The 70,923-nt window shown below is 43.5% G+C and overlaps 1 protein-coding gene across 1 annotated transcript; it reads right to left on the bottom strand.

The window, feature by feature from the left end:
- Nucleotides 1–33,250: 33,250 nt before the first annotated feature.
- On the bottom strand, nt 33,251–59,172 carry cnr2 (cannabinoid receptor 2). Its single transcript, XM_072246953.1, has 2 exons — nt 58,684–59,172; nt 33,251–36,541 (listed from the first exon to the last, which is right to left on the bottom strand). Exon 2 carries the CDS (start codon nt 36,391–36,393, stop codon nt 35,275–35,277), a length of 1,119 nt encoding a protein of 372 aa, XP_072103054.1. The 5' UTR covers nt 36,394–36,541; nt 58,684–59,172; the 3' UTR covers nt 33,251–35,274.
- Nucleotides 59,173–70,923: the final 11,751 nt, after the last annotated feature.

Genomic DNA, 70,923 nt, shown 5'->3' with positions numbered 1-70,923 from the left:
GATGGCATCCTCAACTCCTAGTCGGGGCTGGTAGGCGAACTGGAGGGGATCTAAGTGTGGCCTGACCATAGGCCGGAGCAGCTCCAGAACAAGTCTCTCCAGGGTTTTCATGATGTGGGAGGTCAATGCCACCGGTCTGTATTCATTGAGGCTGCTGGGGCTCGGCGTCTTTGGCACAGGGACAAGGCAGGATGTCTTCCACAGTACAGGAACCCTCCGGAGCCTCAGGCTCAGGTTGAATACATGGCGAAGTACTCCACATAGCTGAGGGGCACAGGCTTTGATCACCCTGGTACTGACAGCATCCGGTCCTGCAGCCTTGCTTGGGTTGAGACGTTTCAGCTGTCTTCTCACCTGTTCAGCTGTGAAGCTCACAATGGTGGTTTCGCGTGGGGAAGGGGTATAGTCATGAGAGCAGGGTGGGGGACTGTGAGGAGTGGAATATGTGTTGGTTGGGGGCCGACAACAGATGGCTTATGTGGGGGATGGGCAGGGGCCACAATATCAAATCTGTTAAAGAACAGGTTAAGTTCATCAGTATATCTAGTAATTAATGCTCAGCTCTTAACTGTCCTTGAGAAAGTGGTGATGATCTGTCTTCTCGAACTGTTGCAACCATTGTTGTGGATAGAAAGGAATAGCTTCCAAGACGTGTCAGAGTCAACTAACTACATTGTTACAGGCCTGGAAACATATACAGACAATAGTAGCTGCAGAATTCCATCCCTTAGACACATTAGTGAAAAGGATTTTTTTTAATGAATATCAGCAGTTACTGATGCTTTTTATAGTAAATTTAATTTAATTCACTTAATCTCCTTTTGTCATGTTGGATTCAAACTCATGCTTTTGAATGATTCATCCAGTCCCATCAATTACCAATAAAGTAATCACTGTGCTACCAAAAGTTTTGTTAATGGTGGTGTTAAGGAGCAACTTAAAAGGAGAAAAATGGTGTAGAGAGTTATATATAGTATTCCGAGCTCCAGGGCTTCAAACACAGAAGACAACAACAGCTTTCATTGGGAAGTTGTGGAGTGATGACAGAAATACTTTATAAACATGCACCTCATCTCCAAGTTGTCAAATAGTCAGTGAAGTAATGGAATGGAAATATTGCTGAAGTAAATTAACTTGAAGTAGAAGCTTGACTTTCTATAATCAAATGGCTGCTGGTGTCATGGTCATCAGTTCAGACTGCACTGAAGGCCATTGGTTGGTTAAGGTTAAAGAAAATAGTTATTTTCAGAGGTTGCATCAAAGTAGGATATTTAATATATCTTGCTATTTGAAAAGGTATACTTACAAAGGTATTACAATATGCTAAATGCTCTTCCCAACTCCTGGGAAATACTGTTCTTGTGTGATTCATCACTGGAGGAACTTCTACCAGTCTTATCCCTGATATGGCAGAAGGGTATTGGGGATTAATGAGAGCTAGCAGTTTAGAGTTTGTTGTCTCCCATTTTTACCATTTGTCCAATGGTGAGACATGTTTGGGATTTTCTTCCATACTATAAAGCACAAAGTATGGTTCAAAATTATTTGTGCCTGTGCACAGGCAACTAAGTTGAAGACATTTCAATCATTTGAACTATCAAATGATGAATCAAAAAATATCAAATAACAGCATCAACAATAAATACATTTGCATACTCTATCAGAAAAACATGACTAAAATGTATTCACACTCCAAAATAAAACAATGCTGCGCATTTGAAAATTGCTTTAACCCAGAGAAGATCAATTTTCTAAAAGCTTCTTTTGTGACGATAGTCCTTGGCAAGGATGGTTTGGACCCATATGCTGGGGTATCTGAATCAAGGTTCGAAACACAGTATCAAACTGGATCTCAGCACAAAACAAAAATGCTAGGCAATATCACTAGAAGGCTTACAATTGAGTACCAAACCACAGTTCAAGCGTTCCTTAAATACTTGATTCTTGGCACCAAGAAAATGATTACCAACTAGCAGGTCTGTCCCGAACTCTTAAAGGGGCCGTGGCAGCTATCCATACACCAGAGGGTTAGAGCAGCCAAATCCCAGAAGCTGGTGCAATTGGGAGCATCTTGTAACAGGACCCCCTTCCCTATGGCTAATTCCTGATGGCCCTGGCTGCTCAGAGGGGTGGTGATGGCAATTGAAGATGAGAGCTGGATCCAAGGTGTCCCTTTCAGGCACCCAGCACCTGTCCTCTGATCCGAAGCCCTCTCAGTCCACAAGGTATTGCCAAACACCAAATAGTACACAAGTCCAAAAGTCTTCTCACCATGAAGACCTGCATCCCATCAATAAAGTTGGGTGGTAGCAGGGCTGATGATGGTGGGTCTAAGGGGCTGGAGCCTACCAGTTTTAGAGATGTGGAAGATGGGATTGATCTTTAGGGTCTTGGGGAGATGGAAGATACAAGCCACCAGGTTTACTTTCCTCAGGATTTTGAACTTGGGCGTGAACTTTCTAGATTCCACTTGGAGAGGAAAATCATGAGTGGCCAACCAGATCTGTTGTCTTCTCTTTTAGTTCGCCGTGGTCCCCACTTTCTGGGTAGAGTCCAGCAAGATCTCTCTTGCCCTAATCCCTCTTTGCATGCACCACTGGATGAGATCTTTGGCCTCTTGTTCCAGATAGGATAACCAAACTGGCACTTGAACAGTGACATACTGTGTACTGAATGCTGTAAGGTGTTGTGGGTGACCTCTGCCCATATCAAATGGACACCAGATCTTTCCAAGGCCAGGCATCTGAGGGTACATTCTAAATCTTGGTTGGTTTGCTCCACCTGGCCGTTGGAATGCAGGTGAAATCCAGAAGAAAGGCTTGCTGTTGCCGCTGAAGAGTCTTGCCCAAAACGTCAACTGTTTACTCTTTTCCATAGATGCTGCCTGGCCTGCTGAGTTCCTCCAGCATTTTGTGCATGTCGCTGTTACTCCTATTAGTTTACAGAATGCCCTCCAGAAGTGTGATGTGAATTGTGGACCACAATTTCCACTGAGAATCACTGGATCCTGAAAACCTGGTCCAGGACAATTTTGGCCATCTCCATCATGGATGGTAACTTCTCCAAAGCAATGAACTACCATGATGACCGTCTTCCCCTTAGATGGCAGGAGATCCATGACGAAGTCCATGGAGATGTGTGCTCAAGGTCTTTCTAGAACAGGTGGGGGGTGGAGGAGCCCTTGAGCTCTGGTACAGGGCTCCTAGTTCCAGGCGCACACTTTGCATGCCTGCACATACTGTTGAACCATTCTGGGCCACTAATATCTTCTCTTGATAAACTCATGGGTCCTGGCAATCCCCAAGTGAGCAGTTATTCTCGACAATGGTCCCCATTGGAGTACCTGGGACCAGACAGAACTTGGCACGAACAGCTGACCTGGAGGACATTACTTAGGAATCTTCCCTTGTGCTCAAGCCTTGTGAACGAGAGCCTCGATTTCCCCAATGCATTGGCACTGCTACCCTAGCTTGGGGCAAAATGGCCGTAGACTGCTCCTCTCATTCCAGTTCGTCAAACCGTCAGTACAGGGCGTCTGGCTTCGGTCCTTCGACCCCGGTCGATAGGTCAGGTCCATCTTGAGATTGCCATTGGAGATGAAACCCAAAACAGAAACAGTCATCACGTGAAACTCTGACTTCACCAACTTGACAAAAAGTCCATGGTCTAGAAGCCCCTTTAAAATGTCCTTGACATGAGCAATGTACTCCTCCATAGACTTTGAGAAGATGAGGATATCATCCAAGCAGACAAAGGCATACTTATGGAGAGTATCCTGGAGCACATTTTTTTTTAATATAAAGGCTTGGAAAATGGCTGGAGCATTCGCAAGGCCAAAGGGCATAACAAGGTACTTGTAGTGCCCTGCCAGTGTATTGAATGCAGTCTTCCACTCATTGCCTTCTACAATACAGACCAGATTGTATGCACTCCATAGGTCTAGTTTTGTGAATATGCTCGCCCCTTGGAACATCACATATGCTGTATTCATGAGTGGAAGGGGTAGCGAGTCTTGGTGGTTAAACCCCCTACTATCAATGCATGGCCATAGGCTTCCATCTTTCTTTTGTACAAAGAAGAAGCCTGTACCAGCAGATGAGGTGGAGGGCCACAAATGAAGCTCGCAACAACAGCTTCCTTTATATACTCTTCCGTTGCGCTTCTCTCTGGGCCTGAGAGTGCGTACAATCGACCCTGCAGGGGACAAGTACTGGGCAGCAGGTCTATAACAGTCATAAGGTCAGTGCGGTGGAACAGTCAAGGCCTTTTCATAGAACATAGAACAGTACAGCACAGTACAGGCCCTTCGGCCCACAATGTTGTGCCGACCCTCAAACCCTGCCTCCCATATAAGCCCCCACCTTAACTTCCTCCATATACCTGTCTAGTAGTCTCTTAAACTTCACTAGTGTATCTGCCTCCACCACTGACTCAGGCAGTGTATTCCACGCACCAACCACTCTCTGAGTAAAAAACCTTCCTCTAATATCCCCCTTGAACTTCCCACCCCTTACCTTAAAGCCATGTCCTCTTGTATTGAGCAGTGGTGCCCTGGGGAAGAGGCGCTGGCTATCCACTATCTATTCCTCTTATTATCTTGTACGCCTCTATCATGTCTCCTCTCATCCTCCTTCTCTCCAAAGAGTAAAGCCCTAGTTCCCTTAATCTCTGATCATAATCCATACTCTCTAAACCAGGCAGCATCCTGGTAAATCTCCTCTGTACCCTTTCCAATGCTTCCACATCCTTCCTATAGTAAGGCGACCAGAACTGTACACAGTACTCCAAGTGTGGCCTCACCAGAGCTTTATAGAGCTGCATCATTACATCGCGACTCTTAAACTCTATCCCTCGACTTATGAAAGCTAACACCCCATAAGCTTTCTTAACTATCCTATCCACCTGTGAGGCAACTTTCAGGGATCTGTAGACATGTACCCCCAGATCCCTCTGCTCCTCCACACTACCAAGTATCCTGCCATTTACTTTGTACTCTGCCTTGGAGTTTGTCCTTCCAAAGCGTACCACCTCACACTTCTCCGGGTTGAACTCCATCTGCCACTTCTCAGCCCACTTCTGCATCCTATCAATGTCTCTCTGCAATCTTTGACAATCCTCTACACTATCTACAGCACCACCAACCTTTGTGCGGTCTGCAAACTTGCCAACCCACCCTTCTACCTCCACATCCAGGTCGTTAATAAAAATCACGAAAAGTAGAGGTCCTAGAACAGATCCTTGTGGGACACCACTAGTCACAATCCTCCAATCTGAATGTACTCCCTCCACCATCACCCTCTGCCTTCTGCAGGCAAGCCAATTCTGAATCCAGCTGGCCAAACTTCCCTGGATCCCATGCCTTCTGACCTTCTGAATAAGCCTACCACGTGGAACCTTGTCAAATGCCTTACTAAAATCCATATAGATCACATCCACTGCACTACCCTCATCTATATGCCTGGTCACCTCCTCAAAGAACTCTATCAGGCTTGTTAGACATGATCTGCCCTTCACAAAGCCATGCTGACTGTCCCTGATCAGACCATGATTCTCTAAATGCCCAGAGATCCTATCTCTCAGAATCTTTTCCAACAGTTGTCCCACCACAGACGTAAAGCTCACTGGTCTATAATGGCCCAGACTATCCCTACTACCTTTTTTGAACAAGGGGACAACATTCACCTCCCTCCAATCCTCCGGTACCATTCCCGTGAACAACGAGGACATAAAGATCCTAGCCAGAGGCTCAGCAATCTCTTTCCTCGCCTCGTGGAGCAGCCTGGGGAATATTCCGTCAGGCCCTGGGGACTTATCCGTCCTAATGTATTTTAACAACTTCCTCTTCCTTAATATCAACATTTGCCAGAACATCAACCTCACTCATATTGTCCTCACCATTATCAAGTTCCCTCTCATTGGTGAATACCGAAGAGAAGTATTCATTGAGGACCTCACACACTTCCACAGCCTCCAGGCACATCTTCCCACCTTTATATCTAATCAGTCCTACCTTCACTCCTGTCATCCTTTTTTTCTTCACATAATTGAAGAATGCCTTGGGGTTTTCCTTTACCCTACTCACCAAGGCCTTCTCATGCCCCCTTCTTGCTCTTCTCAGCCCCTTCTTGAGCTCCTTTCTTGCTTCCCTATATTCCTCAATAGACCCATCTGATCCTTGCTTCCTAAACCTCATGTATGCTGCCTTCTTCCACCTGACTAGATCTTCCACCTCACTTGTCACCCATGGTTCCTTCTCCCTACCATTCTTTACCTTCCTCACCGGGACAAATTTATCCCTAACATCCTGCAAGAGATCTCTAAACATCGACCACATGTCCATAGTACATTTCCCTGCAAAAACATCATCCCAATTCACACCCGCAAGTTCTAGCCTTATAGCCTCATAATTTGCCCTTCCCCAATTAAAAATTTTCCTGTCCTCCCTGATTCTATCCTTTTCCTTGATAATGCTAAAGGTCAGGGAGCGGTGGTCACTGTCCCCCAGATGCTCACCCACTGAGAGATCTTTGACCTGACCCAGTTCATTACCCAGTACTAGATCTAGTATGGCATTCCCCCTAGTCGGCCTGTCTACATACTGTGACAGGAATCCGTCCTGGATGCACTTAACAAGCTCTGCCTTTTATAAACCCTTGGAACTAATCAGGTGCCAATCAATATTAGGGAAGTTAAAGTCACCCATGATAACAACCTTGTTATTTTTGCACCTTTCCAAAATCTGCCTCCCAATCTGCTCCTCTGTATCTCTACTGCCTATAGAATACCCCCAACAGAGAAACTGCTCCCTTCCTGTTCCTGACTTCCACCCATACTGACTCAAGAGGATCCTGCTACATTACCCACCCTTTCTGTAGCTGTAATGGTATCCTGGACCAGTAACGCCTCCCCTCCTCCCCTTTTTCTGCCCTCTCTATCCCTTTTAAAGCACTGAAATCCAGGAATATTGAGAATCCATCCCCGCCCTGGTGCCAACCAAGTCTCTGTAATGGCCACTACATCATAATTCCATGTATGTATCCAAGCTCTCAGTTCATCACCTTTGTTCCTGATGCTTCTTGCATTGAGGTACACACATTTCAGCCCTTCTACCTTACTGTCTTTACACCGTTTATTCTGCTTCTTTCCTCAAAGCCACTCTGTATGTTAGATCTGGCTTTACTCCATGCACTTCTTTCACTGCTCTATCGCTCTGGGTCCCATCCCCCTCACAAATTAGTTTAAACCCTCCTGAACCATGCTAGCAAACCTACCTGTAAGGATATTGCTCCCTCTCAAGTTCAGGTGCAACCCATCCAATCTGTACAGGTCCCACTTTCCCCAGAAGAGATCCCAATGATCCAAAAATCTAAAACCCTGCTCCCTGAGAACACCACCCTTGAGGTCCTGTTCTTCAGCCTTCTGCCTAGTTCCCAAAACTCACACTTCAGGACCTCATCCCTCTTCCTGCCTATATCGTTGTTCCCTACATGTATCATGACTTCTGGTTGTTTTTCCTCTCATACCAGGATGTCGTGCACCCGGTCAGAGACATCCCGGACCCTGACACCCGGGAGGCAACAAACCATGCGGGTGTCCTTCTCACGTCCACAAAATCTCCTGTCTGCTCCCCTGACTATAGAGTCTCCAATGACGACAGCTCTCCTCTTCTCCGTCCCACCCTTCTGCACCACCAGGTCAGACTCAGTGCCGGAGGCCCTGCCACCGTGGCTCACACCTGGTCGGTCGTCCCCGCCAACGGTATCCAGGATGGTAAACTTATTATTCAGGGGAATGGCTACAGGCGTGCACTGCACTACCTGTCTGCTCACCTTTGCTTTCCCCCCTCTGACTGTCACCCAACGACCTGCTTCCAACAGCCTAGGTGTGACTACCTCCCTGTAGCTCTCATCTATGACTGCCTCATTCTCCCTTATGAGTCGAAGGTCATCCAGCTGCTGCTCCAGATTCCTTACACGGTCTTCCAGATCGCCCAGCCATATGCACTTCTGGCAGATGTGACTCTGCGGGAGAGGGGCGTTCCCCCAAGACTGCCACATCTCACATGAGAGGCACATCACCGTCTCAGGAGACATTGTAAAGACTAACTGCAAGCAAGCTTGTCCTCCGCCTCTTCTCATCGAAGCCTCAAAGCTCCACTCCTTCACTGGCCCACTCACTCACTGGCCACTTTCCACAGGCTGCTTTGCATGAGCTATCCCTCTATTTATCTGCTTGAGCTTTTCAAAATGCTTGGTCACCTGACCTCGATTGCCCAATCAGCTGCTTTCTGCTGAGTCTGAGCTATTCAAATCTTGATTGTCTAATCAACGGCTTTCTGCTGATCTATTCAAATCTTGATTGACTTGATTGCACAGACCAACTGCCAAAACTGCCAGAATCTCTCGAGTCAAAGCCTCAAAGCTCCACTCCTTCACTGGCCGCTTCGCTTGAGCTATCCCTCTATCCTTGAAGACCTTTTCCAAGTCCTTGTAGACTGAAGGAATTTTGACCAGTTCGGGTGTTGTCTATCTCCTCCAGTCCTTCCTTTGATGCCCTGAAGCTTCTTAGGTGTCAGGGGTGATTCAACAGACTGTGGAGTCCTCTCCCCACACTTACAAAGTTCATTCATAGAAATAGTGGCCAAATCAGAGTCCAAATCTCCATCTGTATCCTCAGGCAACAGCAGCCAGGTGTTAGAGGGTTCTTGCCGCCCCCCCCCCCCCCCACCACGCCCCAATAGGCTTCAAGGAGTCTTTGCCTTCCTTGAGACCCGGCGGATGGGTTCCTTAAGCTTAGCAGCAAGTTTTTCCAGACAGGTTGGGCATCTCCTCAAGCCTCTCTTGAATTAGTGATTCCCTCTCTAGTTCCTGAGGGACAAGACAGTGTCGGGACTCGCACAGTCCCGTTGGCGGAACCGGCTTTTCTGCTCTTGAAGGCAGGACTAGGTCTCCAGAAGGTCTCATGTCTCTCACACTGAAGGCTGGCCCCCACTGGTTGTTGATCACGGGAGAGTCCAGGTGTCAGAACACCATACTACAAATAAACCCTTTTACAATGAATGCACCAAGCAATGATTCTGTCATGGTCCAGTCTGTGAAGTCCGCATTCCGGTTCACGGTCTGGTCCGTGGACTCAGGACTCCGTGTCCTCCAGCTGTCCCTTGTTTGAGTTAATCGTAGGCACCTGATTCCCATCTTGGGGCTTGGAATATAAGTAGCCTTGGGGTTGAGTGTGGGCTGCTGGTTTGTTTTGTCAAGATTCCCTGGGAGCAACCTGCTGGTGGAAGGCTAGAGCAGCCAGTTGCCATCTTTAGGCCGCATTGGGGAACCATCCCCTTATGAAGCCTTGTTGTCAGTAGTCGGAGCTGTCTTTGCGGTATAGATTTGGCTGTTTCCCGGGCCAGCTGAGTGGCTGCCAGCTACTCTGAGCTAGGTAGGGATCCGGCTGTCTCCGTAGCCAGCTGAGGTTGCTAGCCGAACTGAAACTCGGAGCTACCCCGGAGCAGAAATGGAACTGTCTGTTGTTCTTTGGTGTTGTCTCTTCTTGTCCTCGCCTCTGTGGAGTAAGCCAGGCCATTTTGCCGTTGCCCTGTGGGGGGATCTGTCTTGTCTTGTCCTTGCCTCCGTGGGGTAAGTCAGGCCATTTGCCATTGCCCTGTGGGGGGATCTGTCTCGTCTTGTCTTTGCCTCTGGTGGGTAAGTCCGGCCGTTCTGCCGTTACCCAACGGATGGTCCTGTCCCACCTTGGTGTGGAGAAGTTGAGTCCTGGCTCGTCTAAGTATGAGTCCCGGCTCTATGTCTATGTACTGTTCTGTCTCATGTTGGTGTCGTGTTAAAGATGAGTCCCGGCTTTTTGAAGGATAAGTCTCGGCTCTATGTTAATGTACAGTTCCCAGTCTGTCTCCGAGTTCCAACCTCCGCAAGCCCAGGATCCCAGACCCCAGCCGGCAGCCAGGCCCAGGACCCCAGGCCCCAGCCGGCAGCCAGGCCCAGGACCCCAGGCCCCAGCCGGCAGCCAGGCCCAGGACCCCAGGCCCCAGCCGGCAGCCAGGCCCAGGACCCCAGGCCCCAGCCGGCAGCCAGGCCCAGGACCCCAGGCCCCAGCCGGCAGCCAGGCCCAGGACCCCAGGCCCCAGCCGGCAGCCAGGCCCAGGACCCCAGGCCCCAGCCGGCAGCCAGGCCCAGGACCCCAGACCCCAGCCGGTAGCCAAGCTCCAAGAACCCAAGCCTGCAGGCCCCAGCCTGCAGCCAAGCTCACGACTCAAGGCCCCAGCCTCAAGCCTCAAGAGCAAAGACCCGAGCCCGTCTCCAAGCTCAGGCCTCTAGACCCCAGCCACGTCCTGTCCCGAAGCCATGTCATGTCCTTGCCTGGTTCTGGGGTCCGAGCCCGAGGCAAGACCCAGTTTCTGGGTCCTTTTCCAGTCTCAGGCTCAGAGTCGAAGCCTTGTCTCCTAGTCCACGGTTTCTATTCCTGGTCCCGCTTTCCCTAGCCCAAGTCTACGTTCTTGTCCCTGCTCCAGGCCTGTATCCTATCACGTCCCTACTTTAGTCAGGTCCTGTTCCTTGTACTTCAGTGTCTGTATCTCGCATTTGGGTCCGTTCCCAGCACCCCATTTTGACAGATTCTCCCTTCGCTTCAGTCCATCGATGCATTATGCTGGGAGGATGAGTGGAGTCAATCAATGTAGAAGCTAACATCTTCAGCAGGATCCTCCATCCTTATCTGCAATTCCAGTCTATTGCCGGATCTGCCCGGAACCAAGCGGGCAGCCGTCCAAGGCATTGTGGGCATGGACTAGCTCAACTCTCTCAGCGGAATGTCAAACTGATGAGTATTTCCTAAATGCAGAAATTAGTTGCTGCTCCAGAGTCTACAAAAGCCTTCATCTGCCTCGAGCTCTTACCCCAGGTGAACTCCACCTTCAGCACAAAAACCGGAATCTGTGGGATTGGGTGTGATGGCTGCTACCATCACAGTCCTCCCGACACTGGACGGTGTTAGCAGTCCTCCCAGTTGCTGCAGCTTCCCCGTAGTAAAAGTAGCAACCTTGACTCCAACGCCGGGAACCTCTCATCAGCGGAGCGTCCAGAGCCACCGACCTGAATGGGTTCAAATGGATTCTGAGTGGGCGATGGGTTGGTCATGGTTCAAGGTTGGGGGGTGGGTGGAACTGCAATACGCAAGGGCTGGGCTCAGACCGGCTCTCTTCGACCTCCTGACGTGGTCCCACTTTCACTCTGCCAGACTGCCAGACGATTATTGAGTCGGATGGACTGGTCTTTCAGAACCCGAGTTCCCTGCTGGCTCTCCCGTCCCAGAGCGAGGGCATCCTTCAGTCCATGGTGGTATAGCGTGGCCAAGGCCTCCCCATTCCAACCACTCTCCTGGACCAAGGTCCGAAATTTATTCGGGTAGTTAGCCGCTGGCCATCCCCTGTCACATCTTCATCAGGCAGTTTGAGGCTCGGCTGGCTCCAGCAGGGCAATGAAACACCTTCCTCATCGTGGTCATGAATTCCTGCAAATCCGAGCAAATCCGGGCCAGGGCTCTTCCAGCCAGACAGAGAGAGATCATGAAGGCCACCCTTCCGCGCTCCGAAGGGCACCGGGATGGCTGGATTTCAATGGTAATGAGCACCGGACGAGGAAGCCACGGCGGGAATGCGGGTCTCTCCGAGGTTGGAAGACGGACTGGCTCCGCAGAGCGATCGACAGCCTCACCCGAGCCACTTTGGCATCCTCCATGCAATAGTTAGCACACGGAGACCCGGCTCTGTCTTTAAATTTTCTCGCAGTGGCTGGCCACAAATGACACTGATACGCCGCTGGTTCCATGTTGACTCAATCGTACTGTGGTGAGGACGGTTTGGACCTAGATGCCGGGATGTCCGAATCAAGGTTCGAGACACGAAATTAGACTGGATCTCAGCACAAAACAAACGCTAGATGATACCACTAGTAGGGTTACAGCTCAGATGTTCCTTAAGTACTCGATTCTTGGTGCCCAAAACATTATTACCAATTAGCGGGACCATCCTGAACCTTTGTTTCCGTACACCGGAGAGTTCAAGCGTCGAAATCCTGGAAGCTAGCGCGGTTTGGAGCGTCTCATAACAATCTTACCACCCACCAGCAAATTCAAGGTCAGATCTTTCCACATGATTCATTTTGCCCCAGAAGCTTTTTCCTGTGTACAACTCCTCCGAATGATTTCAACAGTGGTGCAATGTGTAAACTTGTCACTGTAAAGCCTGATTTATACTTCTGCATTAACTGAACGCCGTAACCTACGCAAGTGGCCTACGTGCGTTGTGAGTATTTATACTCGTGCGTTGGTGTGTCTGCGTCGCTCTGCAATCCGCGCTCGTCATGCATGCGCGCTCACCTGCCCGCGCAAGGCTTCATGGTCATAGTAGTCTTTCTCGGGGTAAACCAGAAGCGAGCGTCTTTTTTCGTAAAAACGAAATGTGTCCTCCATAATTTCGGAGGTCTGTAAAGCTTTATGGAAAGCATTGCAACCAGAGTTCCTTTCCTGCCCTTCAGTCACCCAATGGGAAGCTATTGCAGCGTAGGAGGAAATGCGATGCTACCAAGCAGACCAATCACAGTTGTAGAAACACACATAAAAGTTGCTGGTGAACGCAGCAGGTCAGGCAGCATCTCTAGGAAGAGGTGCAGTCGACGTTTCAGGCCGAGACCCTTCGTCAGGGTCTTCGAAGGGTCTCAGCCTGAAACGTCGACTGCACCTCTTCCTAGAGATGCTGCCTGGCCTGCTGTGTTCACCAGCAACTTTTATGTGTGTTGCTTGAATTTCCAGCATCTGCAGAATTCCTGTTGTTTGCAACCACAGTTGTTGCGGTCTGCATTGCCGCGACACGCGGTTAAATTTTGGGAGAGGTGCGCGTCGCAGCGTAGGGATCCGGCGACGCAGTACTGTACTTACAGCAATGTGTTGACGCAGAAGTATAAATCAGGCTTTAGGGATCATTCTGGGGCTATGAAATTATGGATAGCATAATTGATGACCTAATATGAGAACGAGTCTTCAGGAAATACAATCCGTACACAATTTAACTTCCATCCCATATGTTGTGGTGTATCATTGAGTGTGGAACATTCTGATGCTGTCCCATTGAAATTACACTAGGGAAGACAATTGATGAACGTTCTTGCCATTTGCACATTGTTAAAGATGTATCCCTGTCACTTAACGCACAGTTCACGACAGATTTGTTTTGTCATTTAACCTTCTGGTTAGTTGTATATTCACAAAGCCATCCTCCAATACTGTAACAAAATGAGTGTATTTTGAGGGTCTGGTTCTTCTTGGAACAGACACCACTATCCAATATTTCAAAGAGGTCTAGAACATGGGACGTAGAATAGCACAGCCTGGGAACAGACCCTTTGGCCTACAATGTTGTGCTGAATCAGCTAAAAAGTAAATCAAACCGCTCCCCAAAAAAACTAATCCCTCCTACCAACACAATGTCCATATTCCTCCATCTTCCTCATATTCATGGGCTTACCTAAACGTCTCTTAAAAGCCACTAACCTATTTGCCTCTACCACCAGACCAGGCAGTGCATTCCAGGCTTCCACTGCTCTGAGTAAAACAACTTACCCCTCACATCCCCTTTGAACCTGCCCCCTCTCACCTCCAATGTATGCGCTCTGGTATTAGACATTTCAACCCTGGGAAAAAGATACTCCCTGTCTACTCTTTTTTTATGCCTCTCATAATCTTATAAAGCTCTGAGAGTTCTCCCCCCAGCCTCTACCACTCCAAAGAAAACAACCCAGGTTTGTCCAGCCTCTCATATAGCACATGCCCATTGAACCAAGCAGCATCCTGGTAAACCTCTTCCGCACACTCTCCAAAGCCTCAATATTCTTCCTACAGAGGAGCAACTAGAACGGTGTGCAATACTCCAGATGTGGCCTAAGCAGAGCTTTATAATGTTACAACCTAACCTCTTGACTTTTGAACTCAGTCCCTCGATGAGTAAAAGCAAGCATATCTACAATTGGTCTATATCGTGCTGTATTCTTTGCCAGTCTTCTGCCCTGTCCACAACTCCACCGATCTTGGTATCATCCGCAAATTCACTAACCTACCCATTTACATTTTCATCCAGCTCATTTACTGTATGTATATCACATACAGCAGAGGTCCCAGCACAGATCCCTACAGAGCACCACTAATTACAGACCTCCAGCTGGAATAAGTTCCTTCAACCACTACCCTCTGTCTTCTTTGTGCAAGCCAGTTCTGAATCCAACAGCCAATTTGCCACAGACCTCATGCAACTTAATCTTCCGAATTAGCCTCCCAAGAGGGAACTTGTCAACCACCATTCTAAAATCCATGTAGGCAACATGCACTGCCCTATCTTCATCAGTCTCTCTCATCACCTTGACAAAAAACTCAATCAAATTGTTAAGATACAACCTGCCTCTCCCTTATTAGGCCATGGGTCTCTAATTACTCATACAGTGCCTATAAGAAGTATTCACCACTCCCCCCCAGAAGTTTTCATGTTTTATTGTTTCACAACATCAAATCACAGTAGATTTAATTTAGCTTTTTTGTGACACTGATCAACAGAAAAAGACTCTTTCCTGTCAAAGTAAAAACAGATCTCTACAAAGTGGTGTAAATTAATTACAAATATAAAACACAAAATAATTTATTGCCTAAGTATTCACCCCCTTTAATATGACACACCAAATCATCACTGGTGCAGCCAAATGGTTTTAGAAAACACATAATTAGTTAAATGGAGATCACTAGTGTCCGGTCAAGACGTTTCAATTGATTGTAGTAAAAATACACTTGTATGGAAGGCCTAACTGATGATGAGTCAGTATCCTGGTAAAAAAACTACACCATGAAGACAAAAGAACACTCCAAGCAACTCCGTGAAAAGGTTATCGAAAAGCACAAGTCAGGAGATGGATACAAGAGAATTTCCAAGTCACTTAATATCCATTGGAGTACAGTTAAGTCAATCATCAAGAAATGGAAAGTATATGGCACAGCTGTAAATCTGCCAAGAGCAGGCTGTCCTCAAAAACTGAGTGACTGTGCAAGAAGGGACTAGTGAGGGAGGCCACCGAGAGGCCTATAACAACTCTAGAGGAGTTACAAGCTTCATTGTCTGAGGTGGGAGAGACTGAACATACAACAACTGTTGCCCAGGTGCTTCACCAGTCGCAGCTTTATGGGAGAGTGGCAAAGAGAAAACCACTATTGAAAAAAAACTCACATGAAATCTCAGCTAGATTTTGCCAGAAGGCATGTGGGGGGCTCTGAAGTCAGCTGGAAGAAGGTTCTACCATCTGATGAAACCAAAATTGAGCATCAGACTAAATGTTATGTTTGTGAACACCAAACACCACGCATCATCAAAAACATGCCGTCCCTACCTTGAAGCATGGTGGTAGCTGCATAATGCTGTGGGAATGCTTCACTGCAGCAGACCCTGGAAAGCTTGTGAAGGTAGATGGTAAAATGATTGCAGCAAAATACAGGGAGATCCTGGAAGAAAACCTGATGCAATTTGCAAGAGAGCAGCAACTTGGGAGAAGATTTGTTTCCCAGCAAGACAATGACCTCAAGCGTAAAGCCAAAGCTACACAGGGATGGCTTAAAAACAATAAAATTAATGTCCTGGAGTGGCCAAGACAGAGTCCAGATCTCAATCCAATTGAGAATTTGTGGCTGGACTTGAAAAGTGCCGTACACTCACCATGCAATCTGACAGAGCTTGAGCAGTTCTGTAAAGAAGAATGGGGAAAAATTGCAGTGTCTAGATGTGCAAAGCTGATAAAGACCCATCCACACAGACTCAAGGCTGTAATTGCTGCCAAAGTTGCATCTGCTAAATACTGACTTGAAGGGGTGAATACTTATGCAATAATTTAGCGTTTTATATTTGTAACTAATTTAGGTCACTTTGTAGAGATCTGTTTTCACTTTGACACAAAAGAGTCTTTTTCTGTTGATCACTCTCAAATAAAGCCAAATTAAATCCACTGTAAAACAATAAAAACTGAAAATTTCCCGGGGGTGGAGGGGGAGTGATACTTTTCATAAGCACTGTATAGCCTATCCCTAAGAATTTTCTTCAGCAATTTCTCTACACCTGGCATGAGACTCACCAGTCTATAGTTACCAGGATTTTCCCTTGTTCTCTTCTTAAATAGAGGTACAACATTAGCTTCTCGCCAGTCCTCACTCATGCCTAGAGAGGACACAAAGGTACTGGTCAAAGCCCCAGCAATCTTGTCTCTTACCTCCTTCAATAAACTGGGGTAAACCCCATCGGGCCCTGGGGACTTATCCACCCTAACAGTCATTAGGAGGCCCAACACTTCCTCCTGCATGACCTCTAAATGCCCTAACGTATTTACACACTCAGCACTGATCTCCTGTTCCTCCATGTCCTTTCCCTTGGTAAATACTGAAGCAAAATTCTACTTGGAAGGTGTCACCATAGTACATACGTAATTCTGTTAACTTACCCAACTTTATTCAAAATATCAAAGTAGGTGAAACTGTAAATGATCGATTATTGTTATCTTTTCATTGAAGAAGTATACATCGTATCAGGAGAGGGTGATTCTCTTGAATTCTCCTGGACACTCTCTCTCCTGAAGGTTTGCTGTGTGAATAAAGACTTATATATTTCCCAATTACAGCTTCATGTGGCTCAGTTTTAGCCAGTCACAGTGAAGTTTTCAGCGATTGTGCTATAATTGAGCCAACATTCAAATTGCGTTCTTTTGCGGAGGAGGGAGGGCACGAGACTTTTGGATCATTGGGTTCTCTTCCAGGGAAGGCGGGACCTGTACAGAAGTGATGGTCTACAGATGAACTGGAGGGGGACTAATATCCTGGCGGGCAGGTTTGCTAGTGCTGCACGGTGGCGTTTAAGCTAGAATTGCAGAGGGATGGTATCCAGAGTGCCAGAACAGGTAGTAGAGAAGTTGTGGAGGCAGATGTTGGTATGACCTCAGACAAGTCAGGAATCAAAAGGTTGAACATGCTGCGACTAGTGTCCTGAGCTGCCTATAGTTCAATACAAGAAATATTGTAGGAAAGGCAGATGAATATGAGGTAGCTGGGTTACAAACAGAGGCAATGTGTAGTGCGGAAAGGCCGTTGATAAGGGCAAAATTGCAGTCAGCAGGATGAGTTCCAAAGTAAAAGGTGGACAAAATTGAAAAGGGTGAATAGGGACTGAAGGTGTTGTATTTGAATCCATGCAGTATTCAGAGTAAGGTAGATGAACTTGTGGCAGAGTTGCAGATTGGCATTTATGATGTTGTAGGCATCACTGAATCATGGTTGAAAGAAGATTATAGCTGGGAGCTTACTGTCCAAGGATACACATTGTATTGAAAGGACAGGCAGGAAGGCAGAGGGGGCGGCGTTGCTCTGTTGGTGAAAAATGAATTCAAATCATTAGAAAGAGATGACATAGGGTCAGAAGGTATTGAATCATTGTGGATAGAGTTAAAGAACTGCAAGAGTAAAAAGACCCTGATGGGAGTTGTATACAGACCACAAACAGTAATAAGGATGTGGTCAACAAATTACAACTGGAGAAAGAAAATGCATGCCAAAAGGGCAATGTTACAATAGTCATGGGGGATTTCAATATGAGGGTGGATTGTGAAAATCAGGTTGGTGCTGGATTCCAAGAGGGGATATTTCTAAAATGCCTATGAGATGGCCTTTTAGAGCAACTCATGGTTGAGCCCATTAGGGAATAATCTATTCTAGATTAGATGTTGTGCAATGAACCAGAATTGATTAGAGAATTTAAGGCAAAAGAACCCTTAGGGGAAAAATGATCAAAATATGATCAAATTCACCCTGAAATTTGAGAAGGAGAAGCCAAAGTCAGATGTACCAGTATTACAATGGAATAAAGGGAATTACAGAGGCATGAGAGAGGAGTTGGTCAGAATAGAAGGGAAAACACTGACGGGGATGACGGCAGAGTAGCAATGGCTGGAGTTTCTGGAAGCAATTCGGATGGCACGGGATATATACATCCCGTAGAGGAAGAAGTATTCTAAAGGAAAGATGACACAACCGTAGCTAACAAGAGAAGTCAAAGCCAAAGAGAGGGCAAAGTATTGGGAAGTTAGAGGATGGGGAAGCTTTCAGAAACCAAAAGAAGGCAACTAAAAGAGTCATTAAGAAGGTAAAGATGGAATACAAAAGTAAATTAGTCAGTAATATTAAAGAGGATACTAAAAGTTTCTTCATGACATAATGTTTTCAGTTCAGAGGTGAAAGAGTGAGGGTTGGGTATTTGGCTGAATTACAAGTTTTCACAAAGCACATGCCTTCAGACTGCACTCTCATACTTACACTGTCCTCTCTGGAGCTTCCTGCTTGAAGCACACTGCTATGCTCTAGATGGGTTTTATGACCCTCACAGAAAAGGAACATACTTCCTGCATACTCTGTTCATCACCAACTCATCCAGGTCACCTTGACCCTCATGGGCACCTTCCCACACTTACTCTGTCTTTGGAGTATCAAGTCATTTGTAGCATTACTCCCCTGTAGCTGGGAGAATAGTGCCTGTATCATAGTACCTCCCTTTAAAAGCAGGTTTTCCTGAGATTGCAGCTGCCATGCTAACTGCCAGTAGTTGCGAAAACTTGCAATGCATCAAAAGGGAACGTAGGTAATGCCACTTTCAGCACGGTATCATATGGAGAAATCTTACAGCACTGTTCTGTGAAACATAATGAAGGACTTTATTCTTTAAATGATTTTCACACAATGTTAGGGCAACTGACATTGTTCTTTTATTGTGATTAAAGGGGAGTAAAACAACTTTTAATCCATAATCTCAATCAGGTAACAAAAATTCACCTTTGTTATTACTTCCTCCAGAATATATGATTGAGTGTTACATCATAGTTCCTTTCAGAAAAATTCTAATATTGTAGTGTTTACACTGAGTTTAAGTCATTGACTAGGGTGTTCTCACATTACAGTGTCTCATTGTAGTCGAAGTACAATTTGGTTTTACTAACTATATTTCTCGTGAAAACACAGGCTCATTGCTCCATTTCCATATACTGCACTTGATTTGTTTTTGATTAGTTTAGGAACCTGAAACTTTGCCTATGCCTTAACATTAACAAGGAATGTAATCTGGAGGCTGCCTGTGATTATGGGAGGTGTGATTGTATTCAGCTTCTTGTGCACTATGGCATTGTACCAAAGCATCTGACTATAGAACATGCAATTCCTGACTACACGTTGGATGATAAGTAATTAAGGTTAAATATGTGTGAAATATATATTCTTCTCGGAATCAAAGCGCATAAATCTGTTCACCTTGAATGTATAGTAGACACCTTAGAGACACATGAAAACTTACTGAAGTTTAACTGTTAACTGCTAACCTATGGCAACTACTCAAATCTCTATCAAATTCCAAGAACTTTCAAGAACATATCAAAAGCAAGAAAGTCCAAGAAGAATGTACTACAGCAACTCTTTTCGCTATTAAAGGAAGATTTTTGATAAATAGATGAACGGTTCAATGGTTCCATTTAATATCAGAGAATGTTTACAATATACAGCCTGAAATGCTTACTCTCCGCAGACATCCACAAAACAACCTTAAACGTGTTTTTAAAAAGGTAAAAGTAGTATTTTAGTGTTGATATGTCAATAGCATCACCATCTGGTGATAAAAGGTTGTTATCAATCTATTATGGTAGATATTGCCTACAGTCACCTTCAAAACTGCAAGGAATGAAGGACAGAAAAAAACGTAAGAACCCCAAAGCCCCCTCACCCTCCCATACACAGGCAGCAGCAAAAGCCTCAAATCATTCATGGAAGTTTGGCCAGGTGGATTCAGAATTGGCTTGCCTGCAGAAGGCAGAGGGTTGTGGTGGAGGGAGTACATTCAGATTGGAGAGTTGTGACTAGTGGTGTCCCACAAGGATCTGTTCTGGGACCTCTACTTTTCGCGATTTTTATTAGCGACCTGGATGTGGAGGTAGAAGGGTGGGTTGGCAAGTTTGCAGACCACACAAAGGTTGGTGGTGTTGTGGATAGTGTAGAGGATTGTCAAAGACTGCAGAGAGACATTGATAGGATGCAGAAGTGGGCTGAGAAGTGGCAGATGGAGTTCAACCCGGAGAAGTGTGAGGTGGTACACCTTGGAAGGACAAACTCCAAGGCAGAGTACAAAGTAAATGGCAGGATACTTGGTAGTGTGGAGGAGCAGAGGGATCTGGGGGTACATGTCCACAGATCCCTGAAAGTTGCCTCACAGGTAGATAGGGTAGTTAAGAAAGCTTATGGGGTGTTAGCTTTCATAAGTCGAGGGATAGAGTTTAAGAGTCGTGATGTAATGATGCAGCTCTATGAAACTCTGGTTAGGCCCCACTTGGAGTACGGTGTCCAGTTCTGGTCACCTCACTATAGGAAGGATGTAGAAGCATTGGAAAGGGTACAGAGGAGATTTACCAGGATGCTGCCTGGTTTAGAGAGTATGGATTATGATCAGAGATTAAGGGAGCTAGGGCTTTACTTTTTGGAGAGGAGGAGGATGAGAGGAGACATGATAGAGGTGTACAAGATAATAAGAGGAATAGATAGAGTGGATAGCCAGCGCCTCTTCCCCAGGGCACCACTGCTCAATACAAGAGGACATGGCTTTAAGGTAAGGGGTGGGAAGTTCAAGGGGGATATTAGAGGAAGGTTTTTTACTCAGAGAGTGGTTGGTGCGTGGAATGCACTGCCTGAGTCAGTGGTGGAGGCAGATACACTAGTGAAATTTAAGAGACTACTAGACAGGTATATGGAGGAATTTAAGGTGGGGGCTTATATGGGAGGCAGGGTTTGAGGGTCGGCACAACATTGTGGGCCAAAGGGCCTGAACTGTGCTGTAATATTCTATGTCCTATGTTCTATCCCCTTTACTTTTTATTCCAGCAGAAAGCATCAGCCAGCCCACCACCCACCACAGAAGCACAGAAGCAACAGTAAAGTCCCCACAGAGAGACCATGATCTGCAGTCCATCGAAAACCATTGTTCACCCAACAGTTCAACATGCCACAGTCTCTCTCTCTCTCTCTCTCTCTCTCTCTCTCTCTCTCTCTCTCTCTCTCTCTCTCTCTCTCTCTCTCTCTCTCTCAACAAGGCTTCAGGTAGGAGCCAAGATGTCTCAGCTGAATGGAAGTGGCATTATAGTGGATATTAGCAACAAAAGACATACACATGGCAAAAATCATTATTTATTGTAATACAAATCCAAATTCCGCAGATACTGGAAATCCAAAGCAACACACACAACACACACAAGATGCTGGAGGAACTCAGCAGGTCAGGCCACGTCTATGGAACGGAATACATTGTCGGAACTTTGGGCTGAGACCTTTCTGCAGGACTGAAAACGAAGCGGGGAGACACCAGAATAAAAAGATGGGTGGGAGGGGAAGGAGGATAGCTAGGAAGTGAAATGGATCAAACAGCTAAACGGAAAGGATTAATCAGTCATTTTTAAAAATATATTCCAATTCTGAGGTACCCATCAGCATAATAATATTTAAAAGACAATGTCTCTTCTTGTGAGCTTGATGATTGAATGGATCTCTGTAAAAATCAAAAGTGGGCAAATTGAAAGCAGAATGTATTTATTTTTTTAACATTTTCCTTAGCCACCGCCCCCCCCCCCCCAGCTACCTCTCCTGGAGCTGAAAAAAATTCTGATTATTGGCAAAGGACCCTGAATAGTCTCAAATTAACTTTTTTATTTGGTTAATGAAATACAAGATATTAAAAATAAAGTTAGTAAAAATAATGAACACTCCAGCAATCGATTTTTGAATTTACATAGTACTCATAAAATTCAAATGAGATTATACCCATCCCCATGACTTCTTCCTAAACATGTCTCATTTGAAGGCAACATTTCTCCTTTTATATATGTATTGTATAAAATGTATTTTTGCTCTTCAAGCATTAAATAATTTTTACAAATCTCACACATGCAATAAAACAGGTTTTCCATGAAAGTGACTGTAGATACATGAGCTGCCATAGTAGTTTTTTAACAGCCTTCTGTCGCCAGATGGTGATGCTATTGATATACCAACACTTAGATACTACTTTTACCCTAACTTGTAAAGTTTAGTGTTCATTCCTATTTGAATGCAAAACACCTTCTGTTGCATTAACATTTCTTTTTCATACCTCTCTTCCCATGTTCCATTCATCCCTCACCATCACACCTAACATGTCCCATTACTCTCCCTTCCTGCATGGTTATGGCTAATTCTTTCACAATTATGATTACCGCACAGTATATCATGAATACAGCCTCTTAGTGTTTCAGCAGAACAGTCGATTACATTTCTAATAAAAGTAGATCAGTAGAGCTACTAGGACTTGATGTTTCAATCCCTATGGTACGTTGGCACTCTCAATGTTGGCAGTGGGCTTGGAGTGGTGACGAGGAGGGAGGGTAGGTACGTCATCAGGGTCATCATAGTCATAGTCATAGTCATAATCATACTTTATTGATCCCGGGAGAAATTAGTTTTTGTTACAGTTGCACCATAAATAATTAAATAGTAATAAAACCATAAATAATTAAATAGTAATATGTAAATTATGCCAGGAAGTAAGTCCAGGACCAGCCTATTGGCTCAGGGTGTCTGACCCTCCAAGGGAGGAGTTGTAAAGTTTGATGGCCGCAGGCAGGAATGACTTCCTATGACGCTCTGTGTTGCATCTCGGTGGAATGAGTCTCTGTCCTGTGCCCACCCAGTACATTATGTAGTAGATGGGAGACATTGACCAAGATGGCATGCAACTTGATCATGCACTGCAAACATGATCGCACTGGCCACCACAGACTCGTAGAACATCCTTAGCATCGTCCCACAGATGGTAAAGGACCTCAGTCTCCTCAGGAAATAGAGACGGCTCTGACCCTTCTTGTAGACAGCCTCAGTGTTTTTTGACCAGTTGAGTTTATTGTCAATTCGTATCCCCAGGTATTTGTAATCCTCCACCATGTCCACACTGACCCCCTGGATGGAAACAGGGGTCACCGGTACCTTAGCTCTCCTCAGGTCTACCACCAGCTCCTTAGTCTTTTTCACATTAAGCTGCAGATAATTCTGCTCACACCGTGTGACAAAGTTTCCTACCGTAGCCCTGTACTCAGCCTCATCTCCCTTGCTGATGCATCCAACTATGGCAGAGTCATCCAAAAACTTCTGAAGATGACAAGACTCTGTGCAGTAGTTGAAGTCCGAGGTGTAAATGGCGAAGAGAAAGGGAGACAAGCCACAAGACTATAAGCAGAATTAGGCCATTTGGCTCATCGAGTTTCCTCTGCCATTTCATCACAGGATTGAAGTAAGCTGCAGAGAGTTGTAAAATTAGTCAGGTCTGTCATGGGTGCTAGCCTCCATAGTATCCAAGACATCTTCAAGGAGCTGTGCCTCAGAAAGGCAGCGTCCACCATTAAGGACCCCCACCACCCAGGTCATGCCCTCTTCTCATTGTTACCATGAGGAAGGAGGTACAGAAGCCTGAAGCCACACACTCAACAATTCAGGAACAGCTTCTTCCCCTCTGCCATTTGATTTCTAAATGGACACTGAACCCATGAACACTACCTCACTAGTTTATTATTTCTGCTTTGTTTTAATTTAACTATTTTATATATAAGAACATAAGAAATAGGAGCAGGAGTAGGCCGTCTGGCCCGTCAAGCCTGCTCTGTCATTCAATAAGATCATGGCTGATCTGGCTATGGACTCATCTCCACCTACCTGCTTTTTCACCATAACCCTTAATTCCCCCTACTATGCAAAAATCTATCCAACCTTGTCTTAAATATATTTACTGAGGTAGCCTCCACTGCTTCATTGGGCAGAGAATTCCACAGATTTACCACTCTCCAGGAAAAGCAGTTCCTCCTCATCTTTGTCCTGAATCTACTACCCCGAATCTTGAGGCTATGTCTCCTAGTTCTTAGTATATTTATGTATACATATATACAGTACTTACTATAATTCACAGGTTTTTTCTATATTATCATGTATTGCATTGTGCTGCTGCCCCAAAGTTAACAAATTTCACGACATGTAGTTCTGATTCTGATGATATACTGCTCCTTGAGAGTGGAGTTTGGCTCCTAAATCAGCAGAGATCAGAAAATGGGTGAAATATGGCAGAAATCAAAGTTGGTAGCCTGGAATGAGACAAATATGCTGAGCGTGACTGTGAACCCTGAACTGCAGAGGCAAAACAGCAAAGATCAAATGAGATTGTAGGAGGCCAGAAGTGTTACTCAGTGCAAATGAAGATTATTTTGTTTGTTCGAGGTCAATCACTCCATCACTATCACTCCAGGAGTTGCTCAGGGAAATGATCAACTTCAACGGCTTCATTAATGATCTTCTTTGTTTAATGATGGTTGTACAATGTTCAATCCCATTCCTAACGAATGGAGCAGCCTCATGCTGCATGCAGCAAAACCTGGGCAACATTCCAGCATAGCAAGTGACTTTCACACTACAGAGGTCCCAGGCACCAATCTGTCATGGCAAGTGTTAACAGAAGTCTGAACCCAGGTGCGGAGGAACAACAGACACCCATATAGAGACAGAAACAAGAGTTTATTCTTAGGAATTCCAGCAGAACATTGGTGGTTTGACCGAGCAACACCACGAGACAAATCATTCTGGAAACACTGGAGAACCCCACAAACAGTGCCAATCGGGAGTTCGCTTTAAATAATCACAGTATGCTGAAATCCCATGCCAGTCAAAATAAATGACAAGATTAAACAGAAAGCACAAGGGTTTAAGAACTCTAGATAAGACAACAATTAACAAATACAGGTGCCAGGTCCAAAGGCTAATGACACCAATCATCCCCAACAAGAATCTAACCACTTACCATTGTTATTCAATGACATTACCATTGTGTGTTACATCATCAAAAGCCTGGGTTAGGTAGAGGAATATGACTGAACTGAAATTCAACTTTATCAGCCATATAGATATGTTTTTGGCGTTACAAAACATAAAACTAATTGAGAGAAAAACACAGAAGCTAGGAATAACTCATGTACTTCAATGAGGTGTTCACACATGACGCGGTGGTGTAATGACGTATGTCATTCACGTACTTTTACATATGACCCATAATAAATTATGTGAATAAAGAATGCTTAATCAGACAATATATTTACAAAATTACTCAGATATTACTGAAATATTAAACACGGAATATCTGTAACAGCAGGTCAGAGGTTGGGCAACCTTCAGCAATTGACTCACCTCCTGACATCCCAAGGTCTTTCTGCCTTCTGCAAAGAATAAATCACAAATGCTGTACAATTTACTCGGATGAATGCAGTGTCAACTCTCAAAAAGCTGAATGTCAGCCAGAAAAAAGCAACCTAATTGATAGTTCCATCATTCAATCACTATAAGCATTAATTCCCTCCAATATACAATGGTTGCAGTGCATACCATCTCCAAATTTCACTGCAGTTACCTAGGCTACTTCAAACATGGATTCTATCAGTAGGAAAACCAATGTCAACCATAGAAAAACCACCATCCAGTTGTCCTGCAAGTCACATACCTTCATCACCAGTTTTTCTTCATCATTGGGTCTAAATTATGAAGATCTCAGCCCAACAACACTATAAAAAACATCTTCTCCAGAAGGACTGTTTAGTTCAGGTTAGATGTTTACAACTATCTTCTAAAGAACAATTAGAAAAGGGGAATAAATGCTGGTGACCTCCCTTCAAATCCCAGAGAGTGAATACAAAATGCAATACAGTTTGAATATATAACCTTAGAAATGGCAATATTTCAGAGGAATTGGGGCTATAAGGAAAGACTGAGTAGGTTAAGCTTTTATTCCTTGGAACATAGAAGATTGAGAGGAGATTTGATAGAGGTAAACAAAATTATAAGGGGTATAGATAGGGTAAATGCAAGCAGGCTTTGTCCACTGAGGTCGGATGGGACTACGATGAGAAGTCATGGATTAAGGGTGAAAGGTGAAAAGTTTAAGAAGAACACATGGTGAAACTTCTTCACTCAGAGGTTCATGAGTGTGTGGAACAAACTGTCAGTGTAAGTGGTGCATGTGAGCTCAATTTCAACATTTTAGAGAAGTTTGGATAGGTGCATGGATGGTAGTGGTACGGAGGGCTATGGTCCAGGCGCAGGTCACTGGAAATAGGCAGTTTAAATGATTCGGTATGGTCTAGATGGGCCAAGTAACCTGTTTTTCACAATGTACTTTTTCTATGACTTTAGATAAACCTGGTTGCTCTCCATGTAGTGAACAGACATACTTCAAGTCAATGATGACAAGAATCTCACTGGAAATTAAATTTACATCTACCGCCCTGTTTTTTTTGTGTAAAACAAATGCTACTGAAGATGAACGTCCTATGGAACAGTGAGGAGTTTAATTTCCCAACAGGCATCAAGAAACTCACCTATATACAAAGGTTAAGTTAACTTTTAATAACACAGCACAATTCTTTTTGGAGTTATATTAACATTGCGTGGTCTCAATAGCTAACATGTTCTATTGTATTCTCATCAGCTTGCCTATTTATAGAGAAGATCAATGTCTGCTGAAGACAGTTGGATTTTTAATTGTAAGATAAGTTTTGTGACCAAGTGAGAAAAGCTTGGAACCTCTGGAAGATATAACAAATAAATTCCCTAAGATTTACATCTGCTGGACTTGCGTCCAAGGACTGGAGGATAACATACACAAATTAGGGTTGCTTTAGAATTGATTTGCTCTGTTTCCAACCTGGCAACCAGCCGGACAATGGGAGAGCCTGTAGTTCAGAATCACTTTATTGCCAGTATGTGAAACATAATGGAACTGTGGTTTGGGTGACAAGCTTAGACCACAGGGCCATACCATAACAGACAACACAACAGCAACCAACAATTCACAAGATAACAGTGCCAAGAGCCATGACCAATCAATTAGCAGAACGGTCACATGCGCAAACATCAATAAAATTTTAAAAAATGTGAACATATGAACAGATACAATAATAATCAACAGAACAAGATAGTGGGAAAGACCATTTAACAATGTTGTGCAGGGACAGTGAGGGTATTACACCTAAGTGAGTTTTGTTGAGAAGCTGGATAACTACAGGAAAGAAGCCTCAGAGATGATGTGTCATCCTGGTGGTGATGGACTTGCAGCATCTCCCTGATGGCAACTTGGTGAGCAGGTGACTGCTAGGGTGGGCGGAGTCAGCGGTCATTTTTCAGCTCTTTCCTTCGCTCCGGTGATGAACAGGTCTTTTAATGGTGGTAGCCAATGTTCTTCTCCGTTGTGCAAGGAGATGGCGCCAGTGAGCAATGCTACTACAGGTGACATCTGCCAGGCGGTCCACAAAACTGTTTCTTCCACTTTTACATATTCTTTTTCCTTTCAAATGTGGTTCTATTTCCGTTGGAGCCTGTGATCTACTGTTTGGTGGTGTGTTTTCAGGCAGTTGAGCGATCCGGTGCTTTGCTGTCTCCGAGGAGGTTCTGGGAGGTGAGCAGCCTTGAGGCCAAGAAGCTTAGAGACCATGATCGACTCCTTTTCCTACTGATCTTGTTGAATAAAGCATCAATGAAGATAGAAACCATCAAGGCAAGTGTGAAGGACAAGCGAGTGTTCAGTATCGTCTACCAGACCCTCGCTCACTGCTGCCAGAGGAAGGTGTCTGCATGTGACAGTCGCTCTCTCCCTCTCGCTTACTGCTCCCAAGGGAAGCAGTACCATCCTCCCTCGATGCTGTCGGAGGATGGTACCAAAGTACAGTAATGGGCCTGCAGTTTGTGTTGCTATTTTTGGGTGACTTTGAATTGGGACGTCCTGCAGATAACCAACACTGAGCTGAACTGAATATGGATCTTCAATTTTGTGTTTTATATTCTGTGCCTTCGCCCGTTTTATCTTGTTGCTGTTTGCGCGATTTGTTTTTGGCACGCGGAGGGTTGAGGTTCTTGCTGCCATTTGCGTAATTGGTTTCTTTGGGTTGATGTTTCTCTTTGGACAGGCTCCATGGTTTTCTTTGTTTGGTGGATGTCTGTGGAGAAGACAAATCTCAGGGTTTGTACACGGCATTAATACTTCGATAACAAGAGCGCCTCGCATCCTTCGACCACTTGCTGAAACCTGGACTTTGAGAAGGAGGAGGCATGGGGAACTGAAGCACTGAGAATAATATTCAACAATCCAGAAGATTGAAGTGGGGAAGAGTACACTGTGCGAAGTGGGGAAGAGTACACTGTGCAAAGTGGAAAAGAGCGAAGCAAGAAGGTGGGAGGTGGTGTTGTGTAAAGGATCCATGCCAGGTTAAGCATCATCATTATTGGAAGCAGAGCCCAAGCAGGACAAATCAGACTGAGGCAGGTTTGCTTGTAAACCTGGGGAATAAGTTACTGCTTCCTTTTGCCCACCGGTACTACTGGAAACATCTATTTTTTGGGTTTTTACAGTTTACCTCCACCTTAAATTGCTCTGGACTGTCAACTACTAATTCCAAATTAATGACAAAATGTATGCTGCGGAGTCTTATTTAAATATTGTAATTAGAGTACAGCCTCCCAGAGAAGTTATTTTGGCTGAAGCCAAACTTTTTATAACTAAATTAAGGGATATTAAGGGATTGGACACGCTAGAGGCAGGAAACGTTCCCGATGTTGGGGAAGTCCAGAACCAGAGGCCACAGTTTAAGAATAAGGGGTAGACAATTTAGAACGGAGTTGAGGAAAAACTTTTTCACACAGAGGGTTGTGGTTCTGTGGAATGCTCTGCCTCAGAAGCCAGTGGAAGCCAATTCTCTGGATTCTTTCAATAGACAATAGACAATAGGTGCAGGAGTAGGCCATTCGGCCCTTCGAGCCAGCACCACCATTCACTGTGATCGTGGCTGATCATCCACTATCAGTATCCAGTTCCTGCCTTATCCCCATAACCTTTGATTCCACTATCTTTAAGAGCTCTATCCATCTCTTTTTTGAAAGCATCCAGAGACTTGGCCTCCACGGCCTTCTGGGGCAGAGCATTCCATATATCCTCCACTCTCTGGGTGAAAAAGTTTTTCCTCAACTCCATTCTAAATGGCCTACCCCTAATTCTTAAACTGTGGCCTCTGGTTCTGGACTCACCCATCAGCGGGAACATGCTTCCTGCCTGCAGCGTGTCCAATCCCTTAATAATCTTATACGTTTCAATAAGATCCCCTCTCAGCCTTCTAAATTCCGGTGTATACAAGCCCAGTCGCTCCAATCTTTCGACATATGACAGTCCCGCCATCCCAGGAATTAACCTTGTGAACCTAGGCTGCACTCCCTCAATAGCAAGAATGTCCTTCCTCAAATTTGGAGACCAAAACTGCACACAGTACTCCAGGTGTGGTCTCACCAGGGCCCTGTACAGCTGCAGAACGACCTCTTTGCTCTTATACTCAATTCCCCTTGTTATGAAGGCCAGCATGCCATTAGCTTTTTTCACTGCCTGCTGTACTTGCATACTTGCTTTCAGTGACTGATGTACAGAACACCTAGATCTCGTTGTGCTTCCCCTTTTCCTAACTTGACTCCATTTAGATAATAATCTGCCTTTCCATTCTTACCACCAAAGTGGATAACCTCACACTTATCCACATTAAACTGCATCTGCCCACTCACCCAGCCTGTCCAAGTCACTCTGCATTCTCATAACATCCTCCTCACATTTCACACTGCCACCCAGCTTTGTGTCATCAGTAAATTTGCTAATGTTACTTTTAATTCCCTCATCTAAATCATTAATATATATTGTAAACAGCTGTGGTCCCAGCACTGAACCCTGCGGTACCCCACTGGTCACCGCCTGCCATTCTGAAAGGGACCCGTTAATCGCTACTCTTTGTTTTCTGTCAGCCAGCCAATTTTCAATCCATGTCGGTACTCTGCCCCCAATACCATATACCCTAATTTTGCCCACTAATCTCCTATGTGGGACTTTATCAAAGGCTTTCTGAAAGTCCAGGTACCCTACATCCACTGGCTCTCCCTTGTCCATTTTCATAGTTACATCCTCAAAAAATTCCAGAAGATTAGTCAAGCACGATTTCCCCTTCGTAAATCCATGCTGACTCAAGGAAGAGTTAGATAGAGCTCTTAAAGATAGTGGAGTGAAGGGATATGGGGAGAAGGCAGGAAAAGGGTCCTGATTGTGGATGATCAGCCATGATCACAGTGAATGGTGGTGCTGGCTCGAAGGGCTGAATGGCCTACTCCTGCACCTATTGTTTATTGTCTAAATCTGAAGTAGATATGGTCATTACTAGTTGAGGTCTAAATTGTTTAATGTTTCTCAATTTTAACTACTTAACCACTTTCCTCTGAACTAACTGAAGAATATTATAGTTTTAATTATTGGCAAGTGGTTTCAGCCCCGAGGCTAGAATGAAGAAATGTGTCTTCGGGCAAGAGGTGGAGAGGAACCTTGATGGTAATGCGCAGGATCATGATGAAGCTACATAGTACAAATAGAGAGAAATTATTCCCAGTGTAGTATGGCTGAATGACAAGGGGTTATGGTTTTTATGTGAAGAGCATAAGCTACAGAAGTGATGACCTGGGACTCCAGCCTTTAAATGCAATGGAAACAAGGTCAATCAGTCCTTTCAAAAGGTATTTGAATACACATTTAATTGTATTGACTCTGATGAAAGAACACAGCAATGGAACTGAATATTTTGCTCTTCAGGGAGTCAGGATAGAGTGGATGGGGTAAGTGGCTTCCTTCTGCACTTATGATTACATAATATGAGTTTGATATTGCAGGGCTGACCAAATTACACATTATAAAAAAGTTTTCAAGCATATTTATCTGCTTTGCGGAGGGGCGTCCATTTAAAACAGAGATGGGAAGAAATTTCTCTAGCCAGGGGGTGGTGAATTTCTGGAATTTATTACCACAGGCAGCTGTGGAGGCCAGGTCGTTGGGTGTATTTAAGGCAGAACTTGATAGGTTCATGATTGGACATGGCATCAATGGTGACGGGGGGAAGGCCGGGGAGTGGGGCTGAGGAGGGGAGAAAGGGATCAGCCATGATTGAATGGCAGAGTAGACTCAATGGGCCAAATGGCCTAATTCTGCTCAATAGGCAATAGACAGGAGTAGGCCATTTGGCCTTTCGAGCCAGCACCGCCATTCGCTGTGATCATGGCTGATCATCCACAAGCAGTATCCAGTTCCTGCCTTATCCCCATAACCTTTGATTCCGCTATCTTTAAGAGCTCTATCCATCTCTTTCTTGAAAGCATCCAGGGACTTGGCTTCCACGGCCTTCTGGGGCATAGCATTCCATATATCCTCCACTCTCTGGGTGAAAAAGTTTTTCCTCAACTCCGTTCTAAATGGCCTACCCTCATTCTTAAACTGCGGCCTCTGGTTCTGGACTCACCCATCAGCGGGAACATGCTTCCTGCCTCCAGCGTGTCCAATCCCTTAATAATCTTATATGTTTCAATAAGATCCCCTATGTCTTATGGTCTAATCTGCATGTTACTTTGCTGGGTTTTGATTGTGAAGTGCTGCCAAAGGTAGAATGTTGTTATTATATCCACCAATGATGTCTTCACCATTATATAAAGTTTATTAAAATATTTCAGGATAGCCATGCTAATGTGTATTTTTTCTAAGGACAGTATAACAGCTTTTTGCTGTGGATGATTCTGTTGATATATATATTAGACTGGTACGTTGTCGCTACATCAGGATAGAAGGAGATGGGGAATAGGGCAGTCATATTGCCTGATTACTTTTGAATCTAATAATTAAAGCTCTTCTATTTATCTATTTCTATAAAATTATGTCAGGTTCCCAATGACAATCATTATTACTGGACTGCATGCTTTTGATCACCACACTTTGGGTTTCACTCTGCCTGTGTGGCCTCCAACCTGATGGCATGAATATTGATTTTTTCCTTCCTGTAAACCCCTCTGTTCCCACTCTGACCTTTTACCTCTTCTCACCTGCATATCACCTCCTCCTCCTTCCCCTTTCTCCTACGATCCACTCTTCTCTCCTATCAGATTCCTTCCACTCCAGCCCTTGACCACCAACCTGGCCTCACCTATCATCTTCTAGATTATCCTCCTCCCCTCCCGCAACTTTTCAATCTGGCTTCTTCCCCCTTTCTTTCCAATCCTGATGAAGGGTCTCAGCCCGAGAAGTCAACTGTTTATTCATTTCCATAGATGCTGCCTGATCTGCTGAGTTCCTCCAGTATGTTGTGTGTGTGCGTGTGTGTGTGTGTTGCTTTCAACATATAGTTGTCCAATTACTGTGGCAAGATGATAAATATATTCTGTGCTTAAAACCGACTTGAATTTCTCAGATGAATAAGAAAATGTTTCATAGTGGGGTTGCAGTAGCAATCAAGTTCATAGAATTGAACATAGAATTCTCCAACTTCCGGTAATTCCCTCCCCCTATCCCTGTGTCACTCTGCCCCCTCCCCAGCTGCCTACCACCTCCCTCATGGTTCCACCTCCTTCTACTACCCACTGTGTTTTCCCCTATTCTTTCTTCACCTTTCCTGCCTATCACCTCCCTGCCTCCCCTCCCCCACCCCTTTATCTTTCCCCTTACTGGTTTTTCACCTGGAACCTACCAGCCTTCTCCTTCCCACCCTCCCCCTACCTTCTTTATAGGGCCTCTGCCCCTTCCCCCTACAGTCCTGATGAAGGGTTCCGGCCCGAAACGTCGACTCATCGTTTCCATGGATGCTGCCCGACCTGCTGAGTTCCTCCAGCGTGTTGTGAGTGTTACTTTGACCCCAGCATCTGCAGATTATTTTGTGTTTACCAATCAAGTTCAATTAGGCCATATGGTTCTCTCAAGGCAATTCTTGATCATGATTGCTTTTGTCAAGGAATTAGTTGTGAATAGGAACATTAATCATGCATTGCATCACTCTAGCCCAGGTTCTGAACTGCCGCCAAAGGTGCATTTCTATTCCGCACTTCAAGATCATGATTAAAACTGCAGAATGCTGCAGCAAAAATGCACGCTGTGTCCTTCTTTATGCCACTTCAATTTAATGAGTATGTATACAGATGAGTAGTTAATCACAGTGTTGATTTTTTTTTGAAGAGAAAAATCATTGGATAAAGCATGGCTGCAATTCCAATTCTCACCCAAACAAAATGTACACCTGAACTCTTGATATAATTTAGTTAAACCCTTTTCCTGTGTATGCTGCGGCGTATGCACAAAGTGGAATTCATAAGCAATCCATATTGGTTCAAATATCACATTCTGCTTTAATTGCTCCCTTTAATAATGCATGCAGATAAACAAGAATGTGGAATAAGCTGCTATTTCTTATCGTCACCCTCAGTAAAAGTTGAACAAGGTCCAACGATCAGGATTTACCAAACATGATATCACAGGAGACTGGAAATTCAATTATAAATATATATCACAGCTAACAAAATAACAACGAATAGATCAAGAGTATACAACAGCCCATAGGTTAAAGCAAGGATTTTTATATCTAAAATACAGGTGCTGGAAATCCATAAGTCTCAGCTGATTAGGCAGCATCTGTGAAAAGAGAAACAGAGTTTACATTTCTGCTCTAAGTCCTGTCACCAGCATTGAAGAAAAAATGAGAAAATGGTTTAAATTATGGAGAAGGTTGTGGGGGGGGGGGGGAGGAATGAATAGGTCAAAGTGAACCAGTGATAAGGTGAGGCCAAGGTTACCAGGAAGGTAAGTTGTAGTGGTCCTCCAGATAGTGGGTTAATGGGGGTCAGTGGGGAGTAGTAATATAAATATAGAAATGTAGATTGTTGTGAAATAAAGAGTAATGTCTTGTGGAGTAGCACCTTCAGTCCAGGCATGATGCAGCCCAACAGACTCATTTTCAAATTCTACAACTTCTGCTAATTTGCTTTCTCTGCCTGCATCAGATTTGGTCTTTTCTTCTGTTGGTCACCCATCGGTGGTTCTGGCTCACCTTTGCTCTTCATTAGCAGAGTCTGACCTGCTGGGCTTCTTTCGTAGCCCTGCATCTCATAACATTTTAATCAGAATCAGATTTAATATCACCGGCATATGCCATGAGATGTGCTTTGTGGCAGCAGTACATTACAATACATTGACTGCAAAGCTATAAATTACAGTAAGGAGTATATATAAAAAAAACAAGTAAGTGCGAAATATTTATTATTGTGCTTTGTGCTTTCAAACTGTTCTGATTAACCCAATGGAAAGAAAAACACTACAATTTATCCCCATGGTAATCCCATCTTCACCCTGTTGTAGATTTTTACTTCGTCCTCTACATGCCTTCTCCCACCTTTCCTGTAAGTTAAAACTAACTTGTTTTTCTCTCATTCCCAGTGTTGATGAAGGGTGCTTGACCAGAAATGTTAACTCTGTTTCTCCTTACACAGACACAGCCTGACCTGCTTGCCAACATTTGCTGTTTTTATTATCTTTAAACCTTATTTGTAAAAGTTAACAGAACTTCTGTTTGCACCAATTCTTGGACCATTCAGCAAAGCTATTACTATGTACAAAATACATTGATAAAAGACGTTCATGTTGTCATAATCTCTTCTGGTTTGTCTCAGTAGACCTGTTTTAACTGGACGAGAATTCATCATTTTCAAACAAATTATTGTTTACAACAAGAAATTATGATCCAATGAGAAATTCTAATAAAGTTTCTCATTTCAGAGGCTGTTCTGTATTACCTCTAAGATTAATTTGCCAAGATGTTTTTCACACTAACTCTATAGAAAGATACTTGTTTCTTGAAATGGTGCTACAGAATTAAAAATCCATTGAAGAACTTATGCAACACAGTCATATATATACTGTTATTCAAGTGAATGCATAAGAGGGCTGTTAACATTTTGAAATATTGGTTAAATTGACACAAAAGTCAGGAATATGTAGCAATATTTTCTTCAAGAAGAGTTGGCAAGTGTGATTCTTAAATTCTGTAACATATCTGAAATATCAGTAAAACGAAATGCTATGAATAGGTGAATTAGGATCACTTGACGCCTAAAGGTGTAATCTCTTGGCAGAAGTCCCCTATTGTGTGAATCAAAATAAGTACCATCAGCTGGAGAGTTCTTCCTCTTTGCATAAGTTGTTGTTCTGAAAGTCTATTGTTCAGGCAGTCAAATATTTCACTCAGGCAAGGTGGCAGAGGTACTACATTCTGACCTGTATTTCTCATGACAAACACTTGAAACCTGGGTTTTGATCTGTCCGTCAGACTCCGTGCTGCTCTCCAGAGATGCCGCCTGCTTCTTGCACCCAGACAAAATATTGAATGTTATACGGCGCATCTCTTTGCTCCTTAACACATAAACTATTGGATTCATGGTTGAATGTAGCAAGCACAGCATGCTGCAAAACGCAAACACCATTTTGGTATCTTTGCTTACATCGGCAAATATATCATAAGTCATTAGAATCAAGGCTGGAGACCAAAAAGTAATCAAAATAATTAATATTAGGCCTAGTGTTTTGGCAAGCTTAATGTCCATACGTTTGTGTTCTAATTTTGCTTGATGTTTCCTTCTTTGTTTCTCCATGTAGACCGAATGAAAATAAGCTTTCAATAGAATATGTATATAGACATGAATTATTATAACTAACAGACAGGTTGTAAGCATTATCCAGCAAATTAAATAGATTTCATCAACTAAAGGAAATAGCTGGGAACACGTAAAATGTGATCGACAGCAATTCCAACCCATCAAAGGAAGTAAGCCTATAAAAATAACAAATAGCCACATAACTAAAATATAATTCACTGCTTTCTTCTTTGTAATAATTGTCTTGTATTCAGAAGGCTTGTGAATGCATATGTACCTGTCAATAGCAGTGAGCAGCAAACTGCCCACTGAAGCTGAGAATGACACAATGACACATCCCAGTTTAAACAGAAATACTTCCGTGTTGTCCTTGCTCTTAACAACATGGAAGCTAATAAAACTGTAAACAAATACAGCACTTGCCATGAGATCAGCAGTGGCAAGGCTTGTGATAAATAAATAAGAGGGTCGTTTTCGGAGTTGTGGAGTCAAAAGTATCACACATATAATGAAAATGTTCTCCAAAACAGTAAAAGGCCCCACTATTGAACACAATGTGGCAACCATTTTCCTTTGGCCTTCTGTAAGGACTGCGAACTGTTCGATAAGCAAGACATCATGGCTACAAACTGTGTTGTCAGGTCTTGGAGTGTAAGAAACAGATACGTTGGAGTTGGATGTTGGAGTTGAATCATTTCCGTTCATTTTCACAGGCAAGATATCCAAGTTTTATCCTTCAGAATTCTTCAGTGCTTCTAAAGAAGGTTTAATCTGATTGAGGACCTCTAAAGATAGATTTCAAAGAGGAATTTTCAGTCTTCTTTAAGCTCTTCGGCACCAATTCACTCTATACCTAAAAAAGAGAAAACATAAATTAATCACTAACGATGCTTTAATTTGACAATTTAATATATTAGGAAATTTGGAGGATACATATTAACGCAGTTAGATTATTTAAATTCTAGTTTTGTTCTCCAGAACTCAATTGAAAGCAACATCATTGCTGTCCCAGGAGGCTTGCAATATTTCTCGGGGATCAATAATGTTTCAGGTTTCTGGTCCTTAGTAAAAACTGAACGATGCATCTCATGCAAAACTCTTTTTGTTTGTACTTTTTTTCTTATCAGTTTTGACGTTACTTTACAATTTTATGCCTTTTGTAATATCACGAATAGTGAGACTTGCTATAGACGTTGATGAGTTCAAGAAATGGTAGGAAGACAATGTTAGGAAAATGTTGTCAGGATAGATTCTATTAAGACAAGAGAGCTCATGAAGGATTTTCAAACACGGCATCCATGCTGCAGTGGTGGTTGTTCATTTTATTTCCCTCTTGCTGCATTTAGTTCTCAGCCACTACTGTTTGTTCCGAACTCTCTGTTGTCTCCTGGAAAGACCAGACATTGCTATCAATGCAGTTGAAGCATAAGTAGATATAACGTTGCTTCGGTGCATTGCCTGGGTTACTTTCAGCTAAAACCACCAAATGAATTACCCTTTCCATGGCTCTATAATAATATGACTGAGCTCCAGTCAATTTCAGAGCAGATTTTATTTGATACTTTTGTATTTTTTATTTCTTCCTTAGGTGGTGCTAGACAATACAACATAATCATCCACCATCAATCCATTAGTCAAATACATAATAAATTTTATATGCATTAGTACTGATCAGATATATTAATGCAATGAAAAAGATTGTATTATCCAGACAAACTAAGGTTGCTTATGGTTTACAAATCGAAATAGCATTTGTTTAAGTCACCCGACACTCAGGGATTTGAATGAAACAAAACCTAATTCATGTAGTTTAAATCTCAAATGTCTATCATCTTGCTTGGAAATGACATTTACAATATTTTATATATCGGGTTTACAGTACGAATGACCTGGGTTCAATTCCTGCTGCTGTCTGTAAGGAGTTTGTATGTTCTCCCCGTGACTGTGTTGGTTTCCTCCCACAGTCCAAAGACGTGCTCTTTGGTAGGTGAATTGGTCATTGTAAATTGTCCCGTGATTAGGCTGACATTAAATCAGGGGTTGCTGGATGGCGAGTTTCCAAGGGCTGAAAGGGCCTGTTCTGCACTGTATCTCAATAAATAAATGAATAAACTAACTAACTAAAAAAGGGCATATAGTTTAACTGCTTTTGGATCTTGTTTTCCAAAGAGAAACCAGAATTTTTTAACGGAAATATTAAATGTTATTTAAACTCCTTTCTAAATTCATGCAAGCACAGTACATCCTATAACATTGGGACAGTCCAAATGCTGTGCATACACCAAATGATAAATCTCTGGTAACATTTTGCATATGCTTGCAACAGTGGGATCTCATTAAAGTTACATAGACCAGGGATAATTTTTAAAAGTAATGCAGTGGCACAAAATAATTAGTTATTTGTGCAACGTTCCACCAAAACAAAAGGTGAACATACAGCTAAAAAAAGCCAGCCACGTATGTGCTATTTGTCAATTATTGTATTGATCTCTGACTCATTTTGCATACTCTCTTCATGAAGGATTTCTTAACGAGCAAATTCATAGACCTTTAATATACGGATGTTAGCTATTAAACTGAGACAGATTTGTGATCTTCTGTATTTGGTTTAACAACAAGAGAAGTTGCTTGGATGGTATGTTGTTTTGGGTAAGAACACAGATGAAGGGAGTTTGGTGAGGGGAGTGGAAAACCCAACAGGATTGAAGAAGTTGACTCCTCTTGAGGTTCAGAATAAACAAAAACAGGGCAGTAAAATGAGTTTTCTTTTGAACACAACGGAACAAGCAAAGAGGAAATTAATGCTTCACTGTACTCAGAACTTCACAGGAACTAGGAGAGATATCTGGAGACACATCGGCCCTAATGGTTCCGTTAGAGTAAGCAAAGAACAGAAGTGTGAGAGAATTGAGTCAGACTAAGATAAGGGTTTGCAGATACAAGAGAAATTTTCATGTCTTCAGTGGATGTACGTTTATCAGTGGAAGTAACATAGGAATTGGATTTCTCTGAAGCAACTTTGACATTTTGGCAATATAGTTGTTCACAATATATTTCAAATGATTCAAAGGCTGTAAGTTTCAGCTAATTATTTTATTCCCATACTAAATTATATTTTGAGACAGAATGTTGAAGGAATTCCGAAGGTCTGGGATGATGATCGTGAAAATGCACAAAATCCACTGACAAATGTTCAAACGGAAATATAGCTTTCCTATTTTATTACAAGAGTCAAATCTGATGATGACTTATCTGGTCCCTAGAAAAGACTCAACTGAAAATAGAATCTGTAAATGCTGTAAATGCTCAGCAGGTTGGGCAGTATCTACAGAGAGAAAAATTGTGTTAATGTTTCAACTCAATAACCTTTTGTCAGAACTGATGAATGCACTGATAGCGCTGACGAAAATTTAATAATCTGAAATATTTCCTCACAGATGCTGCATTTTCTGGTTTTCTAAATTTCAAATTTTAGGTACTTTTTTATGCTCTTCAAAATCCTAATATGAAAGGACGGGTGTACAACCAAAAGAATTCCACCTCCATAACTTTCACAATTTGGTTCTCTTGAAAATTAAGGTTGGAGTTAGAGTGTATTAAAACATAGAACATTACGATACAGTATAGGCTGTTCAGCCCAATTTATTGTGCTGACTTTTTAGCCTATTCCAAGATTAATCTAACCGTTCCTTCCCACTTAGACCACCATTTTCTTTATTCTGTAGGCCTAAAGTCTCCTAAATGTTCCCAGTGTGTCTGAATTGCTCAACCTCTCCACCTAAGATGCTCTTCAGTCCAGCCAAGATCCTGGTAAGTTGGGGGACTGCTTCGTCGAGCAGCTCTGCTCCATCTGCCTTAAAGCAGAACTTCGCAGTGGCCAGACATTTTAATTCCCATTCCCATTCCCATTCCAACGTACCGGCCCATGGCCTCCTCTTGTGCCAAGATGAAGTCACCCTCAAGGTGGAGGAGCAGCACCTCATATTCCTTTTGGGTAGCCTCCATGATGGCATGAATATCAATTTCTCCTCCTGGTAAAAAAAATCTCTTCCCCCTCCCCTCTTCTTTTCCCCACTCAGGCCTCTTATCTCTTCTTACCTGCTTAGCAACTCCCCCTACTTCCCCTCTTCGTTCGCTTTCTCCTATGGTCCATTCTCCTCTCCTATCAAGTTCCTTCCCCTCCAGCCCTTCACCTTCCCTTCCCCTCAGCTTTTTATTCTGTCATTTTCCCCCTTCCTCTCCAGTCCTGAAGAAGGGTCTCGGCCCAAAACATGGACTGCTTATTAATTTCCATAGATGCTGCCTGGCCTGCAGAGATCCTCTGCATTTTGTGTGTGTTGCTTTGGATTTCTAGCATCTGCAGAATTTCGTGTGTTTATCCTTCTAAATCTGCTCTTCACCCTCTCTAAAGCTTCCACAGCCTTTCTATATTGAGGCGACCAGAGATGAACACAATAATTGTGTATTGCTGATGAAAATGTTAAAGATAAAATCAGGTGTATTCATTAATTTCTATTTTGATTTCACATTTCCAGCATTTCCTTTGTTTTTTCCTCTATCGGTTTGGTGTACAATGTTCTAAACTTTCATTATAACATGCAAAATATATGACTGACTTTTCAATAAACATAAAATATCTCCTCTCATGGAGAACCTATGGCACAAAATGGTTTCTCTCTTAGTTTCAGATATCTTTAGAGGTCTTCAGCAGTTGCATGGGATGGGTGATCTAATGACAACTAATTCAGAAATTCTGGCTCTGTTTTCCAAATATACCTTCATCCTATTTCATACTTTTCCACAAAATGAGGGTTGAAAATTTGCAGCCAGGCTTGGGGTGATCCATGGCAGAGTTAAATGAAAGTTTAGCATCTTTAAAAGATAATCACCAAGATTGTTTTACCCATTGCTTAACTAATACAGGCGTTCCCCAGGTTATTGGCAGAGCCGCATTCCTGGGAACTGTTTGTAAGTCAGAAGTGAACAATGCGGGTACTGGCTTTTATTTCTGTTATGGCTAGGAGGGTGACCTTGCTTAAATGGAAGGAGGTTGCCCCCCCCAACACATGCTCAATGGTTATGCGATGTTAAGTCATGTTTAAATTTAGAGAAGATTCGTTGTTCAATTTCTGATTCTAATCAAGATTTTCAAATGTTATGGGGCCCCTTTCTGAACTATTTTGAAAATCTTTGAATTGTTATTGTTATTAAAATATAGATCTGGGCTATTATTATAAAACACTCTATGGTAAAATACTCTTTGTCTGTTTTTACCAATCAGCTTTGTCTTGGTAGTGGGTGTAGATTTTTAAAAATAATATAATTAACCATATTATTGTATTTCATAATTCAATTTATTTTATTTGATTGATCATGAATATGGGATACCGTGATTGTATCAGTATGATTTATATATAGTGCATTATGTGCTACCTTATTTTGATTTATAATAAGTATCCTTATGAATTCTGTATTTATGTATATGACATTTAATAAATTTAATAAAAGTATTGGAAAAAGAAAGACAGAAATGAGCAGAAGCAGTGTGCAGGAGAGGATCACAAAAACAGCTGTGACAGGAGAGCAAGCAGGTGAGGGAAGGACAGCCACTAGCCACCTCACTGACTCAGAGATAAACGAATAGGTCTGCTCAGTGCTTCCAACTCTGCTTGGTTTGATCCAGCCCAGCCCTCCGATTGTTGCAGTTAGATGGTGGCAGTGGGGGGAGGTAATAGAATGCAATAGAAATGCCTCCTTCACACCCAGCAGAAGATGCTAACAGCCCTACAGCAGCCAGAAAATCCATTTTAATGATCTCCTAAATGTTTATCCTCATAAATCAGCTGCACGGAACTATAGGTTTCAGAAAAGAAACCAGCCATCTCCACACAGTTTGACTTGCTCATGTCTTCTGTAGCACATTAGTTAACTCTGAACTTCACATTGAAGTACCCCAGCAAAATACTCAGTGAAAAACGATGAGAAATAAAAGAATACTAATTAACTGCCTTAGAAGATCAATGCATGAAATCAAGGTATAAAAATTGTGAATCCAGTTTTGCCAAGCATTAACATCTAACGACTTCAGTCAAAGTTGAGAGAACCATTGAGCAGATATAGTCTGTGACGAATCCCAATTTATGTCACAACCACGGACTCTGCCGTGGAGCTTGGGCGCCCTCGCAGGCAGGCAGCTGAAAATGTGTCCTTCAATCACGCTCGTGAGAATGCACATTATAGCCAACTGGCTATATTTAACTACTCTCATTCACTCCAGAGGACCCAGGCTGGTGGTGTAGTGGCATCAGTGCCGGACTTCGGACGAAAGGTCCTGAGTTCAAATCCAGCCGGCTCCCCTGCACGCTTTCTATCCGTGCAGGGTTACGAGCTGGTTGGAAAATCACCCAGCAGAAGGCAATGGCAAACCACTGCTGTAGCTTGCCTCGTACATGGTTCCCCATTACATCAGAGGGACGTGGAGGGAAATCATTTGCTAACCGGAGAAACTCTGGATGCGACGTACCTTTCCTTTCCATTCACTGAAGAGACGGACATGAACATCTCCAACCAAAAGAATCTATAGTCCTCCGTTTGATGTTCAATAACATTCTTTGTAAGTATTCCCTTACAGCCAGAACATAGAATATAGAACACTACAGCACAATGGAGGCCCTTTGACCCACAATGTCATGCCGACCTTTTAACCTATACTAAGATCAATCTGGGGTGTCTAGGGAGGGGTAGCACCTCTGGTGGGGAGGGCCTGCCATGCCCTTTTTCAGGGCAGCTCGTCCACCTTCGGTTCCCACCTGGCGCTCAGCTCTCACCTGTTACTCCAAGTAGCTGTAACATGTGCAGCGGCCACACCCCGGTAAACCATCTCGGCAGACAGGCCAAACCAGGTGAGGGTAGCCGATGGGTCTCGACCCTCGGTGAGTTAGGGGATCTATCTATTCCAGCGTGTGAAGTCTGGCCCTGACAGACTGAGCGGGGGAGACCAATTAATGGTCCAACGGTCAAGAAGGCAGGCCAGCAGGCGTTAGTGGAGCGCTAAGAGCACGGCAAGACACTTAGACATCCTGGTCATCCACCGCAAGAGGTGGTGATCTCTTTAAACTCACCTGGAAGAAGGCAAAGGCAAACCACTGCTGTACCCTGCCGAGCACATGATTTCCCAATATGTCAGAGCGGCGTGGAGGGAAATTGTCCGCCAACTGGAAATTCCAGATGCGACCTAACGATGAAGATCAATCTAGCCCCTCCGTCCTGCACAGTCTTCCATGTTTTTCAATATCCATGAACCTAATTCAGAGTTTCTTAATTGACCCTAATGTATCTGCTTCTACCACCACCGCTGCAGGCCATTCCAAGCACCCAGCCCTTGCTGTAAAAGAAGTATATCTGTCATTCCCCCGCCCTCCATACTTTCCTCCAATCAACTAAAAATCATGATCCCTGGTATTAGCCACCATCTCCCCGAGCAAAATTATATGGCCATCCACTCAATCTATACCTGTTGTCATCCTGTACATCTCCATTAAGTTACTCCTTTGCTTGAAAGAGGAAAGCCCTCTCCTGCTCCATCTATCCTCTCTTGCTCATCCTGGTAAGTCTTTACTGCGCCCTCCCTAATGCTCCTACATCCTTCCTATAGGGAGGTAACCAGAGCTGAACGCAATACACCAAGTGAGCTATGACTTCCTTCCACCTCACATATGTGGTTTTGAGGGGACTTATGAACCTTATATAGGATCTTCTAGACTCTGTCACAGTGGTGAGAGAATAGATTAGATTAGATTATGAGGACACGCAGTCCTCTTTTATTGTCATTTAGTAATGCATGCATCAAGAAATGATACATACTCGTCTAAGTCAGATAAACCTCGACATGTCATCTTACGCTTTCATTACTTTCAAGACAAGGAGAAACTGTTTCGTTTTGTTCGATCTAAAGGTTACATTGATTTTTTGGATCTTAAGTTCCGATTCGTGGAGCATTTCAGTAAACCAATTCGGGATCAATGGGTTCGTTACAGATCTGTGATGTCGGAACTCTACAAGATGGATTTAAAACCAGCGCTGCTTTACCCTGCACGTCTAAGGATTCATACGTTGGATGGAGCCCTCCGTTTTTTTGAATCTCCATCGGATGCCCAGAGTTATCTGGATCAATTTTCACCTTCAACATCTTAATCGTAATTTTTAACTATCTCCGTTTGATCGGAGGTTGTGAATTTGTCAGTCTTAATTTTTTTTTGCCTTATATGGGCAGAAAAGTTTATTTCTGATTAATTAATATGGTTGCTAAACTTTCTTTCTATCTGCGTCATTCCTTTCTTTTTCCCAGGGGATTCTGGGTGGCTATTCCCTCAGCGTCATTCTACGTATTTCCTTTGAGGCCTTAAATTTTGTAGTTTTTAAATCTACTTTTTTGTAGGTTTTCATAACTAGTTTATGTTAATAATTTCATTTCTTTTTTTGTTTACTCATAGGGTCTGGGGTTTGTTGCGGTTTTTTAAATATTTTTTGGCTTTTTCTCTGTTATATTAAGTGTTTGTTTTAATTGATTTACCTTTTTTTATTCTTTTACTGTTTTATAACTAGCTGATCTTTTTTATATTTACACTTTTTTTAGGGAGCGTATACCAGAAGTCATGGGGGTAGTTTTAGTGCTTGCTTCTTTCTGGCTGGTCTGTGTTAGATTTAGCCTTGGGGTCATGGGGTGGGGGGTGGTGGGAGGGGCTTCACGTTTTAGTTTCTTTCTTCTTGGGCTATGTACACTATTGAAGTATTGGTTGCGTTCTCCTTCCCTGTATCTCTTATTTGTTCTGTTCCCTTTCCGGGTTCATGGGTCGAGCCTATCGTCAATCCTCCTTGTTGCAGGTTGACTTTAGGGTTTATGGAGTCTATTATTAATTTTGTCTCCTGGAATACTAATGGTCTTAATCATCCTATTAAAAGGAAAAAAGTTTTTAAAGTGTTCCGGAGATTTAAAGCACAAATTTTATTTTTACAAGAGACCCATGTGCGGAGGGGGGACAGACTACGTTTTCTTAAATTCTGGAAGGGACAACAGTTTCATTCGAACTCCAACGCTAAGATTCAAGGCATCTCTATTTTTATAGACTCCTCAGTTACTTTTATACAACATGATATTATTTCTGATCCAAATGGTAGATTTCTACTGGTTAGTGGTCTACTATTTAATAAAAAGGTAGTTTTGGTTAATGTTTATGCTCCTAATATGGACTGTCCGGAATTTTATAGATCATTATTCAATCAGTTCCCGAATTTGAATGAGTTTTCATTGATCTGGGGCGGAGATCTTAATACCTGTTTATCTCCAGCTTTGGACCGTTCGGCTCCTCTACGGACCTTACCTAATAAATCTGCAACTTTGATTAATTCATTCCTCTCTGATTCTGGGTGGACAGAGATTTGGCGTTTTTTGCATCCTCAGGAAAAAGATTTTTCTTTTTTTTCACATGTTCACCATTCCTATTCAAGAATTGATTATTTCTTTATTGACTCTCGTCTTATTTCTTCAGTGATTAAATGTGATTATGACTCTATAACCATTTTGGATCATGCTCCACTTAAGCTTTCTATTAAAATTCAGGCCAATACACAAAATAATAGACAATGGTGTTTTAATTCGCTGCTGCTTCAGGACTCGGACTTTGTTAACTTTATGAATGAACAGATTGATCTTTTTTTTACAACCAACTATACAGAGGATATTTCTGTGAACATCCTTTGGGATACTTTTAAAGCTTATATTCGTGGTCAGATTATCTCGTATTCTGCTGCTTTGAGGAAGAAGCTGAAGCAGGAGGAGTTGGTAATTGTGGACAGGATTAAGGAAATTGGTAAGAAATATGTTACAGCTCCCTCTGAGGAGTTATATAAACAAAGAACTGAACTTCAAATGGAACGCAGTTTATTACTTTCGTCCTCGATTGTAAACCAATTAAAGAAAACAAGAAGTGAATTTTATGTACACAGTGACAAAATTGGCAAACTGCTGGCTAACCAATTGAAGTCTAATTATGCTAAATCTCAAATTAATCAGATTTATAATCGAAATGACCGACATACTTAATCATGCGGGAATTAATCAAACTTTCTGTGATTTTTATTCTTCCTTATATCAATCAGAGTCTCCTCGGGACTCTAAATATATGAATGATTTTTTAGATAACCTAGACTTCCCTGAGATTTCACAGGATATGTCTTCTATGTTAGATACTCCCATTACCACTGATGAGATTAAGAATGTTATTTCCTCTATGAATTTGGGGAAAACTCCTGGCCCTGATGGGTTTACCGTAGAATTTTATAAATGTTTTGCACCTTCATTAATCCCTTGGTTCTGTTGGGTTTTCGAGGCTTCATTAAAACTTGGTAAACTTCCCGAATCTTTCAATAGAACGTCAATCTCTCTAATATTAAAGAAGGATAAAGATCCTGCTCAATGTGCATCTTATAGACCAATATCTTTATTAAATGTTGATTCTAAAGTTTTTTCTAAGTTATTAGCAAACAGATTAGAAAAAGTACTTCCTTTTATTATTTCGGAAGACCAAACGGGTTTTATTAAAGGTCGTTAGTCTTTTTATAACATTCGCACACTGTTAAATATTGTTTATACCCCCTCACAAAATGTTCCTGAGTGTGTTATCTCTTTAGATGCTGGGAAAGCTTTTGATAGAGTAGAATGGCCTTATTTATTTAAGGTGCTTGAAATGTTTAATTTTAGCTCGAAATTTATATCCTGGATCAAACTGTTATATCATTCTCCTGTGGCCTCGGTCTGTACTAACTCTCTAAGCTCACCTTTTTTCCCTCTTTTTCGAGGCACTCGACAAGGTTGTCCTCTTAGTCCTTTATTATTTGATATTGCATTAGAACCTCTTGCAATTGCCATTCGAGAATCTCCAAATATTACTGGGATAACTCGGGGCTTAAAGCCCCATAAAATATCACTCTATGCTGATGACTTACTTTTATTTATTTCTAATTCTCAAAAATCCATCCCTGCTGTTTTAGAGTTATTAGCACAATTTAGTCTCTTTTCAGGTTATAAATTAAATCTTAGTAAGAGTGAACTTTTCCCGATTAATAAACAACTTCCTTTATAACTTTCCATTTAAATTGATTAATAATTATTTTTCATATTTTGGGATTAAAATTACTTGTAAGTACAAAGATTTATTTAAGATTAACTTTTTACCCTTAATTGACCATATTACTCAACTTTCATCTAAATGGTTTCCTTTATATTTAACTTTGATTGGTCGTATTAATGCAGTTAAGATGTTTTTTTTGCCAAAATTTCTATATATATTTCAGGCACTACCAATCTTTGTTCCAAAATCTTTTTTTGATAAAATTGACTCAAAAATTTCTTCATTTATTTGGCAAAATAAAAACCCGAGACTGGGTAAAATACATTTACAGAAAGCTAAGAGAGATGGAGGTTTAGCATTACCCAACTTTAGATTTTATTATTGGGCAATTAATATTCGACATATGAAATTTTGGTTACTTGACCAGGATATACTATCCATTCCTAAATGGGTAGCATTGGAATTACAATCTGTTCAGGGCTATACACTTGGCTCTATTTTAGGTTCCTCTCTTCTTTTTGATTTGAAACGCCTCAAACAGGTATCTAACCCGATAGTTAAATATACCTTACGTATTTGGTTTCAATTCAGAAAATTTTTTGATCTTAACCAATTTGGGCTAGCGATTTCTATTTTAGGTAACATTTTTTTTCCTCCCTCTTTTACGGATTGTGCTTTCCAAATTTGGAAGACTAAGGGTATTTCACGGTTTTTGGATTTATTTTTAGATGGTTCCCTTATGTCTTTTGAACAATTATCTAATAAATATAATTTATCAAGAATACATTTTTTTAGATATCTACAAGTTAGAAATTTCCTAAGTACTATACTTTCTTCTTTTCCAATGCTTCCTCCTACATACATTTTAGATACTATAATTAACTTTAATCCATGTCAGAAAGGTGCATCGGCTATGATTTATAATATTATTATGAAACTTAGGAAAGCTCCATTTGATAAGATTAGGGTAGATTGGGAACAGGAATTGGGGTCTATCATTTCCGTGGATGACTGGGGGCAGATTTTACAATTAGTCAATACTTCCTCTATTTGTGCTAAACATTCCCTTATTCAATTTAAAGTTGTTCATAGAGCGCATATGTCCAAAGATAAATTAGCTCATTTTTATTCTCATATTAATCCTTTTTGTGATAGATGTCCGGGGCAGATAGCCTCTTTAACTCATATGTTTTGGTCTTGTTCTACTCTGGAAACTTTTTGGAGAGACATTTTTAATATTATCTCCAAGGTATTGAATATAGATATCTCTCCTCACCCTATTACTGCTATCTTTGGACTACCTAAAATTTCCAGTAATCTTTCCCCTTCAGCCCACAGAATGATTGCATTTCTTACTTTAATGGCGAAAAGATGTATCTTACAACATTGGAAAGAGCTTAATGCCCCAACTACCTTTTTTTGGTTTTCTCAGACGATATTATGCTTGAATTTGGAGAAAATTAGAAGCAATCTTTATGATTCCTCACTTAAATTTGAACAGACCTGGAGATCTTTTATTCAATATTTTCATTTAATGTAATTTTTTTTCTCCTCTTTTTTTGCTCCATATTTATATACCCTTCTTGTTTTTTTTTACTGTTTTTAATGGAGGTCGGGATTGAGGACGTGATTTTAAGTTTTTTAACTCTGCTTGGTTCCAAGTTAGCCCATTGCTTTGATTTGCTCTTAGTTAGTTGCACGGTGGTTTTTTTTGGGTTTTTTTTTTTCCTTTTCTCTATTGATATATATATATATAAAATTAGTATACTATTATGTTACCTTAGTATGTTATGTTTAAATTACATTGCTTGTATCATTTTTTTTGTATTAATATCTCCTGTAATTTTATTATATTCTAACAGTGTATTAGTGCCTTATGGCTTACCTTTTTGTATACTTATTCAATAAAAAGATTTAAAAAGAAATGATACAATGTTCCCCCAATATGATATCACAGAAACACAAGATAAACCAAGATTAAAAAACTGACAAAAACCACATAATTATAACATATAGTTACAACAGTGCAAAGCAATACCGTAATTTGATAAAGAACAAACAATGGGCACGGTAAAAAAAAAGTCTCAAAGTCTCTCAAAAGTCCCATGATCTCACGCAGATGGTAGAAGGAAAAAAACTCTCCCCGCCATGAACCTCCAGCGCCACAAACTTGCCAATGCAGCACCCTGCAAGCACCCGACCATAGTCGACTCTTGAATCCACCCGAAAACTTCGAGCCTCCGACCAGTCCTCCAATACCGAGCACCGAGCATCATCTCTGCCGAGTGCTTCGACCCCAGCCCCACCAACAGGCAATAGGCAAAGCCGAGGATTTGGGGCCTTCCCCTCCGGAGATTCTCGATCGCAGAGTAGTAGCGGCAGCGAAGCGGGCATTTCAGAAGTTTCTCCAGATGTTCCTCCGTGCTTCTCATGGCTGTCTCCATCAAATCAGGATTCTGCACGGCCCCTACTTAACAAATACTATATCATTTTGGAGCAGCAGCGTGCGTTGCGCCGTGCTGTCATCTCCCCTGTGGAGGAGATGGAGAGGACCATCCACCATTTTTGATAGACATGTGTGCTCCCCATGAAGAAACTCACTGACTTCTGAGATGCACCTTCTTCACTTGGATCGGTTATAAGTCAGGAATTGCTCTAAGGCAATGAGCACACGACATTTCTTCATGGGAGGGGCTTGAGAGCATCCTCAAAGCATCCACTCTGTACTCCCGGTAATTTGTTGCTATAATGGAGCTCAGAGAAGTGTGGTTGCTTCTGGAGTCTGGAACCAGCTGTGCAAGCAATATGGCTCATCCATTGAAGCTGGCTAAATACAACATGAACCTCAGTGCTGGGAAGGTTAGTCTTGGAGAGGACACTGCCAATAGTATGCTTATTCTGTTAACGGATTTGGAGGTTTTGTGGAGTTCCTGTTGATTTCATCCATTGACGTAAACTGATAGATGTTTCCATGTTTCCAAAGAATTCAGAAGGCAGTGGTTGTTGCTAGGGGTTACCAAGCGCTTGGTGGCAGGTTTGAGGTCTTGATCTTCAAATATTCAGATCCTCAGAAAGCAAGGACCATGATAACGCACTTGGAGGGGCAACGGAGGTTGTCACTGATGTCTGTTTTTACGGAAAGATTGCACTTGCAATATGGACCATTGTGGGCAATTTTTATGGATGTGGCTAGATGGTGCTGGAGAGAGGCGACACTTTGGTGGTGGCTAACAGGCAGATAGACTCAGTTCCCACTTTATTAGGTACATCTGTACACCTGCCCACTAATGCAATTTTGAAATCATCCAGTCACATTGCAGGCATGGTCAAGAGGTTCATTTGTTGTTCAGAGAACTAACTGGGGAAGAAATATGATCCAAATGACTTTGACTGTGGAAAGATTTTTGGTGCTAGACGGGGTGCTTTGAGTATATCTAAAATTGCAGGTCCTCTTGGATTTTCATGCACAACAGTGTGCAGAGTTCACAGAGAATAGTTGAGAAAATCAAAAGAAAACCTCTGGTGTGCGGCAATTCTGTGGGTGAAAACGCCTTGTTATTGAGAGAGGTCAGAGGAGAATGGCCAGACTTGTTCAAGGCGACAGAAAGGTGACAGTAACTCAAATAACCACGTGTATAACAGTGGTGTGCAGAGGAGCACCTCTGAACGCAGAGCATGTTGAACCTTGAAGTGGTTGGGCTCAGGCCACGGAAGACCACGAACCTACAGAAACGCACCCTGGCATCATTATTAGATAAGGCTCTGGGAACTACTGCAGTAATTGACGTGCTTTTAAGCTAGTTAAGTGTGTTGACGACCCCACGAATATTTTACGGACTAGGCAGACTCAGCAGAGCCGGCTGCCCTCAAGGCGAGCACAGCACCTGGAAGCATCGTGGAGAGCTCCATTGTGCCAGAAAATGTGGTCACCAAGGAGGACATCAAGATTGAAGCATAGAGGCTCCAGGTCACCCCCACCCACCTCCTGTCCAGCATCCTTCCGGACAGTATACAAACGCTGGCAGACATCTCACCCTGCAAAACCTCATTTCAGGGAGGTAGCACCATCAATTTGCGGGAGACTCCCGGAACTTCCAGGAGAGGTGGGATGTCGGTGCTGGAGAACAAGAGGAAACCGGAGAGCAGGATTGCTTTATCAGGGGCAATTAAGGTTCTGCTCTATGGTCTGTTTCACGGAAACACGGCTGAAGCCAACTCTCCTGGTATGGCGAGCAAGGACCAGGATGCAGCGTTAGGTAGGGGAAAAGGCAGAGGGGCTTGCTTTATGATCATCTTGTCTTGGTGCACGGGTGTAGAGGAAATGACTCATTTCTGATCCCCTGCCCTGGAACAACTGGAAGTGAAGTGCCCATCGTCCTAACCACGCCAAGAAAATTCATCCGATCTGCGGTCTACACCTTACCTCGGGCAGGCATCAAGCTAGCTCTCGAGGAACTATAATCAACAAGAACGAACAGGCATACCTCAACATCAAAGTGGGAGAGTTTAATCAGGCTAGCCTGTAGAAATTTCTACCTAAATTTTGTTTTCGGATGGACGGACTCAGAGTTGGCTGTGGTTGGGTGCTTCCAATGCATCGACAGTTGTCAGTGCCTGGAGGTTTATGGCAGAGAGAGTTTCTCCCTTCTGCCGCCTGCTATCGGGGACTATCGGGAGTCGATTGGAACTCTGAGACTTTTTTTACCGTTCCCATGGTCTGTTCTTTATCAAATTATGGTATTGCTTTGCACTGCTGTAACTATATGTTATAATTATGTGGTCTTGTCAGTGCTAGTCTTTGGTTTGTCTTGGTTTTTTTGTGATATCACTCTGGAGGAACATTGTATCATTTCTTAATGCATGCATGCATTTCTAAATGACAATAAATGAGGACTGAATGTCCTCATAATCTAATCTAACCTAATCTAACTACCATCAAAACATCATCCGCAATATAGAGGACTCAACACACTCGGCCACTGCTCTGCCGACGTCAAGAATGTTTACTTCCTCATTCCTAGACTGCACTTTGGGTCCAACCATTTGGTTCTGCATCTTCTGCCTTTGTGCAGACAGAGACTGAAGGTAACGAGGACTGTGAAAAAACTGGGCACGAGAGGCGGAGGAGCCAACTCAGAATTGCTTGGTGTCGGAGGACTGCGCTATATTCAAGGATTCGTCAGCCAGCCTAAATATGCTGAGGCTGTCAACATATTCATAAGGACAAGTATAGATGAGTGTGATACCCCCACGGAAAAAAAATCGTTTCCCCCAACCAGAAGCCCTGGATGGAAACCAGGAGATCCATAATCTGCTGAGCGCTTGATAATTTAGCGCCGGTGACCCAAAAGTCATAAGATGTCTAGGTATCACCTCGGAAAGCCATTGTGGGGGTAATAAGGGGTAATTTCGAACTAAATCGGAATCACCAACGGACACTGGACAGCTGTACCAGGGTCTGCACAATATTATTTCATACAAGACAAATACACCTCAAGTTGAGTGGGTTGAGTGGGATCTGGGATCAGCCACGATAGAATGGCGGAGCAGACTCGATGGGCCAAATGGCCTCATTCTGCTCCTATATCTTATGGTCTTATGGCCTAAGGCGGCATCCCTGGGCCTCTGCTCTAGTCCTTGTGACCGTGTATTCCATCACAGCCCCAAAGCCATATCCAAGTTCACCGATGGCGCTCCAGTTATTGGACAAATCACCGAGTCAGTGTACAGAAACGAGGTAGGACTCCCAATGGAGTGGCGCTGCAAGAACAACTTCTCGCTCAACGTTGGTAACAGGAAAGAGTTGATTGTTGACTATAGGAAGGGGGAGGAGGGCGGACATCCACCAGCAACATTGGTGGATCGGCAATGGAGAGGCTCAGCGGATTTTAATTCCCCTGTGTTGGCGTATCGGATGACCTGTCTTGGGTCCAACACATCAAAGCAATCACAAAGAAGGTGAGACAGAGTCTTCACAATCTTAGGAGATTAAGGAGGAATGAATTTCTACCTGGGGGGGGGAAAGGAAACACTTCAAAGAAAACATCAAAATCAGCCTGATGAAATTCAGCATTACGTCAAAAAAGTTGGAAGACTTTGCACTCAATAGATACATCGAGAGGAAATCTGTTCAAGGGGGAGCTGTGCTACTACGTGAAAACAACTTCCAATGTGCGCAGTGAACAACGGGAAGCTGGGAAAGATGGCTCGGAAAAGCCAAAAGACCCAAGCACTAAAAGAAAAACAGCCACTGCTACTCTCGCCCACGCTGCACCAGAATATGTGGATTCGGTTTCTGCCTTTACAGTCACCCGAGGCCCCACCAGTAGACAATCCCCGAGGAGAACATTTTACTCCAATCGAGTGATCGCACTAATACCACTACTAGTATGGCAACTCAAATGCACAGGAATGTATGCTGCGGCAGAGAGCTGGAGATTCAGCACAATACTTCACAGACACATCCTTCCCCACCATCAGCCGTATCTTCATCAGATGACGTCTTAAGAAAGCAATCTCGGTCACATAGAAACATAGAAAATAGGTGCAGGAGTAGGCCATTCGGCCCTTCGAGCCTGCACCGCCATTCAGTACGATCATGTCTGATCATCCAACTCAGAACCCCGTACCTGCCTTCTCTCCATACCCCATGATCCCTTTAGCCACAAGGGCCTTATCTAACTCCCTCTTAAATATAGCCAATGAACTGGCCTCAACTATTTCCTGTGGCAGAGAATTCCACAGATACACCACTCTCTGTGTGAAGAAGTTTTTCCTCATCTCGGTCCTAAAAGGCTTCCCCTTTATGCTCAAACTGTGACCCCTCGTTCTGGACTTCCCCAACATCGGGAACAATCTTCCTACATCTAGCCTGTCCAATCCCTTTAGAATTTTGTACATTTCAATAAAATCCCCCCTCAATCTTCTAAATTCCAGAGAGTATAAACCTAGCCGATCCAGTCTTTCATCATATGAAAGTCCTGCCATCCCAGGAATCAATCTGGTGAACCTTCTTTGTACTCCCTCTATGGCAAGAATGTCTTTCCTCAGATTAGGGGACCAAAACTGCACACAATACTCTAGGTGTGGTCTCACTAAGGCCTTGTACAACTGCAGTAGTACCTCCCTGCTCCTGTACTCGAATCCTCTTGCTATAAATGCCAGCATACCATTTGCCTTTTTCACCGCCTGCTGTACCTGCATGCCCACTTTCAATGACTGGTGTACAAGGTCACCAACCAGTCCAAGCCATCTTCTCGCCATCTACTATCAGGCGTGAGGTACAGATACTTGAAGTCCCACACCAGAACAGCCTCTTTCCTTCAACCATTCTTTTCTTAAAACCAACCTGTAACTACCTCAGTATTGCAACACTATTAACCACTTTGCTTACAGTAGATGTCTTTTTTTTCCCCAATTGTTCTTTCTTGTATAATTTGCTTGTTTCTTGTGATTGTTGTGTCACACTTTGTCCACGTGATGCTACTGCAAGTAAGTTTTACACTGCACTGAGTAGATATGTAATTGTACGTATAGTAATAAATGTAACTTTGACCTTGGAGGGTGTTCCATCTTTTCAATTGTCCCACTTTCATGCCAGAGACAGTGCTGAGCTGTGGTGGCATCTTGTGGCTGTTCAGTGTGTGGCCTATTCTCTCATTGACCTTAGTGAACAAATCAACTTGTATCCCAGTGCTGTACTGCATTAGGTGTTACTATACCCCAGAGTGTCTGCAGATGACAACTCGATGACAGAGGTTTGAGTGACCTAGGAGTAGAGTGGAGTTGGAGATCGAAAGTTTTCCCATTCTTCCTGTGAATTAGTTCCACTCCGATGGGAAATTTAGTGGATATGGGAAGCAATATTTATTAATTCATCCATCCATCCATTTATTTATTTATTAATTCATTTTATCTTTCTATCTATCTAGCTGGGTACAGTGTAAATTGGGTCCTTCCAGCCCTTTGAGCCACACCGTCCAGCAATCCCCCGATTTAATCCTAGCCTAATCACGGGACAATTTACAATGACCAATGAATGATCGTTCATTGTGTACGTCTTTGGACTACACAATCCTTCACCGAAACCGGAACACCCGGAGGAAACCCACGAGGTCACAGGGAGAACGTACAAGCTCCTTACAGGCAGGTCGAATTGAACCCAAGTCGCTGATACTGTAGAGTGTTGTGCTGACCACTATGCTACTGTGCTGCTCCAAATGGATTAGGATCATTACATGGACTAGTATCATGACAGAACGAGGGGTCACAGTTTAAGGAATGGCGGTGCAGGCTTGAAGGGCCGAATGGCCTACTCCTGCACCTATTTTCTATGTTTCTATGACAAATATCATATTCTGTCCTATTGCAGGACAAAAAGTCAAGAACGGTAGGTAAAGGAATAGTCCTTACGAGGCAGGAATAAAATATTTTGTATTTATTTATTCGTTTATTTGCTTGTTTTTATTTATTGAGCGTGGAATAGGCCCTTCCAACCTTTTGAGCTGCACTGTCCAGCAATTGCCCCGATTCAATCCTAACCTAATTGCTGGACAATTTACAATTGACCAATGAACCTACCAATCGTTCTATCTTTGGGCTGTGGGAAGAAACCAGGACACCCGGTGGAAACCCATGCAGTCATGGGGAGAATGTACAGGCAGCGGCGGGAATTGAACCCAGGTCTCTAGCGCTGTGAAGTATTGCGCTGACCACTACACTACCGTCACAACCAACAGAAAATCTGCAGATTTTGGAAATGCAAGCAACACACACACACACAAAATGCTGGAGGAACTCAGCAGGCCAGGCAGCATCTATGGATAAAAGTACAGTAGACGCTTCGGGACTGGGGGCAAAAAAAGCCGAGGGGTAGATTTAAAAGGTGGCGGGAGGGGAGAGAGCAACACAAGGTGACTGGTGAAACCTGAGGAGGAAGGGATGAAGTAAAGAGCTGGGAAGTTGATTGGGGAAGGAGCTACAGGGTCTCGGCCGGAAACGTCAACTGTACTCATTTCCACAGATGCTGCCTGGCTTAATCTTTTGCTGGAGTTCCTCTAGCACTTTGTGTGTGTTGACTACCCTGCCGTGCCGACCAAATGGACTAGTGTCATTACAAGTATCCTGAACTATAGCAGCAAAAAGTTTGGCGGGGGGAGTGGGGTGAAGAAATAGCCCAACAAGATGGGGATGAAATAATTTAATATGCCTTGGTGCCTAGAGCAGTATTAACTCTGCAGAAGTTTCATACCACGCAGGTAATGCGGTCGACTTGATTGGTTTCTCATCACTAGCCTGAGCTTCTACAATTCTATCCGTGGTAAACCATAGCTGCGCTGTGTACCAAATACAACCGACCAGGCTCTTGATGCCTGTCACCCAAAAGATTAAGCCAGACATTGGAACTCGATCGCCTTTTCAAATCTTCCACTGTCCTGACTTGATTAATTGTCATTAATCCTCAATATTGCTAATTTAACTCCTCGATTTTTTTTTGGCAGTTTCTTTTTTGTGAACGGTATAACCCCTGCATAGCTTAATGCAGTGTACCCTCATCCCTGAGTTCCCCGGCCCTTTGCCCAACTGAAACGTGCAGGTTCACGAGAGAGAGAGAAAAAAAATGAATTATGATGTGAGCATGTTGAGACTGGGATCACTTAAGTATCAGTTTGACAACGGGTTTTCCAGCCTTCAAGATTGGATACAATCCTAATCAAGAACTCAGAAATCTGGGGATCTGCTCAAAGCAAGTACTGGCCCAGTCCAAAGATTGTTTTTACAAGGAGAGCGTCTTCCTCTTTCCCAATAACCAAGGCAAACAGAACTTGACACAGCAATTCTTTTCATTCCAAGTGTTCTTTGTGAGGAAGGTATCTGTTTTCTCACCGAACGAAAAGGACCCATAGGATTGACTGCCCAGATAAAAATAGTCTGCTTACGGAGAAGACGCGCTCTCTCCTCCGATGCCCGGAAGAAACGTGGGAGGAGGTCCAGGGCAGAGCGAGATGCAGTACAGAATGTGAAGCGTTCAAGTGGACAGCCGCTGGCGAGGAGATCAAATAAAGTTGGCACCTCACCCGCGGCCCTCCGTATAGGATGAGGATCCAGTCAAAGTTTCTGGCCCGTTCTCTTATTTTCGTCGCAAAACTGGTTCATAAATTACTGTCCCCGAGTCTGAGGTGAACCCAAATGATCTGCGAGAGCGGAAGCAGGTCCCATGTTAAAGAGTGTCGCCACGGAGATTGCTTCCCTTCCTTTAATCCCGCGACAGTTCTGGAGGCAAAGGCGACCCTTGCTCATCCCAGTCCTTCGGTCCAACACGGATCGAACCTCCCCGGACCTCCCCTAGACTGAAGCCAGCGAGTAAAGCCAGCGGCAGTCGCCACTCTTTTGAATGTGAACAACCAACACCCAGCGGTGAAGATCTGCTTTCTCTTTTTTTAACTTTAAATCACCTGTCCAGCTATTCATATCACTTCGAATTAAATCCCTCTGGAACCCGGAGCGGTATCCAAGTTCAGTCCTGTTCAGCTGCTTCAACGACGCGGTATGTGAGTCAACGTTTCAAATGAAAGGTCAACGGCCTGAAATGTTAACCCTTTCTCTCTCACATATGGTGCCTGACCTCTGATTATTCTCACTTTTTTTTTCCATTTCCATTTTCCTCGTGGGCCGCATTTGCACTCGGTGTATCTGAACTGTAATTTCAGCGCATAAAACATGTCAATTCTAAACGAGCCTTATCACTCGCGAATAGACTTATTTTTTTTTAAAAAAAAGGACACGATTCAAACACACAAAATATTAGAGGAACTCAGCGGGTCAGGCAGCATCTATGGAGAAAAATGACAATTGGCGTTTCGGCCGAGACACTCTTTATTAGTTCCTCCAGCATGTTATGTGTGTTTATATACTTGAGGTGTTCATTATTCAGAATTATGGAATAAAATGTATTTAAAACAGCATCAATTCTTCGGTAGGAAAGCAATGTTCTTCGTTTTATTTCCTGCACGGCGATTTCGTACCATTCTCGCATTCGGCGCTTCCCTCCAGACGCGCATCTAATTTGCCCAGAATGTCATCTCGGAGCACAAAGACTTGGCAAGCGATTCGGGGCTACAATCATCGCCACCGATCTGTTAGATTGGAGCAGTTTCACCATTTCTCCCTTATCCCTATCTCCCAGCTCAGCCAGTGTCTCGTTCTGAAGAAATGTCAAGGCTGCTGTCTTGTGAATTAACAGGAACTTGTCTGGCTTTTGAAAAGGTTCATTTTGACCCGCAAGGGGCTGCGGATGCTGGAATCCGGGGGCGGGGGGCACCTGCTGAAGGAACTCAACGGTCGAGCAGCACCTGTAGAAAGGGGTTGGTGGTGAGGGGTGCGGCGAAGGGCATGTCGGCTCTTTGGTTCGAAACCACAGCCCACAGCGCCCGTGAGCTGAGAGTACCGCTTCCATTACAAGCTCTAACGGAGCTATCATATGCAGCACACACACAGTCACGACCTTCATCTCGGATCGTGAGGACCAAAGAGTCGTCCCGAAGGCGCAAATTCTTCCCGGGTGGTGCAGGGACCTCAGACCAACTTCTCGCTCGTCACGGCGCCGCCGAGGAATACAGCGCTTAAAATCGGCACGTAAAACTGTCCATAAAATTCAGTGTGCCAATCTTAGATTTCCGAAAATCGAAGTTAGTAACTAATCATGCCTCACCATGGGATCGAAATTCTTTTATAACGAGTCTTTTAAAAATGTAAGCATCTGCTCAAATATTTTTTTTGCATTTTTTCGACGAAATATGTACTCACGAGAGCAAAGCAGAACAGAAGCAGATTTCAGTACATTTTAATTACTGATATTTATTCTTACCTGATTACACTCTTGAGTGGCCCATGCCTATCACCGTGTCCGGAGACAACTGATAGCCCCCAAGGAACGTGAAAGTGGGTCCTGGGCGTCTGACAGGTAACGCTGGGATCCCGGTACCAATCCCTTCGCTTCCGTCGTCGCCCTCCGACTGCTTGCTGCTGCTCGGTCGAATCCAGCTCACTGTGTGCGAGCTCCTCTTTCCCTCTCCCGCCCTTACAGTCTGTCACCTCAGGTCCGGGTCCTGCTCTCCTCTGAATGACTCTCGCACTCTGTCTGCAGGACTGACTTTTCACAGGTTTAAAAAGGAAATTCCCCGATACCACACCCTGTCACTAGAACACCACCATTAAGAATGCGCCAGTCCCTGCGCGCAAACCTGTTCTTACAGGGCAACGCGCGCCGGAAAACCAGAGAGGCACACTACCAACCGAACTGTTTTGACTGGTTTACTAACCTCGCCTCTCGCATCGCAACCAGCCAGTTATGTGTCTCCCTGCGAACTCATAGGCAGGACTCACTCTGAAAGGTCAAAGGAAAATTCGCTGTAGATAGAGTTTGCCTCTGCTGCCTGAGGGTGGGGGGGGGGGGAGGCATCGGGCTCCAGAGACGGTTAACTCTTGATTGGACCATTCTCACCAATCAGTGGCTGAACTGCTTAAAAAGAGCGCGGCATTCCGTTACAGCATCAACACAGAAACGGGCTTTCAGCTCACCAGCCTATGCTAAATCTCAAATAGCCACCCATTCTAAGTACATCAGGAACACTTAAAAATAGCCTGTGATTCAAGTGCACATCGAGACCCATTACTTGAATGTTGTGAGGTACCTGTCTCCACCAGACCCTCCTGCAATGCAAACCAGATTCCAGCCATCCCATGGGTGAGAAGATCCTCTTTAGAACCTCTATAAAATTCTTAACCCTTACCCTCTTGGTTTTGTCGCCACGTTCACGGGAAACATTTCTTGTTATCTATCCGCTTTGTGTGGCGCGTGGCCAAGTGGTCAGGGCGTTGGACTAGCAAGTTAACGGTCGTGAGTTCGAGCCCCAGCCGATCGGCGTGTTGTCTCCTTGAGCAACACGCTTAACCACACAATGCTCCAATCCACCCAGCTGAAAATGGGTACCGGCAAAATGCTGGGGGTTAACCTCGCGATAGACTGGCGTCCTATCGGGGCGGGGGGCGGGGAGTCTTGTACTCTCTGTCACTTCACGCCACAGAAACCAACATAAGCACTGGCCTGATGAGCCTATAAGGCTCGGGCTGACTTTAACTTAACTTTAATCCTCTTTGTGCTGTTCATAATTCCATACGCCTCGATCAAGCTCCTCTGCTCTCAGGAAAACAAACCCAGCCTACCTCTGTTGAAAGCCAAAATGCTGGGAATCTGAAAAAAAATTTCTGGTAAATAACGATCTAATTCCCATATTATGGGAATATTGAAGTCATTGCCAAGGTGTAAATGGGCACCTGAAGGATGTTGAGAGAAGTACCTATAAGAGACTGAGTGGAATAAGAAATGTTTTTATTTATTGAGATACGGTGTGAAGTAGGCTCTTCTGCTCTTGCCAACCCCATTAATTTTAATCCTAGCCTCATCATGGAACAATTTACAAAGACCAATTAACCTACCAGCCAGTACATCTTTGGACTGTGGGAGGAAACCCACGCGGTCACGGGGAGAACGTACAAACTCCTTACAGGAGGTGGCGGGAATTGAACCTGTGTTGCCTGTCCTGTAAAGTGTTGTGCTGACAACTACGCTGCCGTGTTGCCCTAAGGGGCACTGAGGAGGCAACAAGAGGAATTGTGAGAGGGCAGTGACTGGAACAGCGAGGAGACAGCAAATACAGCTGGAAGGACCGTAAGATATAGGAGCAGAAATAGGACATTCAGTTAACACAAAATACTCTGCAGATGCTGGGGTCAAAGCAACACTCACAACACGCTGGAGTAACTCAGCAGGTCGGGCAGCATCCATGGAAATGAGGAGGCCATTCAGTTCACTGAGCCTGCTCTACCATTCAATCAGAGCTGATATATTTTCCCTCGCAACCCCATTTTCCTGCCTTCTCCCCATAACCATTGATGCCCATGCTAATAAAGAAACCATCAGCTTTAAATATACCAAATGACTTGGCCTCCACAGTCATCCGGGGCAATGAATTCCACAGATGCACCATACTCTGGCTAATGAAATTTCTCCCATTCTAAAGGGACATCCTTCTATACTGATGCTGCGTCCTCTGGTCAAAACTCACCACTACTGGAAACATCTTCTCTACCTAAGCCACAGGTAGCTTTCAGTAAGATCCTCCCTCATTCTTCTGAACTCCTTTCAGACGCAACACACATCAAAGTTGCTGGTGAACGCAGCAGACCAGGCAGCATCTCTAGGAAGATGTGCAGTCGATGTTTCAGGCCGAGACCCTTCGTCAGGACTAACTGAAGGAAGAGTGAGTAAGGGATTTGAAAGTTGGAGGGGGAGGGGGAGATCCAAAATGATAGGAGAAGACAGGAGGGGGAGGGATGGAGCCAAGAGCTGGACAGGTGATTGGCAAAAGGGATACGAGAGGATCATGGGACAGGAGGTCCGGGAAGAAAGACAAGGAGGGCGGGGGGAACCCAGAGGATGGACAAGAGGTATATTCAGAGGGACAGAGGGAGAAAAAGGAGAGTGAGAGAAAGAATGTGTGTATAAAAATAAGTAACAGATGGGGTACGAGGGGGAGGTGGGGCATTAGCGGAAGTTAGAGAAGTCGATGTTCATGCCATCAGGTTGGAGGCTACCCAGATGGAATATAAGGTGTTGTTCCTCCAACCTGAGTGTGGCTTCATCTTTACAGTAGAGGAGACCGTGGATAGACATATCAGAATGGGAATGGGATGTGGAATTAAAATGTGTAGCCACTGGGAGATCCTGCTTTCTCTGGCGGACAGAGCGTAGGTGTTCAGCAAAGCGTGCTCCCAGTCTGGGTTGGGTTTCGCCAATATATAAAAGGCCACATCGGGAGCACCAGATGCAGTATATCACCCCAGCCGACTCACAGGTGAAGTGTCGCCTCACTTGGAAGGACTGTCTGGGGCCCTGAATGGTGGTGAGGAAGGAAGTGTAAGGGTATGTGTAGTACTTGTTCCACTTACAGGGATAAGTGCCAGGAGGGAGATCAGCAGGGAGGGATGGGGGGGACGAATGGACAAGGGAGTCACATAGGGAGCGATCCCTGTGGAAAGCAGAGAGGGGGGGAGGGAAAGATGTGCTTAGTGGTGGGATCCCGTTGGAGGTGGCGGAAGTTATGGAGAATAATATCTTGGACCCGGAGGCTGGTGGGGTGGTAGGTAAGGACCAGGGGAACCCTATTCCTATTGGGTTGGTGGGAGGATGGAGTGAGAGCAGATGTACGTGAAATGGGGGAGATGCGTTTAAGAGCAGAGTTGATAGTGGAGGAAGTGAAGCCCCTTTCTTTAAAAAAGGAGGACAACTCCCTCGACCTAGAATGAAAAGCCTCATCCTGAGAGCAGATGCGGCGGAGATGGAGGAATTGCAAGAAGGGGATGGCGTTTTTGCAAGAGACAGGGTGAGAAGAGGAATAGTCCAGATAGCTGTGAGAGTCAGTAGGCTTATAGTAGACATCAGTGGATAAGTTGTCTCCAGAGACAGAGACAGAAAGATCTAGAAAGGGGAGGGAAGTATCGGAAATGGACCAGGTAAACTTGAGGGCAGGGTGAAAGTTGGAGGCAAAGTTAATAAAGTCAACGAGCTCTGCATGCGTGCAGGAAGCAGCGCCAATGCAGTCGTCGATGTAGCGAAAGAAAAGTGGGGGACAGATGCCAGAATAGGTTTGGAACATAGATTGTTCCACAAACCCAACAAAAAGGCAGGCATAGCTGGGACCCATACGGGTCCCCATAGCTACACCTTTAGTTTGGAGGAAGTGGGAGGAGCCAAAGGAGAAATTATTAAGAGTAAGGACTAACTCCGCTAGACAGAGCAGAGTGGTGGTAGAGGGGAACTGATTAGGTCTGGAATCCAAAAAGAAGCGTAGAGCTTTGAGACCTTCCTGATGGGGGATGGAAGTATATAGGGACTGGACATCCATGGTGAAAATAAAGCAGTGGGGGCCAGGGAACTTAAAATCATCGAAAAGTTTAAAAGTGTGAGAAGTGTCACGAACATAGGTAGGAAGGGATTGAACAAAGGGGGATAAAACCGTGTCGAGGTATGCAGAAACGAGTTTGGTGGGGCAGGAGCAAGCTGAGACAATAGGTCGGCCAGGACAGGCAGGTTATATATACCCTTTGCCCATCCTCTGGGTTCCCCCCCCCCTTGTCTTTCTTCCCCGACCTCCTGTCCCATGATCCTCTCGTATCCCTTTTGCCTATCACCTGTCCAGCTCTTGGCTCCATCCCTCCCCCTCCTGTCTTCTCCTATCATTTTGGATCTCCCCCTCCCCCTCCAACTTTCAAATCTCTTACTCACTCTTCCTTCAGTTAGTCCTGACGAAGGGTCTCGGCCTGAAACGTCGACTGCACCTCTTCCTAGAGATGCTGCCTGGCCTGCTGCGTTCACCAGCAACTTTGATGTGTGTTGCTTGAATTTCCAGCATCTGCAGAATTCCTGTTGTTTTCCTTTCAGATGCAGATCATTCTTGTAAACATCCTCTGGACCCTCTCCAATGCCAGCGCATCCTTTCTTAGATATGAGGCTCAAAACTGCTCACAATATTCCAAATGTGGTCTGACTAATACCTTATAAAACTTCAGTATTACTTCCTTGCCTTTATATTCTAGTCCTCTGAAAATGAATGCAAACTTTGCATTTGCCTTCCTTACTACCAACTCGTCCAGCAAATTAACCATTAATGACATTCGGACTCCTAAGTCCCTTTGCACTTCTGATTTCTGAATTCTCATTTAGAAAGTGGTCTAAACCTTCATTCCTTCTACTAAAGTGCATGACAATTCATTTCCCCACACTGACTTTGTGCTCATTTCATGCCTTAAATTATGACCAAACATATCAGTATCTGGTTACATTCAGTTAAAATAAAACATGATGCTTATAAATGACTTCTGGAAATAGTTTGGATTGTAAATTTGTCCCTTCGACCCCCTCCCCTATTTGAAAGTACAGCATCACTATCCTATGGCTATTTATTGTGACATCAGAGGTTTTCTGGTACTGTGGCTCTTCGGATTTTGTTTTCACACCATCCGAAAGAATTGTTCCTGTTACCTAGGTTGCAGACCTTCAGACTGGTGGCTTAGGCAGACATGTGGAAAGTTAAATGCAATGCAAGGAAGTGCTATCAGTACCTCCAGTTGAACTATGTCTTTTTGTGTGTTTTCCCCCTAGCCGTCAGTCTGTGGTTTTGTATTGCCATGTGCTCTTGTTTGTTTTCATGACCAATGTGCCCCTGTCCCTGCTCCTGCTCTACTCCGGCCCCTGTATTACTGAGTACTCTGCCTCTCAGCTCTTTCTCATTATTACCTGCTTTGCTGCCACTTCTGTCTCATTGTGCTCCACCTATCATCTGCCTCTCTGTTTACTGCTCAGTGTACTTCAGTCCTGTGTTTTCACCTGTTTGTTGCCAGATCATGCCTGAGAGTTTTCCTGAGCCTTTCCAGCATTCGTATCTGATCGCTGTCCGTCTGAATATCGACCCTACCTGTTTCCCGATTCTGGTTTTTGGATTTCGCTGGAATTTTTGATCTCCGCCTGAACTTCGACACCAACTTTGTTGCCCCTTTGGATTTTCTACTCAGTAAATATCAGAGTGCGCACAGTACTTGGTCTGCGATTGGGTCCCTACTTCAGCATCCTGACAAGTGCAAAGGAATGCATTTGTCTGTAAGAGTATGGAGAAACAATATGGACTCAATAATTCTAAAATGTATAAGCAAGACTTGTTTTTATTGACATTCATTATACCATGAGTTCAATACATGCTCTTCCACTGTGTCAGTGCAAATCATGTTGAAGCTTAGAGTCCAAAACAGGTATGAAATGAATGCTATCAATTTATTGAGATATAGCTTTGAGCCACACAATCCCCTGATTTTAAAACTAGCCTAATCACAGGACAATTTATAATGACCAATTAACCTCCCACTGGCACTGTGGAAGGAAACAGGAGCACCCAGAGGAAACCCACACAGCCACGGGGAGAATGTACAAACTCCTTACAGGCAGTGGCAGGAATTGAACCCGGGACACCTGTGCTGTAAAACATTGTGCTAGCCACTATGCTACAGTGTTGCCTCAATCAGATAGGATCCAGCTGGGTGTCTGCTTGAATCTGATGGCATAACCTTAAAGGTAATGATCATTTTAATATTAATGTACATACAATGTTGTTAATTAAATACCGCTAGTATTTTCTTTATTTCACTTTAGAACAACAGGCTAAGAATCATGTTTCTTCCTACATGGTAAAAGTGGGTTGGCGCGTGGCCAAGTGTCAGTCTGGTGGTCTAAAGGTCACTAGTTCAAGCCTCAGGTGAGGCAGCGTCTTGTGTCCCTGAGCGAGGCACTTAACCACACATTGCTCTGCAACAACACTGGTGTGCCAAGCTATATCGACCCTAGTGCCCTTCCCTTGGACAACATCAGTGGCATGGAGAGGGGAGACTTTCAGCATGGGCAACTGCCGGTCTTCCATGTAGCCTTGCCCAGGCCTGCGCCCTGGAAACCTTCCAAGGCGCAAATCCATGGTCTCACGAGACTAACTGATGCTTATTTATTTAAAAGTGGGTTAGAGTGAGATGAGGGTAAATAATTTGGCCCAACTTGGTGGGCCAAAAGGCCTTTTTTTCTGCTGCATCTCTCTACGATGCTATCACTGTAAAAGGAAGGAGGCAACTGTGCATTGAGAAACATCAGGTAGGCTACAGCTGGAGCATTGTACCCCATTAGGCTCAAGCACGTCAGGAAGAATGTGAAGGCCCTAGAGAGGGAGTGGAAGTGACTTGCTATAACATTTTCAAAGAATGAGAGACTTCAGTTATGATGGGGTTTGTTCTCCCTGGAGTTTAAAGAGGGTAGGCTGATGCAGAGAAACTGTTCCTGTTGGCAGTGGGTCAAAAACAGAGCAGTGAGGGCCCATGGTCTGGGGTAATACCCAAGAAGAATAAATTTAAGCAGCGAAAAGTTTTTATCTAAAATGAACCACCCGGACGTTTAGTGGATACAAATTAAATTGAGGTTTTAAAAAAGTAATTGAATGTATACAGTGGATTCCTGGTATTTCGGCCATCGGTTAATCAGGGCAGACATTTATTTAGGACAACTCCTAAAGAACAAAAACTAATCAAGAATAACCAGCATTCCCTTTGTTTATATTGGGACACTATGATGCTTAATTGAGGCAGGAGACTGTTGCCAAGCAGTATCTAACTACCTAGTGTGGCTGTTCACTGTGCTTAGAGCGAGCAGTTTTTAAAAAGCGTTGGTTGTGTGTGCTTGTGTTCACAAAGCAGGATTTTTGTCACTGATAGTTGGTGAGAAATAAGAAGTAAGATGATCCAGAACTGTCCGGCTCACTGCAATTTCAAGCTTTCAGGCTTGGAGATGCCAGAAGCAGCCAGGAGTGAAAATGGAACAATTGCATTACTTCAACAAGTTAGGGATTATGAAGAGTTTGAAGATATCAACAATCACCTTGAATGTGACAATGAAAATAAAGATTTGGATGATGCAATTGATGTACAGTGACTGTATATTGATCTGATTGTGTATCTGACTGTACATACATGTATACAAAACAACTATGTTCTTAGTGTTTGGACAATATCCTCCCACATTTCCCCTCTTTATTGCTTGTACTTTGCGACAGAGACACAACATAAAGATTTTTACTCCCTTCGATGTAAGAAAAAAAATACAATAAAATACAATTGTCAAAAATTGTATGAAGGTAGCCCACTATTTACACTAGGTGTCTGCGCTGATTTTGTTCATTTACGGTCAAACAAAAGAACATAACAGCGTAATTTCTCCATTGTTAACTATAAGGAACTAATACACAGTTTTATAGCACTGTAGTAGTATTGGTAGTGTTCCAATTTGTTCTATATTTCATTTTAATACATGATCTGTTACTCAGTTAAGCAGTGGTTTGTCTTTTTTATAACTTTTTAACTATATTTCCACAAAACTTGGGCTAATTGGGGCAGCTGCTTAATTGGGACACACACATACATACACTGCCGCGCCCCCCCCCCCCAGGTTAAGACCAGAAATGCTTATGAAAGAAAGCACCTCAACTTTTGCTTTAGCCTACATGATCTGATATTTCACCGACCTTACACAAAACTTATGATATGAAGGACAGTGCTCCATAGGGAATGGTTGTGAGATGCGGCAAGTGACCTCAGGATAAGGACTGTAAATATAACAACAGTTTAGATATCTACACTCTGGTGTTAAAAATAGGAATTTGACAGATAAGTATCACATATGCAGAAGTTATCTCAAAACGATCATAATCAGAGGCTTTTGCAATTTTGTGTTTATAACGTCACATATTCAATTAATCCATGCACCTAGAATTCCACCTTCTGTTTTATATTTTTCCTGCTTCAGCCTCTTTGCAGTCTTCAAAAATGTTTATATCAGCACGAGAAGGTCTGAACGGCCACTCACATGGAAAGGCTTTAGAGCAGGACAGGAACAAGGCCAGAAGACTGCATGAAAGTCCTCATTCACAGCAGGTTAATCTACATTACGACTCAAGTGCAATACTGAGAGAAGGTTTCGCCATCAATCGGATGAGATGTCCATCTGCTTTCTGAGATAATATTAAAAAAAATCCCAAGGTGCGTTTACATAGATGCATATAATTTCCTCCTGTGTCTTGGCCAATGTTTTCCTTCTCACACTGTATAACTAGGAAGGCCAGGTTTGTGTTGCTGTTTGTGAACATTTGTGGTGAAGAAATTATCAGCAATATTTCTTGCCTTTCAACACTAACTACATTTCAAGACTGTCTCGCTGGCTTTACAGTGCATTTATGGGTTCTGAGAATTATATGTGATGTTGAAATTGCCCATCATTCTTTTTAGATGGAAGGGAAGGCCTGGTCCCATTCCCCTCTCCCGCTTGGTGCCCATCCTCTTTCCCTTTCTTCCATAGTCCACAGTCCTCTCATCTCAGATTTTTTTGTTCTTCAGCCATTTGCCCCTTCCACCCTATCAACTCCCAGTTTCTTATTTCATCCTCCCTCCCCCTACCCCACCTTCCCCTTCACATGGTTTCACCCATCACCCGCCAGCTGTACTCCTTCCCCTCCCCCACCTTCTCTATGGCTTCTACTCCCCGTCCTGATGAAGGGTCTCAGCTGTTTACTCATCTCCGTAGATGCTACCTGATCAGCTGAGATCCCCCAGTACTTTCTGCGTGTTGCTCAGCATTTCTAGCATCTGCAGAATCTCTTGCATTTGCAGTCAGCATGGCTTTGTGCAGAGAAAGTCATGCCGCAGAACCTTATCCAGGATGTTTGATGAGTGACAAAGGAGCTCGACGAGGGTAGGGCAGTGGACATTATCTACAAGGACATCAGTAAGGCATTTGACAAGGTCCCTCATGGTAAGATGGTTCCGAAGATAAAGATATATGGGATCCAACTGAATTGCAATGTTGGATTCAAAACTGACTTGCCCATAGAAGACAGATTAGGATTGGAAGGCTGTTACTCTAGCTGGAGGTCTGTGAACAGTATTGTTTGACAAATATCAGTGCTTGGATTTCTGTTGTTTATGATATATATCAATGATTTGATTGAAAATGTTGGTGAGCGAACTGTGCATAACCCCAAGATTGGTGGAGTTGTGTACAGCGTAAAGGACTATCCAAGAATACAGTGGGATGTAGATCAGTTACAATTATGGGCAGAGTTGTGGCAGATGGAGTTTAACGCAAGTGTGAGGTGTTGCACTTTGGGATGTCAAATGAAAGGAGAAAGTAAACACTGTTAAGATACCCCAATAGCATTGTGGGATCTTGGAGTCCAGATCCACAGTTCACCAAAAATGACTACATGTGGATAAGGTGGTAAAGAATATCTATCTTCATTGGTACAGGTATTGACTAAAAGAGTAAGGAAGCCATGTAGCAGCTGTATAAAATTTAAGTTATACTGCACCTCAAGAATTACATGTAGTTCTGGTCACACCATTACTGGAAGAGTATGGAGTCTGTAAAAGGTGCAGAAGAGGTTTACCAGGATACCAAAGGTTCTACCATTTGTAGAATGGGTATGAGATGGCTTTTTAGTGCAGGTTATGTTTGAGCCCATTATGGGGAAAGGCAATTCTGGATTGGGTGTTGTGTAATGACCAGGCTTAATTAGGGAGCCTAATGTAAAGGAATCCTTAGGAGGCAGTGAGCATAATATGATAGAATTCACCCTGCTGTTTGAGAGGGAGAAGATAAAGTCAGATGTATCAGTATTATAGTGGAGTAAAGGGGCATGAGAGAGGAGCTGGCCAAAGTCATTTGAAAAGGAACACTAGCAGGGATAACAGCAGAACGGCAATGGCTGGAATTTTTGGGGGTAATTCGGAAGGCACAGGATGGATACATCCTGAAGATGAAAAAGCATTCGAAAGGAAGGATGAGGAAACCACAGCTGACAATAGAAGTCAAAGACAGCATAAAAGAAAAAAGAGAGAGCATACAATATAGCAAAACATTAGTGGGAAGTTAGAGGACTAGGGAGTTTTAAAACCCAAATAGAAAGCAACTAAAAAGCCATAAAGAGAGAAAAGATTAAATATGAAGGTAAGCTGGCCAATAATATCAGAGAGAATACCAAAGGCTTCTTCAAATATACAAAGAGTAAAAGAGAAGTGAGAGTGGATATCAGAATCCTGGAGAGGTAGTAATGGGGGACAAACAAATGGTGGACAAATTTAATAAGTATTTTGCATCAGTGTTTACTGTGGAAGACACTAGAAGTGTGCCAGAAATACAAGTGTGTCAGGGAGCAGAAGAGAGTGTAGTTGTTATTACTAAGAAGGTGGTGTTTGGGAAGCTGAAAAATCTGGGGGTTGGTACAGTAAGTCACCTGGCCCAGATGTACCAGAGAAAATTCAAAAATCAGAGGTGTAAAGGGACCTGAGAGTCCTCGTGCATGATTCCCTGAATTGGTGGTGAGGAAGGCCAATGCAGTTTTAGTATTCATTTCGAGAGGACCAGAGTATAAAAGCAAGGATGTTATTCTGAGGCTCTATAAGGCATTTGTCAGACATCACTTGGAGTATTGTGAGCAATTTTGGGACCTTTATATAAGAAAAGATGTGCTGGCATTGGAGATGGTCCAGAGGAGGTTCATGAGAATGATTTCAGGAATGAAAGGGTTAATATATGAGGCGCATTTGACAGCTCTAGGCCTGTACTCACTGGAGGTTAAAAGAACAAGGGGAAGCCTCAATTAAATCTATGGAATATTGGAAGGTCTGGATGGAGTGGATGTGGGGAGGATGTTTCCTATAATGGGTGTGTCTAGGACGTAAGGGCACAGCTTCAGAATAGAGGGATGTCCATTTAGAACAGAGATGAGGAAGATCTTTTTTAGCCAGAGGGTAGTCAATCTGTGAAATTCACTGCTACAGATGGCTGTGGATGCCAAGTTATTGGGTATATTTAAAACGAAGATTGATTAGTCAGGGCATCAAAGATTACGGGGAGAAGGCAGGAAAGTGGGATTGAGTGGGATAATGAATCAGCCATGATGGAATAATAGACCAGACTCAATGGCCCAAATGGCCTAATTCTGCTCCTATGTTTTATGCTGCCTGGATTGTGGAAAGTTTGATCATAGGTGGGTTGTTCTCACAGACATCGGAGGCTGAGGAAGACCTGACAATGAAAGGCATTGACTGAGGTAGACAATCTGAGTCTTTTCCCCCAGATAGAAATATCAAACACTAGAGCACATGCTTTTAAGATTAGAGTGGGGAGGTTTTTTTACACAGAGAATGGCAGGTGCCTAGAATGGGTGATCATTGGAAAGATGCAGTTTGGTGGAGTTTAAGTGCCTTTTATATGGACATATGAGCATGAAAGGATTAGTAGCACAATCACTTGAGTTGAGAAAGATGTTTCCCTAAGGGGTTACCTATTGGTTGATCCTTAGTTAAGTGTGGAGTGCTCCATGATCTACTTATTCTGGTGTCATGTGGACACGAGTAAGTGGTGGCTGTGGTTTGTGGTTGGAATGGAATGGAGGGATATGGATGA

Source organism: Mobula birostris, chromosome 30 (assembly GCF_030028105.1).
Source record: "Mobula birostris isolate sMobBir1 chromosome 30, sMobBir1.hap1, whole genome shotgun sequence".
NCBI classification, from domain to species: Eukaryota; Metazoa; Chordata; class Chondrichthyes; order Myliobatiformes; family Myliobatidae; genus Mobula; species Mobula birostris.
Note: the sequence above shows the minus strand (reverse complement) of the source record. Positions and strands in the feature narration are given on the sequence as shown.

Bases quoted from the DNA above. Each gene is read 5' to 3' on its own strand.
- cnr2 (XM_072246953.1), bottom strand. From the start codon at position 36,393: ATGAACGGAAATGATTCAACTCCAACATCCAACTCCAACGTATCTGTT.